The sequence below is a fragment of the Alnus glutinosa genome, chromosome 2, assembly GCF_958979055.1.
Source record: "Alnus glutinosa chromosome 2, dhAlnGlut1.1, whole genome shotgun sequence".
NCBI lineage: Eukaryota > Viridiplantae > Streptophyta > Magnoliopsida > Fagales > Betulaceae > Alnus > Alnus glutinosa.
Window position 1 is genome coordinate 15,896,005 of NC_084887.1, and position 72,089 is coordinate 15,968,093.

At 37.9% G+C, this 72,089-nt stretch overlaps 1 protein-coding gene across 4 annotated transcripts; it reads left to right on the top strand.

Moving 5' to 3' along the window:
• The first annotated feature begins 22,785 nt into the window (after window positions 1–22,785).
• Window positions 22,786–48,213, top strand: LOC133861319 (probable sugar phosphate/phosphate translocator At1g06470). Of its 4 annotated transcripts, none has more exons than XM_062297072.1 (13): window positions 22,786–22,844; window positions 23,912–24,484; window positions 24,596–24,765; window positions 25,299–25,384; window positions 25,522–25,571; window positions 30,843–30,910; window positions 32,097–32,197; window positions 32,402–32,414; window positions 42,284–42,468; window positions 42,912–42,998; window positions 44,263–44,357; window positions 46,600–46,750; window positions 47,719–48,213. In XM_062297072.1, the coding sequence occupies exons 2-12, from the start codon at window positions 23,964–23,966 to the stop codon at window positions 46,715–46,717; spliced, it is 1,494 nt and encodes a 497-aa protein (XP_062153056.1). In that variant the 5' UTR covers window positions 22,786–22,844; window positions 23,912–23,963; the 3' UTR covers window positions 46,718–46,750; window positions 47,719–48,213. The 4 variants fall into 4 exon arrangements, with proteins under 4 accessions (XP_062153056.1, XP_062153057.1, XP_062153054.1 ...); XM_062297073.1 differs by having other exon boundaries at window positions 22,790–22,945; window positions 23,729–24,484; window positions 47,757–48,213; XM_062297070.1 differs by having other exon boundaries at window positions 22,791–22,945; window positions 23,729–24,484.
• Window positions 48,214–72,089: the final 23,876 nt, after the last annotated feature.

Below are 72,089 nucleotides of genomic sequence, written 5' to 3' on the forward strand. Positions count from 1 at the left end.
GTCTATCTATCATGACTTGAAGACAGATTTGAGTGATTAAACACCCAAAAGATAGACTCGTGTTCTCGTCTCGAACCTCGAGCATAGTGTGCAAGATGTGCTTGCACAAGCAAAAAGGAGTCTGCATCACAATTGCATAGAGAAGGGTGGCCTTCTTGAGAGTAAGCTCACTCCGACGAGCTTGAGGCCAAAGGTTTGTCACAACAACCTTTGCCAAAAATCGGTGCATAGGAGTAAAGCACCGATGTTGATCTGGGAATGGGACTTGTCCTCTCGCTATGGTCTCGTCCCAAATAAATCATGTAGAAAGTCAATGCTGGGTGCCTCATCACCAGCAGGGAAAGGAACGCCTGAGACTAGTAGAACAGGGACCCCAATCATAGAACTGATAAGCTGGGGATCAATCAGAATTGTCTGGCCTCTGACCATAGTCTGCATGATCAGTCCTCTGTCATCATCGTAGATGACCATCATGTGGCCATAAAATTCCCGTACCAGTCTGGGAAAGACTGGGTAGGCACAATTGTACAGGTACTCCCATTGGTTCTCCAGAAGCATTTGAGGAATGGGGAGTAGAACTGGATCCCTTAGATCTGCGCCGAGAAGATTCCGCTCCGATAGGACTTGCCGCGATTGCATACGGTGCAGCCAGTCAACAACTAACTCTTCAGTTCTTTGCTTGACTCGGGGATGAGAGTCATCTGAAGACATAATTCCTAGGCTAAAAAAAAATCATAGAAACAAATCCATGAAAGCATTAATTCCTGTTAGTCCAAAAAAAAAATTTCGGCATTATGACGGCTGTAAAATGGACTATCCCAGAAATCACAACAACATGAAATTCAACCCAAACAATAATAAGATACCAAATATGCAAAATCCCAACCCAATCAATAAAGAATTTTGAGCAATAATACATATTAAACTCAAAATAAGAGAAACCCAAAAACAAACTATTTTAAGCATAAAAACTTAAAATAAATTAGTAAAAGAGTATAAAAACATACCTGGTGTGGATATAAATTGCAAAAGATGACACGTGCATGTGAGAAATATGCATAAAAAGTACAGATAAAACGCACAAGACAACAAAAAGGACCAAAAAAGCAAAATGAGAAGGCAGCGGCCCAGGGGGGAATGCGATATAACCCTACAGGGTTCACCGTCCGGATGGAACTTAAGTGACGTCCGGACGTAGGGCCACGTAAGAGATCTCAAAAACACGCTCGTCTGGACAAGGAGAAGGGACGTTCGGACGAATCAATCTTACCATCCGGACAGCCAGAACCATCGTTCGGACGCTTCACACAAAAAAAAAAATCTGAAAAAGAGAGGAAAAAAAAATAGAAAAATATTTCCCAAATAATTTCCAAAATACGCATGTATATAAAATTGATATCCCTGTTCAATTAGCATTTCAAAAATATATCAAGATATAATTGAGAGTTAAGATTCAATAAGCACAAAAATTTCCCTCCAGAAAGACATTTTTCAATAGAAAACTTAACTCAAGCAATGCATGTGTGTGTGAAGGCTTTCTAAAAAAAAAGTATGAATTTCACTGATATGACTTAAATCACCTAGATTTTCTAAAGAAGAGAGAAAATCAATGTTAGATCAGTCAAAAATCAAACCTTATTTTTCTAGGGCCTAGCCACCCTCATCTGATACACTCCTCCTGAGCTGCAGTACTTTTTCTTTTACATCATCCTTTAGTAACCGTCTATTTCTGCAATGAATTGGACACTGACTGTTTCTATAGGGACAATTTCAAGAACAGATTTATAGCATATAAGTAGTGGATCTTTTTATTTATCCATATTTATTCAGTTTTGAATGCTTTTTATCACTTGGTGCTGCAACCTAGAAAGAAAGCCAGAATTTATGGGTTCTAGGTTCAACTAGTGAGGTTGTCAATTTGATCATCTTAGCAAAAAAGAATCTCTCTCATTTAAAAATTTTAGAAGCTAAAAGTCAGAGGAGAGAAAAAAATACCTTAGGGAAGCCTTGGATAGTGCACATTTTTCATTGCAAGAGAAAAGCAACTATCTAGTATGGATGCCACTAGGAAACTTTGCGGATATCAAGAAAAACTCTCAGTTATATAAAGGCAAAAGAATAAATGCATCAAAAACTGAGACATCAGTTAAACATACATAAGATATCTGGAAGCTATATAATGGAACAACAAAACTCTGCATCCTTTATCCCCCCCCCCCCTTTTCGAAAACAATAAAAGTGGAAAAACAACAAAGACATGCTTAAAAGGGGAAGAACATATGTCTAGACAAAGCATGTAGGTAAGAGCAAACCTGTCCTCAGGGAGAGAGGTTTGACTATACCAAGATAGAAAAGCAGTGACATGCTTTCTCTGTCATCCCTAGAATATACCTGTAGATAATTCTCAAAGCAACCAAGAGAAAATCTAGGGATAGAAAAGGTGGCTCCTCAAACAGAATGCTAGGCAAAAATAGGATATATAAGATATGACAATCAATGCAATGCAAACATACCTGGTATGCACTAGGATTTAGGAACCAAAATCCTAGGCATGGTGAGACTGCACCTATACTAGGTGAGTCCACTCCCCCTCAAGGGGTGAATGGTCTCATCCTTTCTGACCCAACCCTGGTGTATCCATGGTATATGTGATCAGGTATTGCTCATACTGTCCATTCTCCTCAACATCCCTTGTAACAAGCTCAGCAACCTTTCATAGGCAAGGTTGCTATCGGGCTTTTGCGGCTTTTTCTTGTAGTGCCTTGATGTGTTCTTTGGAACAGACTGTTGTTGTTGCCGTTGAAGCCATGGAACCTGATGTCCTGCTGAAGGTAGAGTACCTGATGTGGTCGTAGAAGGCAACTTCCTCTGAGCCTTCTTCTTCTGAGCTTGGAGCTGTGGACATTTGGGTCGGATGTGACCGGTGATGACAGGTGGGCAGGCTTCTTTTGTTGGAATGCTGCTTGACTTTCTCTACAGAAATATGGTTAGCATTCTTACAAACAATATTGCCCTTACCTTTTATATGTCTCCTATGCGGAGGGACATATTTTGATGAGGAAGAATCTTCAAAATCACTTTTCCTCAGAGCATCCTGCTTAATCCAAGGCCTGTGGGATTTCAACAAATAACAATTTGGCCTAATATGATCAATCTTCCCACAATTATGATACTTAAGTAGAAGTACTTAAATCATTAACAATTAAATCAGGCTTGTTAGAAATATCTATATGAATACAAAGCATGCTTTTCAAATTATTACTAGAGAATTTTTCCAAGCGATCCTCTGATTCTTTTAATTTATTCTCTAGTACATCAACAGTATCAAAAAGCATGATATTCTCAGATTTCAAAGAGTCAATCAAAACATGTGATTCAGATAATTGTAAAATCAAAGACTCTTTTTCTTGCTTAATCTTCTTGAGTCCTTTATTGGATTTCTTAAAGAGTTTACCTATCAAAATGGTATCTTTAGAGAAATCAAAAAAATCATCTTTAGAGAACTCAGGAAGATTTATGTTAGAAGAAGTCATGGATCACACTTAGGAAATAAATCCAAACACAAGTGTACCTGCTTTGATACCAACTGAAAATAAATATTAACGTCTAATTTAACCAAGTGTGTGTGTTTGTTTGAAACAAAATATTTTAAATGCGGAATTTAAATAAGACAAGATATTTGTTAGGAAGTGGAAACTCTGTGAAGAGAAAAAAAACCACTCCAGGGCAACCAAACCCAGGAACTTCACTATCCAAAAACAAAGCTAGTTATAAGACACTCGTACTCACATACCCTTATGCAGTAGTCATACCTTTAACTCTGACACGAAGCCTATCGTGAACGCTTTCCAACCAAGTCTCCTACTTGAAGGGGTCTTCAATGGATTCCTTTACCTTAGGGCCGACCCCTAAGATAGACTTCATACGAACTGTTGAGCACACACCAGCAACGGCTTGAGAACTAGTGGATCTTCGATTCTGCCTAAACACCCTCTCAAAGCTAAGAGAATTCAACACCGAATTCTGTACAATTTACTAGCCTAGGGCTCTCTATTTATAGGCTTACAGGAAACCTAAAACTGCTGAGATTCAGGCTCTGGCTGTCGAGCGTCCGGACAGAAGTTAGCCACGTCCAGACGGTCTTCTGCGATATCCTTTCATAAATAGCGCAATTCTATCCTTATCAGGTCCACGTTGTAATGCCCCGTTTTTACAAAAAGCATAAGTGAAAATTTTTTGATTTCCACGTGACATTACTAACTCATCAAAGTTATAAATTAGTAGCGAAATATAATTTTTCTTTAACAATGACACATCAGAGCTGACTGAATAACCACATTATATAAAAATAATAACATTTTGTTCTGATATAATAATTACATCCAAAATAATAACATATGTGCCACATGCGGCACTTAATAAATAAATAACTACTGTTTTCTCCAAATAATGATTATATGCTAAAAGTCTCATCCTTAAGCTGCTTCCTTTATTCCTGCAAAAATTCGCATGTGATTATGGTTAACACCACAATCTCATGCTGTGGTCGAGTGAGTCAACGGTCCTCAACCACAGTGATACACTGATTTATTTAACCATATGCAATGGAATCAAATGATGAGAATTATATCCACATACATTTAATCACATTCATTTATCTGCTTTAATTCTTTATTTACTTAAGTCATATACTTGCTTATTAGTTCTTAGGGCCTTGTGCCCGACTGTGAGCCTTGTGCTCTCCAGTCTGCTACGGAGCCTTGTGCTCCCACTGTGGGCCTTGTGCCCGCGAGCTTATCATCTTTATGGAGCCTTGTGCTCCCTCTGCGGGCCTTGTGCCCGCCAGCTTATTATCTTCAACCTTTGGTTTATCCGTCGGTAATCAGTGAGTTGATGCCTTGGTACCTAAATTTTGGTTTACCCTTTGGTTTACCCGTTGGTCTAGTCAATTGCTTGACGCTTTGGTACGTAAACCTCAATTCATCCGTTGGTCTCCTCAATCACTAATGCCTTGATACCTAAACCTCCGATCTTTTTAGTAACCCATTTATAACTCATAACTTTACCACAATATAATCATGCAAACAACATCATATACATAATTCCAACCAAAGCATGTTAAACATATCAAATTCCAAACCATATGCATACAATTAAATAAAACAGCAATCACTAGTCATTAAGACTAAACCACATGTATCATCCTTAGTGAGTAAGAAATACTCACAGTAATTCTTCTGGCTTCAGGAAAGCGTTTACAAATAAATATATTTTCACTTGGCCATTATAACGGCGTATTTTTATATTTCAATACTCCGCTTGAAATACCCTGTTTAAAACACATCATAAAAATGTTAGATTACTTAGTAAATAACTCATAAAATCAACAACATTAAAACAAAAATTTAATTAAAAACTAAATATCCTTTTTCTTTCCCTTTTCTTTCTTTTTCTTTTTCTCTTCTTCTTCTCTTCTTATTTCTTCTTCTTCTTCTTCCTTCACAGTAGAGCCAAGAGAGAGACAAAGAGATAGAGATGGAGAAGAAGGGAGAGAAAGAGACTTACCCTTGGAAGAGAGAGAGCTTCTCTGGTCTTTCTTCTACCTTCCTGTTGTTGGACAGACCGAGAGAGAACTGAATTTTGAGAGAGATTGGGATAGAATTTGAGAGAAGTTGAGATGTGTAATTCAAGGAATTGATTGGGTTCCTTTTATAGTGAAATGGACAGCCAAGATTCCTCCAAAACAATCATATCCAACGGCTAGGAAGAAGATTTGGGGAGATTTGGTATTAAAAATCGGATTTTCGGAGATTTGGTGCATGAATCTGTTTCCTGTAGAAGTCGATCGATCGACTTTTTTGGTGGATCGATCGACATGAATAGTAAGTGGATCGATAGACATACTGTTCATCCAAATTTTCTTTTATTTAAATCTCTTAATAAATTAGACCCATTATTATACTTCTAGTAAATATTTAAACTTATAAACATTTATACTTAAAATTGATGAATAAAAAGATTGATGAATATTTATCTAATAAATATTCATATTTATTCTATTTATATTATTAGGTCTTAAATCTTATTTTAAGATATTTTATTTAATATCTTAAAATACGAGGTATTACACACGTCCGGACGGCTTGGCCGACCGTCCAAACAGTCTTTGCTATAACTCCTTTCTGCGATCGAACAAAACACTGGAATATTCTGAAATGTTGGACAGCGTCCGGATGTGTTGCCACGTCATTCGGACGGCTTTCAGAGACTCCCTAATAGTGTCGACTTCTGAAATCCAACTCCGTGTTGAATACTAATTGACCTAGCATCCGGATGGTGTTGTTCTATCGTCCAGACATCTTCAATATAATCTGCTAGACACTGTGAGGCGTCCTGATGCCTTCAAAGGCTCGTCTAGATGGTTGCACAGGAACCGGTTGATTTGGCTTGAAATTTGCAAGGACTCTTCATGGACATCTTCTAGAAGCTTGTGATCAATCACACGCTTTGATTTGAACACTGTCTGAATACATGAAGATTCTGAACTGATAATCGTCCATCATGTTAATTCGCAACCATTACATAAAGTGTTTTTGGTTATCCAGAATGTAGCCAATATAAAATACTAACACATTTTAAACAGGTTTATCGGTTTTATTCAAAGTCTTCAAGTTATATGGACAATGTTCATTTCAAGCCATGTGACTGGTCAGAAGTTTCTAAGAAGATGTCCATGAAGATTTCATGCATTTTCCAAGTCAAATCAACCGGTTCCTGTGCAACCATCCGGACAGGCCTTTGAAGGTGTCCGGATGCCCCTCAGAGTCTAGAAGCTTCAGCATTGAAAATGTTCAGACGTTAGAGCAACACCATCCGGACGCTAGGTCAAGCTTCTCCAATTTCTACACGGAGTTGTATTTCAGTTGACACTATTTGGGAAGTTTCTGCAAGACGTTCAGACACTGCCCAGCTTTCCAAAATATTTCGGGTTTCCTTTACGGACGCGAAAAGAAGTGACAGTGAAGACCGTCTGAAAGTGGTCCTGTTATGGGAAAAGTCGAGCTATTCTGGAAAGGCGGTCGCAGAACACTGTCCGGATGAGGCTAACTTCTGTCCAGACGCTCCACAGCCAGAGTCTGAATTTATCTAGAATTAGGTTTTCTGAAGCCTATAAATAGATGGCTCTAGGCTTGTTATTTGTATGAATTTAGTATAGAATTCCATAGTGCTTAGATAGGGTGTTTAAGGAGAATTGAAGATCCACTAGCTCTCTAGCCATTGCCGGTGTGTTCAATAGTTCGTGTTAGTTTGTAATTGGCTTCATTCTGTTAGACAAAATCACTTCTTTGTAATGATGCTTTTAAACAGGGATTCCACTATTCAGAGTGCTTCCAAAAGATTCTGCACAGTCTACAAGTCAGAAAAATCAGATCCCTTGCAGCCGTCCAGACGACGTGATATACCGTCCGGACGCCCAACTATCCAAAGCATCATTCGTCTTGATGACGAGAACTTTTCGTCTAGACCTTCCTCTGTGTCGAGAAGCTTCGAACTGCTCCAGCTTGCATCCATTCGGACGTTTTAGCAACACGTTCGAATGTCACTCAATGTTCGACAAGCTATGAGATTTCTTTCCAAAAACACAAATATGGGAAGTTCGCTACAACCATCCGGACGATGTGGAATCCTGTCCTGACGCGCTCATCCATAAGGCAAGTATCGCATTCAAAATCCAGACGTTCGGACGCCAGTCTTCATGGTTCGGACGCGCGAGCATCAGATATGCAAATTACGTGCATCAGATCAATCTTCCGGACGACCATTCCCTTAGTCTGGACGCCAGAAGCCTTGATATGAAAATCGCATATAGCGGAAGTGCGATCGTCCGGATAACAGGGCACCACCGTCCGGACGTGGCTTGAATCAGGAAAGAATTTCAACGAAATTTTGGAAAGCCGATCGCACAATTGTCCATCCGGACGGTGCCTAGATTTTTCAAGCCAGATGCTCATTTGAACCTACAGCCTATAAATAGAGGTCCCTAGGTTTGAGAACAGCAAGAATTCGGTATTGAATTCCTTAGTGCTTAGAGAGTTATATTGTAAGGTTATTGTGCTGAGTTAGTCTCTCTGAAGCCATTGTTGTGTGTGCTGTTGCTGCACTGATCTAAAGTCTATCTTAGGGGTTGGCCCTAAAGTAAAGGATTCCATTGAAGACCCCTTCAGGTAGGAGACCTGGTTGGGAGGCCTTTGTGTTAGGCTACACGTTATAGTGCAAGGTACGACTACTGCATCAGGGGTATGTGAGTGCTACTACTTTGTAACTAGTCTTGTCTTCTGAATAGTGGATATCCTGGGTTTGGCTACCCCGGAGTGGTTTTCTCATATTGAATTCCCACTTCGTTAACAAAATTCTTGTGTCTTTTAAATTCCGCATTAATACTATTTTGTTGACACTTTGTGCACACACACACTTATTTATATTAGAAGTCAATTTTTATTTTTTTAGTTCATGTGAAGTCTATCTTAGGGGTCGGCCCTAAGGTAAAGGAATCCATCAAAGACCCCTTCAAGTAGGAGACTTGGTTAGGAAGTGTTCATGATGGGCTTCGTGTTATAGTTAAAGGTATGACTACTACAATAGGTTTTGTGAGTACGAGTGCTTTGTAACTTGCTTTGTCTTTGGATAGTGGATTTCCTAGGTTTGACTACCCCGGAGTGGTTTTTCTCTTTACAGAGTTTCCATTTCATTAACAAATATCTTGTCTCTTTTATTTTTCGCATTTAAGATATTTTGTTGCACATGAACACACACTTGGTAATTTAGAAGTCATTATTTATTTTTCAATTAGTATTAGAGCTTGGTACACTTTGGTTAAGATTAATTTCTTGAGTGTGATCTCTTGACTTCTACTTCTCTTCTTTTATTTTGTTATCATGTCTCAAATCTTAATTCTGTTTCGCCCTTTGATGGGACGAACTATGGCTATTGGAAAGCCCGCATGCGCTTCTTTTTAAAATCAATTGACGTCTGAAAAATTGTTGAAATTGGATGGATTAAACCAGAGGATAAAGACGAACTTACTATTACTCAAACAAGCGCACGGCTTTCCAATGATAAAACCCTCCATGCCCTATGTCAAGTATTTTCACCATCTGAATTCATAAGAATTTTAAATTGTGAAATTGCTAAAGATGCATGGCAAATTCTAGAAACAACATATGAAGGCACGAAACTGGTTAAATCTGCCAAGCTTCAAATGTTGATTTCTAAATTTGAAGAAATTAAGATGCTCGAAGAAGAAACCTTCGGAGAGTTTTACACCAAGATTAGCGACCTAAGAAACTCGATTGTGAGTTTTGGGAAGTCAATCTTGGATGTAAAACTCAACCAAATGATACTAAGATCTTTGCCTGAGCGTTTCAAGATTAAGGTGACCACCATAGAAGAAAGCAAAGATCTGGAGGAAATGAAGATTGAAGAGCTGGTAGGATCTCTTCAAATATATGAATATTCCTTACCTCCAGTCAGAAAGGCAAAGACCATTGCCTTCAAGGCATCTAAGGCATCTAAGAAGAAAACCAGAGTCTCATCTGACAAAGATTCTGATATTGATGAAGATGCAGTGGCAATGTTAGCCAAGAACTTCGAGTGTTTCATGAAGAATAATAAGTTCAAGAAGAAGTTCTCTGACAGACTAAAGAAGGCTCCCCACACAGCTGAGCCAGAAGAAGTTGAGAAGAATGATCCAAGGGGTCCCCAATGCTTTGAATGCTAAGGCTTCGGGCACATCAAGACTGAAAGTGCAAATCTGAAGAAACTAAAGGGGAAGGCCTTTAATGCTACTTTCAGCGATGAGTCTGAGAAGGAAGAAGAAACACCTGAGGAAGAAAAGTTCCTTGCCTTCGTGGCCCCATATGAAGAAAATGAGGATTCTTAGTCCTACTACTTTGAGAATAGTGATGAAGAAAATATGTAGACAGCCTATCAGCTTCAATACGTAGAGTTCTTAAAGCTGAGGGAGAAGTAAAAACAACAAGTGCTAGAGCTAAACATCCTAAGGACTGAAAAGACCACTATGCTGATAAAGATTAATGATCTAGAAGAGAGGCTTCTGGAGACACAGTTGCAACTAGAGAGAGTCTCTGATGAGAAGCTAACTCACATGCTCTCCATTCAGAAGTGCCCTACCGACAAGACCAATCTCGGGTATGTTCCTCCTTCTACTTCTAATACTCTTTCTACTTCCTAGACTATTTTTGTGAAGCCAGTTATCCCCGAATCTCCACCCTTATGTGTGGATAAGGGGAAAACTGTTATGGAAGGAGAAGTTCCATTTATCTCTCAGTCACAGGCCAAGCCTCCTATCAGAAGAAAGCCTCCTACTTGCCATCACTGTGGTGAGCTTGGACTCATTAGACCTAAGTGCCCATATCGACAAGCTCAGAGGAAGACATACCGGGAGGCTCCTAAAACTCCCATGTGTCACCAATGTGGAGTTAGCAGTTATGTCCAGCCCAGGGGTCCTCCACCTCAAAAGAAGCCGCCCAGGCATCATGGACCTCCTCCCAGAAATGCCATACCAAGGCATCAGCAGCAGCAGCAAAAGCCTACTCCAGCAAAGAAGACTTGGGTCCCCAAGAAGCCTTATGTAGAGAAACAGAAGACTGCAGAAAGGGAAATCTCCTGTGAAGGAACACCTTTTGTCAGTTCCTTCATGAGAGATCTGGTCAGATATCTGGAGCTGCAACTAAAGAAGAGAGGACAGGACAAGGAATAGGACACCCATTCCCCGAGGAGGAGTACCTAGTAGGTGAGGTCACACATGCCTAGGATTTTGGTTCATAAATCCTAGAGCATGACAGGTATACTTGCATTGCATCTTTATATCATCTTATCTTATGAATGCTTTGCATGTTGTGTGGAACCATCTTTTCTATCCCTATATTTCCTTTTGTTTGTCTTGAGATATTTCTACTGGTAGTAAATAGGGATGATAGAAAAAGCACGTCTAGCGGCTGCTTTTCTATCTTGCTATCGTCAAACCTTTCTCCCTGAGGTCAGGTTTGCCCTTACCTTACATGCTTGGACTAGATTTTTTTCTTTTCCTGTGTAGCATGTTTTTGTTGTTTTTTTGCTTTTTCAACAAAAAAGGGGGGGGGGGGGGGAGAAAGATTGCAGACTTTTATTCCCTTATTTAGCTTTTCAGATATCTTATGTATTTTTACCTGATGTCTCAGTTCTTGGTGCATTAATTATATTGGCTTTTATATAATTGAGAGTTCATGCTTGATATCTGCAAAGTTTCCCTGTTGCATCTGTTTGATAGATAGTTGTTTTCCTCATGCGATGAAAATATGCACTATCCAAGGCTCACTTAAGGTACATTTTTTTTTTCTCTGATTTTTTGCTTCTGAAAATTCTTTTGAGAGATTATTTGTGCTAGGATTGTCAAATTGACCAATTAGCTATTTGAATCTAGCCCTAAAATTTTTGGCTTTCTCTCTAAGTTGCAGCACTAAAAAGAAACAAGCAGTTATTCTTCTAAGCTTATTGTTACATGAATAAATTTCACTACTTCTGATATGATACAACCATATATCTTGTCCTTCATGGTGCAAGTAAAAATCAAAATAGTGTTGCCTCTTAGGGGGAGAGTATCAGATGAGGGTGACTAGGCCCTAGTATGATAAGATTTGACTTTTGACTAATCTAACTGTGAAAATTCTCTCTTTGGAAAATTTAGTTGCTTTAGATCATACCTTACTGAGAAAGTCTTCACACACACATGCATTGCATGAGTTAAGTAGGCTGTTTCAAAAAAAAATTCTTCTGCAAGGAAATTTTTGCTAGCTAAAATTACTTAACTCTCAGTTATATTTTAGCATCAGTTTTAAAATGCTATTGAACTGTGTTATTAGCTTTTTATACATGTGTGTTCTGAAAATTATTTTTGGGAAATATTTTTCTGCTCTTTTTCCTCTTTTCTTCAACTTTTTTGTAAAGCGTCTGGACAGTGGTTCTTTTTGTCCGGACGGTGAGGCAGGTTTGTCCGGATGTTCCTGATTCAGGTCTGGACATGCGCTTTAGTGCGATCTCTTACGTGGCACTACGTTTGGACGGCATTAGTGATACGTTCGGACGGGGAACCCTTGAGGGTTAAATCGCATTCCCCCTGCACCGCACGCCATTTCACTTTTTCTCTTGGTTTTTTGTTTATTTATTTTATTTTATTTTTGTCGTGTTGTGTGTTTTCCTTGAATTTTTCACGTGTTTTTCTCACATGCACTTGTCTTTTTGCGATTTCTCTCCACCTCAGGTATGATTCTTTCCCTTTTTACTGATTTCTTTTAAGTTTTTATGCTTAAATAATGGATTTTTAGGGATTAATTATTTTTGGGTTTATGTGAGTTAATTGTAGCGCCTAAGATTTTAAATAATTAAATAAAATGTCTTAAATTAGAATTTAAGACTGAATAAAATAGACAAGTCTAGAATTAATGTTCGATTCTTAAGACTCGACATTCGAATGGCTTAATATTGTAGGAAACAATATTCTGATTCAGCTATTAATAAAATACGTGGCTTTAAACACGATATTTTTAATCCCCGATAAATAATAAGGAATACATGGATATTTATGAAAATAAATATCCGTTGGTCTAATTATTTATAAATAATAATTTTATAAATAAAGAATAATATTATTAGACTTTAATAATATTACAAGATTAATAAATAGACAGACTGAATTATTCAGTGGGCTGATAATATTGTTGAATAATATTAATGTGAAATATTCACTGTGTGTAATGTTATTGTGTATTATGTAAATATATATATATATATATATATATATATATTTGGTATATATTTATGGTATTATTATATTATTGAGATAATAATATTGGCAATAAAACGAACTAGACTTAAAACGGACTTATATTATAATTTTAATGAATTAGATTAAAATGGTAGGGGCCCAATGTAAAAATATCCATAGATAAAGTATTTCAACATATTCTTGTGAGAGATATTTTTATGGGAGATATTTTTATGAAAGATATTTTTATAAAACTTAATGATTAAGTTTCAAACAAAATATCCCATCTCTTCAATATAACCAACGCACTACTTTTCTTCTTCTTTCTTACTTCTCTTCATTTCTTTCTTCTTTTTGTTCCTCCTTGCTGAGCACAGCACCCCTCGAACCCGTGCAACCTGTGACCCGCTAAACCCGAGAGGAAGACCCGGTCCTCCATGTGCGTTTTCCGGCGACTTTTTCGGCGGAATCAGTGGCAAATTCCGGTGGATTTGCTGAGATAATCCTTAGGGTAATTTCTTGTAAATCCGTTTGATTATTTTGGGTACTGATTTATGTTTGATAATTGGGTTTGGTTGGGTTATGGTTGATGATTTTTGGGGGTTCTCTATTGATTGGTTAGATGATGTTGGATTGTGGGTGTTTTGTGTTTTCCATGTAAGCCGATTGTCTATGGTGGTTGGATTGTGTGTTTTGGACCGACTGTGTGTGGGATTGACTACTTATGGTATTTTCTATTGAGTATTTCTATTTACTGTTATGATTGTGCAATCCCCTGTTTTGAGTGTTGATGAATTTCAGTGTATGTTGTTGTTCCGACCAGTGGGTTGTTTGATAGTGTTTATCCCTTATTGACCGAATGGCTTTTTGGATGAGATCCTTTGTTTTGTTGTTGCTGGCCGGATGGTTGTAGTGTTTGGAAGGGAAATTGTTGATGGTTTTTTTAGGGGGAATTATATGTGAGTATTGACAGGAGCCACGATGGAGTTTAATCCCTAGTGTTTAGCCGTGTAACTGGTTGTGCTCGTGGGTAGTGTGGTCTTGACTAAACCTGTGTATTAGCAGTGGCTATGTTTTTGGTATGGTGTCCCGTGTTTTACGGTATTTTGGTAGGAGAGTTATGTGTTTTGTGATGTGTAACTGGGCTTGGCCGTGTAGACAGAGTTGGATTTTTGTTGGGTAATATTGATTGAAATATGAAGTTGGGTGATTGTGGTTAAGTGTATGTGTGTGTCGGCTAGACTATGCTTGGGTTGATAATTTTGGATATTATGATATGTTGGTTTGTTGTTTGGTTAAACCAATATTGGCATGTTTACTTGTATTAAAGATTATGTTTGTTGTGTGGTAATTTATCCGAATGATGTTAGTAAATTGAAATTGATGTTTTAAAAGGAATTCTTTTAAAATGAAAATAGTTGAATATTATGTACATGAATTTTATAATCTAATGAAAATATATGATTATTGTTGTTGAGTTGTTATATGGTTTGATATGAAATTAATTATGGAAATTGAGTATGCTGTTTTGCTGTAATTTCTAAAATATGTTGGTTGAAATAATTGTTAGAGTTAATATGTTTTAAAACGGATGTTTTGTTAATTGATTTGGTGCTTGGAATGATGTTCCCTAAAAATGATTAGGTTTTGTTAGAAGTGTTAAGTGTTAATATTGGGACTTAACCATGTTATGTTAAGTAATAATTAATGTAGATGATGTTCCAAAGGTAATTGCTTCTAAAAGTAATGATATTAACCTTCTATGCACATATATATGTATTGATGCAGATGATGAACTGAGACTGCACAAAAGGGTTGTAAGTATAAATTACTTACTGAGGGTAGTATTGGATTTCAATAGTGTTGTGTTTATGTTTTATTTTAATTGGATGCGTGTGACTGATTATTGCATACTGTGAATAATAAACCTATAAATATTGGGAGTAACGTCTCCCAAAGGTTCAGGATGGGAATAGTGCCTGAAACCGAAAACCCAATAATTCATATTGATTGGAACGTCTTTTAAAGTGCTAGTGGAGTGACGTGGAACATAATCTGCTAGTGTGAAAATATGCTAATAAAATGTAATGTAGGAGACACATCGTCGAACGTCTCAAATAAGGCACATTGACGGGTAACGGCTCTAAACGAGAGGAGTTCAATGACTATATTGAACTGTTAAACTTTGCATAGAAAAATGTCATCTAATCATTATGCTATCTTTGTTCCTTAAATAACGCATAAATCATGATATTGTTGAATGACAGTTAGCTCACTTATGGAACTATGGGGTTGTGGTTATAACCACCGTCTCATAGATGTTTGCTCAGGTGCTGAAGATTATGGATTGGATTAACTGCTAGCTTAAGAGATTTAAAGCTATGTAGTTAGGATTTTAGTGCTTTGTACTTGTAAATGTTTATACTATTTTGTATGTAACATGTTTAGGAATTTACTTGCATTTAGTAAGTTTCCATGTATGCGTTTGTGTCATATGTGATACATGTTTCTTTGTAATTAGTGTAAAGAATTTTTAATGTATGAGTAGAGGAATGTCAGTTAAAGCTCTGAATGTATTGTAAGGGCATTGTCCCTGATGTTTGAAAAGAAAAAAGAAAAAGAAAAAGATATTTGTATTTTTCCACTGCGAGATTTATTGTCTCTGAATGGTTAATGACACGTAATTATCTAGATATAATTACTTACGCCTTTTTGTAAAAAGCGGGTCGTTACATTAATGTGTTTTATTGCTCATATTCTCTATTGTTGGGTTGAAATATTGTGTTTATTTGAGTTGTGATGTCTTATTGTGGTTATCTATGCGTCTGTAATTTTTAGGATAGTCCTTTTTACGGTCGTCATAATGCCCAATTTTTTTTTGAACTAACGGGATTTAATGATTTTTTTTTGTGATATCTTCTGTGTTTTAGTTCAGGAAAAATGTCTTCAGACGACTCTCCACCTAGAATTAGGCAAAGAGTTGAAGAATCTATAACTGACAGGCGTCTCTGCATGGAAAAGCGGCAAGTCCTATCAAATTGGAACCTTCTCCGCGCCGATCTGAGGGATCCAGTTCTACTCCCTATTGACCAGATGATTCAAGAGAATCAGTGGGAGTACTTCTACAACAGTGCCACCCAACTTTTCCTAGACTGGTGCAGGAATTCTATGGTCATATGATTATCACTCAGGATGATGGCAAAGGTCTAATTATGCAGACTGTTGTTAAAGGACAGACCATTTAGATTGACCCACAGTTCATCAGTGCTGTGATCAGGGTTCCAGTACTTCTTGTTCTAGGGGTTCCTTTCCCAAATGGTGTTGAGGCACCCAGCATGGACCACAGGGGGAGGAGAAGTCTCACTCTCAGATCAGTATTGGTGCCTTTGCCCCTATGCACCAGTTCTTGGCAAAGATAGTTGTGACCAACTTCTGGCCACAAGCTTGTTAGAGTGCGCTTACTCTCAAGAAGGCCACCCTTCTTTATGCTATTGTGATGAAGACACCTTTCTGTCTGTGCAAGCACATTTTGCACACTATGCTCGAGGTTCGTGATGAGACGAACACCAGTTTGTCCTTTGGGTGTTTGATCTCTCACATCTGTCTTCAGTTTGTGACAGACATTTCTGATTTTGAGCCCAGATCAAGGATACCAAATCCTCTTGGAAAACAGACTTTCATGAAGTGTAATGCTTAGTTGCGGCATGAGGGTCAAGGCGAAGTTCCTCAACCTCCACCTGTTGACACCTCAGCTGCTGAATTGTAACGACCCGCACTTTTACAAAAAAGCGTAAGTGAAAATTTCGATTTCCACATATCGTTATGACATCAACAACTATGTCATTAGAGTATAAATTAACAGTAGAATACATTTTCTTCTTTTACAATAACACTTCAGAGCTAATTGAATAACCTCAACATATAAAATAATAACTATTTGTTCTGATATAATAAAATACATCCAATTAACAACATACGTACCACATGCGGCACAAACATTACATAATCATTGTATGTAACATCTACAAACTAAAGGTCTCATCCATAACCTAGCAGCTCCTGCCTTCATTCCTGCAAAACTCGCATGTGATTGTGGTTAACACCATAACCTCATACTGTGGTCGAGTGAGTCAACGGTCCTCAACCACATAGTGACACACTGATTTATATAACCATATACAATGCATCCAAATGTTGACAGTTTTATCCACATACATATAATCACATTCACATATAATCATGCTACACATTCACATAACCATATCCACATATTATCATGCTGGTTCATCTACTTTACCTCTTTACTACTCATAGCCACATCTCTTGTTAACACATTATTAGCGCTATTTTCTCCTCTAATTTAACACATTATTAGCGCTATCTTATCCACTAATTTAACATACTATTAGCGCTATCTTCTCCGCTAATTTATCACATCATTAGTCAACCACATACCTCATTCTTCTTTAACTGCTTTTCTCTATTATTCCTTCAACCTTTGGTTCATCCGTCAGTCTTATCAGTATATTGATGCCTTGGTATTTAAACTTTCGTTTATCCGTTGGTCTCCTCAATTCACTGACGCCTTGGTACCTGAACCTCCAGTCTTTTTATTAAGACTTATATCACACCACAGTATAATCATGCAAGCAGCATCACATCCATAATCCCAATCAAAACATGTTACACATATTAAATGCCAAACATCAATTAGCATATAATCAAATAAAACAGAGGTCACTACATTGCTAAAGACTAAACCACACATATCACCATCAGTGAGTAAGAAATACTCACAGTTATTTCCTGCTACAAAGATTGATCCACAGATATAATCACTGTAATATACATATATAATACAAGTAAATAGTGAATCAATACAATTCATTAAACATAGATTTTAACCCTATGCTCATTTCTGATTTCTTAATCCTATTATTATTTTGACATAGTAACGGCATATAAAACTTTTCAATTATAATGCCATATATTCTATGTGGACATTATAATTACATTCATTATTAAATTACCAAAATACCTTTAACCATAACAATTACCAAAATACCCTTTTAAAAATACCAATTTTAACATCACATAATCAACACATAGTTAACACTACATAGCCCTAGATCAGTAAATCCACAATATCCCCCATATCACAGTCCATTCGGCCAACCACCACAATATTTTGTCAATTAGACTTCAAACACTCAACCAACAATAGGGGATTAAACTTTATTTTAAAAACCTTATTTTAAAACATAACTTATAACATTAAAGGATAAGAATCTTATCCAAAATATCTAAAATATATTTTTAGGATATTTTGTAAAATATCTCAAAATATCTCACCAATAATAGCGGGCATTGTTCTCTCACCAAAATAATAAAAAACTATAAATTTTTGTTTTTTGAGTTTTTTTTTTTATTTCTCTCTCACCAATCTCACACATGCCACAACCTCACTTTTCAGTGTCTCCCCTGTGCTCATCTCTTCATTCATACACCAAGCACATTTAAACGATCTAGAAAATGATAGCATTTGGCAACTCGTAAATAATTCCAGTGTTTTGTCCACACGTTTTTTTACAAAAGTAGTAATTTCTTCTAATATCCCTTGCAGACTTGCAGTATTGTACAAGTAATCCTCTATTTCTTCGAAAGCAAAAGCTTGGTTAGAGCTTGTGACAATAGGGTTTTGCTCTCATTTGATCTCAAGTTTGAATATTTTGGGGTGCTGACTCTCTCTTGGGGCCAACCACTTTAGTTATGTGGGGGTCCATGCGGGCCTCTGATCATCTGCTCATGATTTAAGGCTCAATATCTGGAGTGGCGTAGGACATTGAGTTAAGAATTAGTCCTTGGTTTTCTAGTAAGGCAATCACTGCGCTCGAAAGGTTTGACTACCATTTTGGTTCAGCCTATTAGGGGTCAGGATACCCTAATCAAAAAAAGAAAAAAGCTTGGTGCATGACGGTAACAGTAAAAATAAATAACAACCATGCTAGCTGATAGCAAAACAGCGTGAGGAAATAGTCTTATTTATATTGAAAGCATGACATATTTTTGAAAAATGTGATTGTAAAGATAAGATAAATATTTAAAAATATGATTATTAGACAAATAATTTTTTTAAAAAAATATGACTATTAGAATAAGACAAATATTAAAAAATATAATAAACAATAAAAAAAGGGAAAAAGACACTTTACCCCCATGATTTATCCACGGCCTAGCAATATGCCCCCCAATATACCAAAATTTTTATATGACCCCCCCAAACTTGCCAACGCGTGGCAAAAAATACAATCCGTCTATTCGCCCGTCTGTTTGGATGGAAAGTCGGTCACGTGCAACGCATGTGATTATTTAAGCAAAAATCATTCCAAAATTGCCCCACTGAAAAACGCAGCGTTTCACTAGTGTTCACATGCATATAGTTTGGATGGAAACGCTCGTTTTGAGAAGTCGTCTTCTTCCTTCTGTGCATGTCTTCTTCACTCGTATTCTATTAAGTGTTTTTCTCGGCCTGAACCGAAAATCATCATCTCCGCCTTAACCACGATCTCTGTAGTGCGCACGAGCAGAGCCAGACCCTCCACAATGCCACGGCCGTCAAGGACCTCCACTCCCTCATGGACGCCGACGTGGCGCTTGCTCTCAAGAAGGCCAAGCTCGTCAAGGCTGGTGACCCTTCTAACGTCACGTTTCATGAGCTCGAGAAAACAGTCATGGAAGTTGGCGTGAACGGGTGCAATTATATTGTCTCTGTGCATTAGTTTCACCTTCCATTTCTTCTCACGGGTGTTGTGGGGTCTTGGTGGGCGAAAACTTGATGAAGGTGATGAGGGTGGTGAGGACGAGTTGGGCGGCAAGGATACCGTAGTCGACCTTGCGGATGAAGCCCCATTGGAGCTGGTTCTCGCCGTAGCTAATGTTAGAAATAAGGAGGAGGAGAAAACAGAGAGAGGGAAGAAGAAGATAAGAGCTGACTCTTCCTTGTTTCTAACAGCTAAGACCCGGGTACAGGGTCTCCCTTGACTCAAGGTCTACCTCCCCAGCACCCTTCGTGCTCACACCCGTGTATCCGTCCTTGAACATCATCTTCTCTTTTTTCTCTGTCTCTCTGGGATTTCTCTCTGATTTGTACCCTTTTGACTCGTTGGTGGATGATGACTCTCCACGTTTTCTAGGTACTTTCGTCGATGGAGTTTTCCAAGTTTTGATTATTATTATTAAATGGATCAAAATTTTTAGGTTATTGTATGATTCTGAATTTCTTTGGGGTTTTTAGCTCGTCCTCACCACTCTCATCACCTTCATCATTTCCTTCTCTCCATTGATCGTAGTTCTAATCAGGAGCGAGATTTCCTACGAGTTAAAGAATGGAAACAAGATGGAAGTGCAATGCCATGCCATCTTAATTTTCTTCTGTTTTAGCTTTATAAAACAGAGTGTAAGAGAGCAAAGGGTTTTACAGCTTTAGATATCTTGCAAGGACAAATGGAAGTCGACAACAATGAGATGAAGGATATGCTATGTCGTGCTGGAGCTTTAAAAGCTTTAAGTGCTTCTTCTATTTCTTTTTTGTCTCTCCATTTCTCATTTTTGGGTCTCTCTAGGTACCGTACGTCGTGGTTCTTCTTTTTTCTTTCATGCTTTTGTTGGTTTTCATGTTTCTCCTTTTCAACGATTATTAAAAGTCTTTTTTTATTTTTATTTTATTTTATGAGAGAAAAATGCTTATTCAAAATGTTTTTACAGGTCAAAACTTTCTTTCAACACATGCAGGAGTTTCTCCTTGATTTCTTGTTCTTCATTTCAAAGATGTGTTTCTCTGCTTTGATCAGCTCATTTTATTCCCATAAAGACTAATTTTAGCAGTGGATTTGCACTTTATTAACTGGCTACCACTCGTGGATATTATATATTGTGTAATGGAGTTGTGTGCTACCCAACGCCACTAGATCATACGCACATGCAGTGGTCATTCTCTGCACCGGTTAAGACAAAAATCTTAGTTCTAAGCTATCAGTCGTACGTGCACAAGTTATGCGAGCCATCGACTCTAATACTGCTGCACACACATGGGTTGGCTATGGAGATCGAGAGCTATTTGGACATTGTGTTCGTCGTGGTGAGCAGGACGTGGCGCTTGCATTGCGTGATGGCTGAAACGCTACATTTTTCAGAGGGGCAATTTTGGAATTATTTTTGCTTAAATGGTCATGTGAGTTGCACGTGACGGACTTTACGTCCAAATAGACGGGCGAATGGACGGATTGTATTTTTTGTCACACGTTGGCAAGTTCAGGGGGGTCATATCTAAATTTTGGTACATTGGGGGGAATATTGCCAGGCCGTGAATAAATCATGGGGGCAAAGTGTCTTTTTTCCATAAAAAAATGTTACTTTTGAACTTATAACTATGTAAATTAATTTGATAAGGTCATTTTTTCGTACCCCCAAAAAGTAAATGATATAAACAAACAAAAAGTGATTCTTTTTCTATTTACGTTTAATTTAGTTCAATTTATTTTTATCGAGTTGATTTGTTTTTTACTTTTTTTTTTTTCTATAAATTTAACTAATGGAAGTTGGAACACGAACAAAGTGTACGTACATGGAAAAATAACAACCATAACTAAAGGGGTAACAAAATCTTATTATTCTATTATATCTAAGAGCATTAGCAGCAGATTTCCAACCATTTTTCCTAATTTAAAGAAAATTTAGGGAATCAAACCATATTTTTTTTCCCTATACAAAAACACCCCACAACAGCTTCCCTTTATCTTTCCCAATACCATTAAAATAATATTTTTGACCTTTTTACTTTTTCTTTTTCTTTTTTGTTTACTTTATTCCGAAAGCTTATGCATCTTTTATGCCATTTCTTTTCTTTTTCTTCCGGTTCTCTCATCTCTGTCTTCTTCTCCCTCTCGTCTGTCTTTCTCTCTCTTTTTTTTTTCTTTTTTTTTTTTTCCATAAAATCTCTTCTCCTCTCTCTCTACATCTTCTTTCTCACTCTTGTCTGCATCTTCTTTTTTACTCAATCGCTCTCCTGTTCTTTGTTTATCCGTTTTTTCTTTTGTTCACTCATCTATTGTTGATTGAGAATGAGATAGGACAGAGAACAAGCGAGAGACAGAGGGGTGAAGGGAAGAGCATCGTTGTCCATTTCCGCCGACAGCATCAGAAGCTTCAAGGAGGAGGAAGGGGATTTTGTGGGAGTTGAGGTGGGTGGCAGCGGCAAGACCCGCAAGGAGAGAGGTTGAAGATGACTGAATGAGAGAGGAGACAGAGAGCTGTTTTTTTTTTTTTTTTTGAGGTTGAGGATGCGTAGAGAGAGGAGAGAGACAAATGTTTTTTTTTAATTAAAATAAGCTATTGGGAAGCTACAGTGCTTTCCAATTTGGGAAGCACTGTAGCTTCCCAAGGGTGACCCTCTAAAATAGGGTAACTGTTGTAGCTTGATTTTTTGTTATTTTTTTTTTTTTTTTTTTTCCAATTTTCCCTATTTTAGGAAATAGAACTACTTATAGGGCATCTGCTACTAGTGCCCTAATATGCTACAAACTCGCAAAATACGTGTTATAATTTCATTAAACAATCAAGATATATATATATATATATATATATATATATATATATATATATATATATATATATATATTTCTTTTTGTTTTATCTCGAGTAATTACAGTTCCACAATCAAATTATTAGTGCAAAAAGATAGGGAGAGAGAGAAATTATTTTTAGTTTTCAAAATAAAAATTATAAAGGAGAAATTACGGACAAGCCTCCTATCTCTTTGCTTCCCACTGAGAAAACCAATAAAAAAAAAAAAAAAAAAAAAAGAAGAAGAAGAAAAAAGAAAAAAAGAAGAAAAAAGCGGGTTTCGTTTTGACAAAGCAAAGAGAAGCGACGCGGTTGAGCAACCATAACAACAGACAATAATAAAAACGACCAAATTGCGTTGGCTGACTTGGTACCTACAATTGATTGCTAATTATTAACAGTAATATAGCTTTCCCAGATCGGATCTCAATTTCTTATACATCCCCGCATCTCTCTCTATTTTTCTGTCTCTAACTAACAATCTCTGCAACGATTTTTCAGGTGCGTGTCTCGCATTACAGCTCTAAGAATAACATGTACAATTATTTTATAATATATGGTTTAGGGAGAGAGAATGTTTACGAGTTTCATGATTTGAATCGTGTAATGATTCAATGCAATGCGTTGTTTTGTTGTGATTGAGCTACTTTCTTTTCTTGGATTTCGATTTTGATAATATTTATTTTCTAGTCTTTGAATCCAACTAAGAAATGACCGGAAACTCTTGCAGATTATTATTATTATTATTTTTTTGGTACTGTCCTTTTTTCGCGTTGCTTTTGTTTTTGTTTCGCGAGCTGTATGGCATTTTCTTTTTCAAGTGAGGTCCAATGCTCTGTTTGGTTCCTGAGAAAACCCTGGAAAATAATTGAATGAAGACAAATTTTGGTTTCTTACGTTTTCAGCGATCGATTTAGTTTTTTAATGGAGTCGAGAGATACAAAAAGAGCTCAAAAGCTTAGCTCAAGCAAAGAAATGTAGGGTAGCTCGTTGAATTTGTAAGTGCAATTATTAATTATTAATTTTTATTTTTTTGGTTTGGTTAGGAAACGAAAACAATGTCAATTATTATGATTTTTTTTTTTTCCGAACTTCCTTTCTGCATGGTTTTTTTTTTTTTTTTGGGATGAATAATTTTATTTTTTGGATGAATAAAAAATAAAAGATTAATTTTGTTGTCAGCTGCATGGTTTATTATATACAACCTGATTGAGCATTTTGATTTTGGTTGAATTTAGATTTAGGAAATCTTGCTATTTTTTATGGAAGTTTTTACTGGAATAGGTAGCTTTGGAGATTTCAGAGTGGTTTGAATGTATCAGACTGGCTATTTTGATAGTCATAAGATCAAGCCGAGATTCCTATGCTCAAAATGCTGCCTATATGCTAGTTTGCAATCTGCTCATGTCAAATAGTTCTGTTGTCTGATTTGGTGGTAACTGAATGTATCTACTGGCCAATGGGTAGGTTGGGTTGCGTCCGAGTATATACATGGCTTTAAGTTAGGATAAGAAAGGAGATGGTAGAGAGTGATTTGGATAGAGAAGACGTTGAATACAGGGGAGTCAACTACGCTCAGAGTGGAAACCAAGGTTCAGGTCTTCGCAGAGAGCCCTCATTTTCGCGCTGGTGTGATGAAGACGGGAGAGCCCATTTGGATCATCAGTTAGGAAATACAAATGAATGTGTAGAAGAGGACTCTGAATTTGAGTTGCCTTTGCTTCAACAGAGTGAACTAGGAAACGGGTTTTTGGACGGGGAGAACTACCATAAGTTTAAGGAGATAAGTATGCACTTGAATGGTAGCGATACTATGGGTGATGTTTCTATTCATGTTGGGGGGAATAAAAATGAGAAGTATGTGCCTTTCGATATTGAAAATGCGTCTGCAAGGGATACAAACAGTGCTGATATCTCCATGTCAATGGGTAACCATGAAGCAATGCTGCCATATTCCAAGGATCCTATGTCTGTTGCCAATATTTTGAAGACATTGTTTTTCATACTTGTATGGTACACCTTCAGTTTATTTTTAACTGTGTAAGTTCCTTGTTTACTCAGTCCATAATTCAATGCATAATGCTTCATCTAATTTTCTTGTTGATGCAATGAAAATTTTCTTTCGTTCTTATTTTGTTCGTATTTGATTAGGTATAACAAAAGTCTGTTAGGGGAAGATTTGGGAAGGTTCCCAGCTCCTTTATTGATGAACACTTTCCATTTTACACTGCAAGCTGTTCTATCAAGGGCCATTACATGGTTTTGGTCTCATAGGTTCCAACCTACTGTTGTTATGTCATGGAGGGATTATTTTGTGAGAGGTAAAATTTTCACCTTAATTTAATTATGTCAATTTGCTATGTATAAGCTGATTGTTTATTCATTTTTCATTTAATAACAATTGAAACCTTAGGGAGTAAGCCAATAAAATTTAAATCGTAAGGAGTGATTTGATAAAAAGTCATTCCTCAGAGACCTAAGGAGCATTTTTACCTTATATATATCTAGGCGACCTGTTAATAACACTCTACTTTGTTTTGCTTCATGAATGTAATAAATTCTACATTTTAATTATTACCAGTGTGATATAATTTTTATCTCTAAAGGGAGATAATATGTTCACAAGTGACAATTTTGCAGAAGAAATTGGTAAAATATTTTATGTTAGTCTTAGATTTCATTGCTTGAAATTTTTTTTCATGTTTTATAATTTGTCATTCTCTTATGCCTAGATATTGTTGTTTTCTAATTAGTATTCTAATTCATACAAGTTTCTTAGTGCAAAATTTCTTTATTGCATATTTAATTAACTTTTCTATCAACTAATGCTACAGATGGACTTTGCCTTTCACAGTTGTACCAACAGCTCTTGGAACGGCAATGGATGTTAACCTAAGCAACGCATCCCTTGTTTTCATATCAGTCACATTTGCCACAATGGTTGGTTTTCTTTTACTGTACTACGTCATCGTGAAATACTTGTCATCTCAATAACTATGTGCTTAGTAAATCCACATTCCATTATTTTTAAGGTTCTAAGTGAACATTTTGAATCTAACCCTTCTTTTGTTGTGCAGTGTAAATCTACCTCTCCTATATTTCTCCTTTTATTTGCTTTCGCTTTCAGGTGAATTCCTTGTCAACCGAGCTTTATTACCTATCCCTTTTTCATATATCTCACATCATGAATAAGAGTTAAATGTCATTATCTAGTGTTCTTAAAGTGGCTCTTTCAATTTCTTGAACACTTCTTCATAGTTCTAAGTTCTAAAATTAATTACACATCAAAACTATTCTCCGTAAGATTCGAACATCGGATCTACCCCACCCTTTCTATGCCTTGGTTATGTAGCTAGGTGGTGAAAGCTATCCTTATTTCTAGAAGGAATTGGGATGGCATATTTGTTCTTAGGTGATTATGTGCAACTACTGCTTGGTTTCCCTTTTTTCTTTATCACCCTCAAGCATAGTTTTGTGTTTGTGACACTTAGTAAGCAAGCCTTGATTTCTTAATTTGCTCTGTTCAATACATTCATCTTGATCCAATGATTCTCCAAACCATTAGTTAAATAGGGCAACAAACTGCAAAGTGATTTAACTCCATTTCAACAATCCAATGGAGTTATTCAATGGAATGTGTCTTTTGTTAGATCTGTACAAAATTGGGAGGTAGATTTGGTGCTTGCATTTTTTGGTGTGTTATAGTCACTCAGATGAAGAGAAGGAAGTGAAGATTGTATTTGGTAGATTCCTTCAAAGAGGAAGAAATTTGAGGTGAGGTCGTTTTTTCTTGAGTTTTCTATTTCAGGGGGTTCTTCTTTTCCATGGAGGAGTTTGGAAAGTTAAAGTCCCTGTAAGTGTGAATTTTTGAGGTTTTTTTTTTTGTGTGTGTGTGTGTGTGGATAACAACTTATGGGAAGATTTTGACATTGACTATGGTGATGCGAGCACATCCTCTCGGAGAGGGAAAGCAAAGCTCACGTGTTGTTGCATTGAGTGCTTCATGTGGGTTTCGGGCTTGAGGGTTTTAGGTCCTTGCAGGTTTGTTGGGTTTCTTTTTGTGGGTTGGTTTGATTATTCCAATGTATACTTTCTGTGTACTTAGAGGTGTCTTACACTTCTTATAATAAAATTTTTCTTACTTATAAAAAAAAAAAGATTTTGACATTGAAAAAGAAGAGTCATAGTGGTGGAATGGTGTTACATGTGTAGGAGAAGCGAGGAATCTATGATCATCTTTTACTTCATTGAGAAGTGGCAAGAGAATTATGGAGTGCAATCTTTACCCTATTCGGAGTCGATTGGGTTATGCCTGAAAGGGTGGTACATGTGTTAGATTGTTGGCGAGGTCTAGTGGGTAGATGCTCAGCTCTAGGAGTGGAGGTTGTGCTTAATGGGGACTATATGAAGAGAGCGGAATGCTAGATGTTTTGAAGATTGTGAGAAGACAAGGGAAGAGTTCAAGAACACCTTGGTCAAATCGCTTTATAGTTGGACTATGGTGTATAATATCTCTCAATTTTTCCAATTGTTCTAAATTTGTGGATTTTTTTTTTCTTTTAGCATGTAATAGGGATTTTCCTAATATACATCCTATATACTAGGGTTGCGCCCCCTTTGTGCTCTTTAATGAAATGAATTATTTATCAAAAAAATAAATAAAATCCATTTAGAGCATGCCTATTTTGTATTCAAATACTATCAGGCTTTTTGGGTTTCTCAATAGCTTGATTGGAAAAATGATTTTGATTATCCTTATGGTTGTCATTGATGCATGTGTAAGCTAAAGATTTACTAGTAGATATTGCTTTTCTAGGGACATTGGATTGTAGCGTTAATATGACTTGGACTATGAGGTCCAAGTTGTTTAAAGCTGAGTTTGATCTTGAGATTAAGCTCGCTAGGCAGAATGCAGTTGTTATAATTTCATCGACTTGATTTGGCCAATGGTTTAGTTACTTCAGATCAATCTATGATCAAGGAGCACATTTTGAGGACACTTGGTTAGAGCCTCCATTTGAGGAAAGTGAGGTATTGGAGGTGGTGAAAGGTATGAACAGGGATAAGGCGCTAGACCTTGATGGTTTTACTATGGCTTTCTTCCAAACTTGATGGGAGGTGATTAAAGAACATGTTGTGAGGGTCTTTCATGAGTTTCATGCTAGTAGCAAGCTTGAAAAATGCCTCAATGCTACTTTCATTGCTCTCATTCCGAAGAAATGGCCAAATTTCTAGCCACTAGATTGAAAAGGGTCGTAGAGAATATCATCTTGAAGTCCCAATATGCGCTTGTCCAAGGTAGGCAAATCCTAGATTATGTTCTTATAGCAAACAAATGCCTGGATAGTAGGATCATATCTGGTGAGTTAGGTGTTTCTTTGCAAATTGGATATTGAGAAGGCCAACGATCATGTTAATTGGGAGTTCTTATTATACTTACTGAGGAGGTGTGGTTTTGAGGAGAAATGGTGTAATTGGATAACGCATTGTATTTCTTCGGTGTGTCTTTTCTATTTTCGTGAATGCACTCCTAGTTTCTTCAGCAGCTCTTGCAGTTTGAGACATGGTAATCTGTTATCTCCATTGCTATTTCTCATAGTTATGGAAGCTTTGAGTAAAATGCTATCCACTACTACAGATGGGGGCTTTTCTCAAGCACTTCTGTGAGGTTTAGGAACTCTGGTATGATTCATATTTCTCATATTTTGTTTGTGGATGATACCTTGCTTTTTTGTGAGGCAAACCCATAACATATATGCTTTCTCTGTACCTTATTCTTATACTTTGAAGCTGTCTCCGATTAGAAAATTAACCTCACTAAGTCAAAATTGGTTCTTGTGGATAATGTCAATAATGTTGATGTCCTGGCCAGTATTCTAGAGTGCATTTTGTTTTCTTTGCCTATGAAGCATCTTGGCCTTCCCATTGAGAGCTCCTTTTAAGTTCAAATCAATTTGGGATGGTGTTATTGAAAAGATTGAGCATTGTTGAACTGGGTGGAGGATGATGTACTTGTCTAAGGGTGGAAGGATTACCCTAATAAAGAACATATTGTCCAATAATGTTGATGTCTTGGCCAATATTCTGGAGTGCACGTTGTTTTCTTTGCCTATGAAGTATCTTAGCCTTCCATTGAGAGCTCCTTTTAAGTTCAAATCTATTTGGGATGGTATTATTGAAAAGATTGAGCGTCATTTAATTGGGTGGAAGATGATGTACTTGTCTAAGGGTGGAAGGCCTACCCTAATAAAGAACATATTGTCCAATTTTCCCACGTATTTCTTGTCTCTTTTCCCCATTCCTGTTGGTGTTGCCAATCACATATAGAAGCTTCAATAAGATTTCTTATAAGGCGGGCTTAGTGATGAGTTCAAATTCTACTTGGTAACTTGATCCAAGGTTTGCTCTCCGACCTTTGAGGGAGGGGTTGGGGGTCTGGACCTTGAGTGTTTTTAATCGTGCTCTTTTGGGGAAATGACTTTGACGCTATGTGCATGTGAGGGGGGCCTTGTCCAGAGTTGTAGTGGAATCTAAGTATGACAGCTTATGGAGTGGGTGATGTTCTAATGAGGTTCATGGGTCATATGTGTTGAGTTTGTGGAAAAATATCAGGAGGGTTGGAGGGAGTTTTATAGTCATACTATATTTGCATTGGGGGATGGCTCCAATATTATATTCTAGCATGACAAATGGTATGGGCATCAAGTCCTTAAGGATATTTTCCCGTATTTGTATAGTAGCCTTTGTGAGGGATGCTTCTGTGATAGATTTCTTGGAGTTATCCAATGAGTCCTATCAGTGGAATGTAAGCTTTATCAGAGAAGCTCATGATTGGGAGGTGTATGTCTTTGCTTTGTTTTTTAACTTGTATTCCTTTAGAATGAAACTGAGAGATGAAGACAAGTTCTGTTGGTTTCCCTCCAAATGGGGAAGTTTGACGTTAGGTCGTTCTATAATGTCCTTGTACCTCATGATAGCATCCTCTTCCCTTGGAAGAGTATTTGGTGGAATAAGGTCCCCTTGAGAGCAACGTTTTTGCTTAGACAACCTCCCTAGGGAAGATACTCACCATGTAACCTTAAGAAGTGGCATGTTATTATGGTTGACTGGTGATGTATGTGCAAGAGGAGTGGGGAATCTGTGGATCATCTCCTTTTCCATTGTGAGATCGTTACTACCTTGTGGAATGCTATTTTCAACTGTGTTCTATTAGCTTGGGTTGTGCCTAAAAGAGTAGTAGAGACCTTTTTGCCTGTTGGAGAGGGTTGGGAGGCCTTCAAAGCATAGTTGTGTGGAAGATGTTTCTGTCTTGCCTTTTGATGTGTCTCTGGAGGGAAAGAAATGATAAAAGTTTTAAAGACATTGAGAGGACAGTGGCAGAACTTAAGTCTTTCTTTTTCAAAAATCATTATCATTGGACATCTGCCTTAGATTTTAATTTGCTTAGTTTGTAGGATTTTCTTGACTTGTTCTCTTTTTCTAGCTAGGTGTTTTTCCTATATACTCCCTGTGTACTTGAGTTGTGCCTTTGCACTTTTAATGATATACTGTTTACTTATAAAAAAAAAAATTAGGGAGAACTTCACTTATAACCCCTCGTCTTTCATCACTTTTACAATTAGGGTATCCATCTTTAAAAAATGTCAATTTAGGGTATCCATATTTCAATTTCAACATTCTGTAATTTTATTAAAATTCCCTAAATACCCTTGCGTTTTTTTTTTTTTTTTTTTTTTTAATTTTTATTAAAAAAAAAAAATTATAAAATTTTTCAAAGATTGTATTTTTGCAAATTCCGTTAAATTCTTACCAATACCTAAATCCTTGCAATTTTTTTTTTCCTTAAAAAAATTGAGTGGCATTTTGGGAATTTTGACATGATTTAACGGGAAATTCTAACGGAGGGTTGAAATTGAAAAAACTTGAAAGGTGGATACCCTAAATTGATACTTTTAAAGATGGATACCCCTAATTGCAAAAGCGATGAAGGATTAGGGGTTATAACTAAAGTTTTCCTAAAAAATTATTTTTTAAGCTGGGTAGGGTCAACAGTATAATCAATATTGACTGGGGACAATTGTGTAATAAAACTAGGTGTGTGTGCATTCTTTCTTTGCATGCTTGTCTGTGTACGACATCTCTGCTTGGATTTTGGTGCACTCACATAACATTTCCATTGCGGTCAGACTTGGCACTCACATAACATCTTCTTAAAATGTCTTTTTTGTGATGTTTGTTTTGCTGGAATATTATATCATGCTGCTTCATCTATTATATGCCATCCATATTGTAATCTAGATATCTAATCATCCTGTGTTCTAGATCCATGTTTTGATCATGATTTTTCTTTTGATTGTTACCTGTTATTCTGCATTTAATGCCAAACTTTATTTGGAAGGTTGGAGTCTCCAAGCATCAAACTCTCAGGCATAATTTTAATTATCTCAGTTGGAATTCTATTAACAGGTATCAGGCTTTGTCAGTAGTTGCGTTTATTCTCTGATAGTTATTTGAATATGCATTTATTTGTTTGTAAAACAGATAGCATCAATGTTTGGATATACTCTGTTTTTCACACTTCTGAGGATGCGAGTTTTCTAGAGTGGTGTTAATCTATAGATGTACCTAGTTGCTTGAGTGATGCAAGCATGCAATAGGTGGATCCACCAAGACAAAGCCATTTGAGACTATTTTGACGTGGGATCCCAAGTGAAGTAGATGACATGACATAACATTTGATTTTATTGGTTCAAAGGGGTAAAGACCCTGAAGTTGATTCAATTAGGAAAGTGGAAAAAATATAGAATGCCTTCTCTCTTCCCTTTCATCCCTCCCTTTCTCTCTCTTACTTTTATCTTTTCTATCTCGTTCTTTCTCATGCCTATTGCACTCTCTCTCCTTCTGTATTTTCAGGCTATTACAGTAATTCTTCCTTGAATTTGCTAATGGGGAAAATTCAGTCCCAAAGATGTGATATGCCCAAAACATAGGATATGATGTCAGCTGCATGAATTCAAACTTTTTCATAAAAATGTCACTAGACTTGTTTACCCCTCGTGGATGAACTAAATGCGAGTCCAAAAATTAGAAGGATTTTTTCGTTTTCGTTATCCACTTTCCTAGTATTCTAAATTCATATATTAGCCAAGGTTCTTAGCAAGTTTTATACCTTCAAGAATCAAGACTGCTTTAATATCTTGCAATGAGGCAGATGCACTTTGTTTTGGAAAATTAATTTTTGAACTTATTGAGATGTTTTAAGATATGAAGATTCTCAGCTAAAACTTCATAAAAAAGAACAATTTTATTTTGTGATTTGCTCTTATATTTTCTGCAATGCAACTGCCCTTGCTCTTGTTGGTTTTCTGTTATAATTTATGTGGTGCAGATTTATTGCATTTATGATTCTCGAATGTATGATTTGGTGACTTTTTTAGGCAGTATTCAGTGTTCATTTCATTATTTGCTTTCTCTTCTTAATTTTAGATTGTAACACTAGGTACCATTGTGTGTTCTTGTTTTTTTTTTTTTTTTTTTTTTTTAAAATTTAATTTTTTTAATTTGTTAACTTATCAAAAATAGAAAAAAGAAAAAAGAAACCCATTGTTAATATTTCTCTGTTTTCCATCTATTATCTATCTCTCTATGGCAGTTGCGAAAGAGACGGAATTTGAGTTTTGGGGTTTCATTTTTGTTATGCTTGCTGCTGTAATGTCTGGCTTCCGCTGGTCCATGACTCAAATTCTTCTGCAGGTAGACTTTGTTTGTGTTTCTGATTTACTTCCTTTTTGTATGATATATAGATTTTGACAATTTTTTCCCGGTATCCAAATTTGTTTTTTATTGTTTCTTCTTTTTAAATTTTTTTGATAACTGTATACTTACTTAATTCTTGTTGGCTTGGAACCTTATTTTGCATTCTATTCAATGCGCATCAACACCAAAATCAACATATAGAAAGAAGCCTATGGTAAGTGGTTTATGTTGCTTTCTGGATTCCTAATTTAGCAAAGTTTCAATATTGTATTATCGTATGTGTCCATATGACTGCATATGGACTAGGATCATCAGTTCTCAGTTAGGTACCATCAGTACATATGTATTCAGAACCTATGACTGACACACTCTTCCTCCTGTTACAACTGTTTTTTTTTTTATAAGTAAGAATTCATTAAAAAGCGTAGAGAGGCGCAACCCTAGTATACAGGAAGTATACAAAAGTGCCCCTAAACAGAGGAAATGAAAGAACAAGAAAGTAAAAAGTCAGCGAACAACAAACTACCCGGGCTATGCGCCGACACCCAAAGATATAACAAATTAAGCACATTTCTACAAATAGCCCCAATTGAAGACTCCACATCCTCAAAAAGCCTAGAATTTCTCTTACGCCACAAGCCCCACAAAACACATAAAGGAACTTGCTTCCATATATGAAAAACCGGACCACGACCCAGCAAAGTGCCCCAACCCCTCAATAAATCCACAACACTACTAGGCATAACCCACTCCACCCCAAACAAGCTATAAAAAAACTCCAAACAACCCGTGCCACATCACAATGAAGAAGGTGATCAACGGACTCCCCATGCTTTTTACACATAACACACCACTCAACCACCACAATACCACGCCTACGTAAATTGTCATGAGTTAAGATCTTTCCTAAAGCCGCTGTCCAAACAAAGAACGCCACCCACTTCGGAGTTTTAATATGCCATATACCCTTCCAAGGAAAAGAGACCGTCTCGTGACAAACTAAAGCTTTGTAGAAAGTCTTCACTTCAAAATTCCTCCTCTTGGACGGATTCCACACCACCCTATCAACCTCCCCATGTCGAACCCGAGTAGAGTATAACTTATCGAAGAAGGACATCACCATCTCCACCTCCCAATCCTGAGCATAGCGCGTAAAGAGAACATTCCAATGAACCACGCCTCCAACCACAGACAAATTATCCACCACCCAAGCATCAGGAGAACGCGCAATAGAGTACAAAGCTAGAAAACAGAGCTTGAGAGGCTTGTCCCCACACCAAAGATCATGCCAAAAGCGAATATGAGACCCATCTCCCACCTCAAAACGCAAAAACTTGGCAACACTATCCCACCCCCTTCGAATAAACTTCCAAACACTGACACCATAAGGCCCCGTAACCGGTAAAGAACACCAACCTCCCCTCACACTCCCGTACTTCACCTCAATCACCGATCTCCACAAAGCATCACGCTCTTGAGAGAACCTCCAAATCCACTTCCCCAATAAGGCTTGATTAAAATTAATAACATTACGAACACCCAGTCCACCAGCCTTAATTGGAGTACAGACTCGATGCCAATTGACTAAATGAAATTTAGTCTCATCACCCAAACCACTCCACAGAAACTCCCTTTGAAGCCTCTCCAGTTTCTTTGCTACACTCATAGGAATAGGGAACAGAGATAAATAATAAGTAGGAATGTTAGAAAGAGTACTGTGAATCAAAGTTACCCTACCGACCTTGGACAAATATAGTTTCTTCCAACTAGCCAACCTTCGTTCCACCTTCTCAATAACCCCATTCCAAATAGAAATAGATTTGAATGACGCCCCCAACTGTTTTTTTGATAAGTAATAAAAGTTTTATTTAAAAGCGTAAGGCGCCCCTGAGTACACCGGAAGTATACAGAGAAGCAACCAAAAGCTAGTCAAAAGAAGAGCCCAAAAGAACCTAAAGGATCCCAAACAAACCCATCAAACAAACCCTACAAACCGAACAGCCCAAGACCACAAAACCCACCAAGGAGAACACAATCCTACGTCAAGGGATCCTATCCTTTCGGCGACTTGAGGGAGCGCTCACATCTCCATAGTTAACGGAGCTTTTCAAATTCAAAAGCTCCCTCTTGCCTTTAGTCTTTTTGCGAGCTACCAAACGATCTCGAAAAAAATCCTCTGAAATAGCATCATGAATTGCCAATGACTCCACATCAAGACCATCATCCATCTCCCAAACCATTGGCACCCCATCCCAACTGTTAAGAGTACTATATGTAAAGAAGGGCAATCTTGTACTTTTCATACTCGTGTTTGAATAGAGAACCAACTACTCTAGCATTATGTCAGAATTTTTTCATGTTCTTTCTCTCTCTAGCTGTCAACAGGATATGTATAGTGTGGTTTGTTTAGAAAGTCTTGTGTTTGAATCTGAGGACCCCCCACCTGTGTTATTTTTCATTTCTAGTATGCTTGATGTACATTGTTACCCACTTGTTGACAGCTCAAGATTTCAGGATAAATGGTTTACTGCAAATTTATTGAGTTCCTATGTCAAGTGACAGAAGTCCTATCACTTGTGAAAAGGATAAAAAAACATTTTGACTGTTAAAAGTTGTAAGATTTGTGCTTATAGAAGAGAATAGAAATCATAGTTGACCATATTTTTTGAATATGAAAGTTTATGAGTTAGTGCAGCCCCTTCTAGTAATCCTAAAAGTGTCTGAATTTGTCTTGCTCTATCTTCCTATCTAGAGATGTGTAAATCAAGAGCTAGGAATTGTGTTCATCAGAAATAGTCGTCAATCTTTTTGTTGGAAATCATTTAATGCTAAAATGATACTCTATATTTGTAGTAATGGAATATAATTTTCAAAGAAACTTTTGTTGATTTGGAGTATTCACTTGTGAATGTGCTACAAGAGGCTTCACATAGAGGGTGAAGCTACAAGAAGCTTTTGGCGAGGCCCTGCCACCCCAAAATTTTAAGTTGGGGAACTCATTATCAAAGAAACCCAACACTAGCTTGGAACTCAAGAGAACACATTATATGTACCTATAAACTCCTAAATTCCTTGTTGAATAATTAAATAGAAATATTAGCCCTTGTTATGCTTAGTATAAAACGTTGTACCTCATTTTCAATGGATTATGCTTATGCTACTATATGGGAAAAACACGAATTTTTTTTTTTTTTTTTAGTAAATCAATTTAATTCAAGCGTAGAGGGGCACAACTCAAATACACATGAAGTACAAGAGAGACCCCAATTAAGGCGAAAGAGAAGAACACAAGTCCAGAAATTTAGAAAAACGAGGATTATTGTACGCGCCAACCAAACATAAATAGATTTGAACATATAAGCTTTTAACTCTAACCTTGTTCTCTCACAATCTTCAAAGCTCACTGTGTTCTCCGTTCTCTAAATGCACCACATTATGCAAGAGGTGCCATCCTTTAAGCTTCTAAAATGCAATGACTTCGCAATTGACTCTCCCACTAGCCAACAACTCCACCACCCTTCCAGGCGTGACCCTTCTACTCCAAAAACACGGAAGATCAAACCCCACAATTCTCTAGGCACTTTATAGTGGAGGAGAAGATGATTTATGGTCTCCTAACTCCTTTTGCACATGTAGTCCATTGCTATACAGTTCCTCTTAATTAGGTTATCTAACGTTGAAATCTCCCCTAATTCCGCCATCTACACAAAGAAAGTCACTCTTGAAGGAGCCTTATTTGTTCCAATACTCTTTTCGATGGGAATGGGGAGCCAGTAGGAATGCAAAGCGCATGATAAAAGGATCTAAACTCGAACGTCCGCCTTTTGGAAGGGATCCGACATATTTATCCTCCCCACCTCGTCCCAACCTGAGAGAATACAAGAGATCAAAGAATGGAGTGACCAAGCCCACCTCCTAATCATGCACTGGTCTAGTAAAAGAAATATTCTGTGAAGATTGCCGTTAGAAAACTGCACATGATTTGCCACCATAGCCTCCTTACAACGAGTAATACTAAACAATTCTGGAAAAGTTACCTTTAGCAGATGATCTGGCCACAAATCATTCCAAAACCTGATTTTAGACCCATCTCTCACCCTCATATTTGACAAATCCTACAAATCCTAGAAAAAAAACCCAGTCCTAATTTTTTTTCCACACCCTCATCTCGAAAGGCCCAACAACCTTATTGGAACACCATCCTCCCCTCATGCTATCATATTTGGTTTTAACCACCGATCTCTATAAAGCCTTCCTCACCATGGCAAAAATGTCATAACCATTTTCCCAAGAGAGCTCGGTTAAACTATATCAGATTTCTAATCCCCAAACCACCAAAGCATATCAGAGAACAAATCTTAGACCAACTAAATAGATGGAAATTTGAATTCATCACCAACTCCACCCCACAAAAAAATCTCTGAAGTTTCTTAATCCGGCTAGCAAATCTTACAAGGATGGGGAAGAGGGACAGATAATAAGTAGGTAGATTGGAAAGAATGATTGTAAATCATTGCTGACCTACTACCCTTGGACAAAAAAAGCATCTTCCAACCAGCCAAACGTTCTTTCATTTTTTCAACAAAACCATCCCATATTGATTTAGCCTTTTATTAAGCCACTAAAGGAAGAACCAAATACATCAAAGGTAAAGAAGACACCCAACAACCAAGGTTACAAGCCAAACCTCCAACATCATCCACAGCGTTAACGGGAACTAACTCTGATTTAGATAAGTTAATCTTCATCCTCGAGACATGTTCAAAACATTAGAAGAGGCAACGCGGATAACGGAGATTGCCTGGATTTGTCTCACAAAAGATCAAAATATCATCGGCAAACAAGAGACAAGATACTAGGTTTTGATAAAAGTGTCGTGTATGACTTGATTTCAAGTCAGTGTGTGGGCCAATAATATTCCTTTTGTCTCGTGTTTTTCTTCCCGGTGAAGATTGCTACCTTCTTTACTTCAAGCTAAAGTTTTCCCTTGACCGACTATCACCTATTTAAAGGATGCAGCCATTCGGTCATTAAGAAAAGGGGAAGCCAGCAGCTTTCGTGTGTGGGGGCAATAACTTTGTAACCAAGAGAGAATGAAACTTCGTTGCAATCTCGCCTTGGTTTTTCACAGTTAGTAGTGCCATTCACGACTTAGAGAATTAGAGAAGATTCTCTTTTGTGCATTAATCCTCTTCGTGTGTGAGAGTGAGATTTTGGAGTATTGGGGCTTTTGGGTTTGAGTGGTTTTTTTTGTAATACTCTTTGTACTCCACCTTTTGTTAGTGAATATTCTCTGGGTTATTTCTGCCAGTGAATGTAGGCTTATTAAGCCGAACTACTTAAATCTTGATGTCTTGTGTAATTGTGTTATTTTCTATTGTACTATTTTCTGCTTTATTGGGGATCCCTAAAATTAGTTTTGTCACAACAAACTGGTATCAGAGCTTGGGTATTTATTTTGTGGGATGGCTACTGCAAAATTCGAAGTAGAAAAGTTTGATGGTTAGAATAGTTTTAGTCTTTGGCGTACCAATATTCGAGCTTTGTTATGACAACAAGGCTTGGCGAAGATTTTGGATGGTGAGGTGCCATGAACATCAACGGAGGAAATGAAGGAAGTTGAAGAAAAAGCCCACAGTGCAATTTTGTTGTGTCTTTCAGATGGAGTTTTGAAAGAAGTTGCTAATGAAGAAACTGTTGCTGGACTTTAGAAGAAGCTGTAGAACTTGTACATGAAGAAGTCTCTCACTAATCGTTTGTTTTTGAAGCAATGGTTATATACCCTCAAGATGCAAGAAAGTATGCTTCTTTGTGATCATCTTGATGAATTTAATGAAATTCTTATGGACTTGAAAAATATTGATGTTCAAGTAGATGATGTGGATCAAGCCTTGACTTTGTTGTGCTCACTACAAGATTTGTTTGATAATTTTGTTAATTCAGTCTTGCTCGTTTTCAAGACGCTTGGGTGGTAGATAATTTGTCTGTGGTAAATGGAGTTGCTCATTAGAATGTTGTCTTTACACGTTATGCTCAAGATTGGGAGGTGGACATGGTTCTTTCCTTTTATGAGCGTTTGTATTCTAATTGGATTCGGCATGGAGCTGTTGATAGGTTGGTGTGGAATCTCTCTAAGAGGGGGATCTTTGGAGTGAAGACTTTATATAGAGCCTTAACTAGTCAAGAGGTCGTCTCTTTTCCTTGGAAGAGTATTTGGCGTGTTAAGTCTCTGAAGTGGGTGTCGTTTTTTGTGTGGACAGTGGCATTAGGAAAGATCTTGACACATGGCAACTTGTGTAGGCGTCATATAGTGGTGGTTGAGTGGTATTGTAAGTCTTTATGTGCAAGAAGAATGGGGAATCCATTGATCACCTTTTACTTCACTGTGATGTGGCACGGGCTGTTTGGAGTATTTCTATAGTTTGTTCGGGGTGGAGTGGGTCATGCTAAAAAGAGTGCTGGATTTGTTGAGTGGTTGGGGCACTTTGCTGGATCGTGGTCAAGTTCAGTAAATTTGGAAGCAGGTTCCCTTGTGTGTTATGTGGGGTCTTTGGCGTGAGAGGAATGCAAGGCTATTTGAAGATGTGGAATTACAGGTTTTGGATTGAAATGCGCTTAATACGCTATTTGTATGGGTCTTGATTCATAGCCCGAGTCGTCGTATGTTTGCTGAATTTTTACATTCATGTTCTTTTCTTTCCTCTGATTAGGGGCACTTTTGTATACTTCATGTGTACTAGGGTTGCATTAATTTGCGCTTTTTAATAAGATTATATTACTTATAAAAAATTTTGTTAATTTAATGTTGTACAGTAGAGATACCATCTCCTTAGCTGATGTTAAATCTGTTTTGAATTCTATGGAGTTGAGGACAAGATTGAATGGGAAAGGTAGTGATAATCAGGCTAAGGGTTTATTTGTTAAGGGACATTTGAAAAATTCCTCTAATTTTAGAGGTCGATCTAGTGAGAGAGACTCAGAAGGCCGATCCAAGTCCCAGAAGAATGTTCGGTGTTACTATTGCAAAAAGTAGGGACATTATAAATCCGAGTGTTCGAAGTTGAAAAATAAAGAGGAAGGTGATAAGCTAAGTTCTTCTTTTGTGGCTAGTGTTGTTGAAGAAAATTTTGAGGGTTCAGAATTTGTCCTTACAGTTACCGTTTCTGATGATCGTTTTAGCGACAACTGAGTCCTTGATAATGCTTGTACATTTTACATGTCCCCTAAAAGGGATTGGTTTACTACCTATGAGTCAGTCAATGATGGTTCAGTCTTGATGGGAAACGATATTGCCTGCAAGATTGTTGGTATGGGTACAATTAGAATGAGGATGCTTGATGGGATCATGAGGACTTTGAAGAATGTTCGACATATGCTAGATTTGAAGAAAAATCTTATTTCTTTGGGTACTTTGGACTCCCTTGGATACAAGTATTCCGGTAAAAGTGGAGTCATTCGGGTTAACGAAGGTTCATTGGTTATAATACAAGGTAACAAGGTTGATGGCCTCTATTTTCTTCAGGGCAGTACGATGACAGGTTCAGTTGATGTGTCATCAGACACTATTCGGTTATGGCATATGTGGTTGGGTCATAGCAAGGAGGTGGAGCTTCAGGTAGAAGATTCACAAAGGGTGCAAGATGGCACTCAAGATCAGCCCATTATAGATAGCCATTGTTCCGATTCTAATGATGATTCACAAGAAGAGCAAGAGACTAGTATTGCGACTGGTAGACAGAGGAAGCAAATTAGGCTACCTTAGAGATATGGTTTTGCAAATTTGGTAGCTTGTGCACTTACTAGGGCAGAGGACACTGCGGTCCAGGAGTCTTCCACTCTTTTAGACACTGTCATAAGTAGTGAGTCTGCATTTTGGGTAGTTGCCATGAATAAGGAGATTGAGTCTCTTCATAAGAACCAGACATGAGATTTGCTGAAATTGCCAGAGGGCGCGAAGATTGTCGGGTTGAGAAGATCGCTATATGGCTGGGAACAATCTCCGGGACAATGGTGCAAGCATTTTGTGTATTGTGGGCAATTTTCATATGTTTCTTTTGTTTATTTGTTACTCTATGTGGATGATATGCTTATTGTTGCTAAACGCATGTTTGAGGTTAAGAGATTGAAATCTCTTTTGGGTAATGAGTTCGAAATGAAGAATTTGGGTGGTGCAAAGAAAATCCTTGGGTTAGTGAGTACTCTATATGATGTACATTTTAGACTTAGCAGTGTTAGTACCACAGAGTGAGGAAGAGGAACATTCCCTGTCGCATGTACCTTACTGTAGTGTAGTTGGGAGTTGCATTTGTCCAGATATTTCACAGGTAGTTAGTGTAGTTAGTCATTGCAAAGTTTACTGGCAGGCAGTGAAATGGATTCTCTGTTATTTACAAGGTGCTACAATCTTTGGTTTAGTCTTTGACAAATGCAGTTGTATCAGTTCCAATGTCATTTTGTGTGTTGATTCAGATTGTGCTGGTCATCTAATTGCGACACAGGGAGCTATCACATGGAAGAAAATTGCTACGGCAAGAAATCCAGCGGATATGTTGACTAAGCCAGTGTCGGTTCTCAAGTTCAAGAGTTTTTTTTTTTTTGATAGGTAATAGCAATTTATTGAAAAGCGCTAAGGGGCGCAATCCTTATACACGGGAAGTATACAAGAGAGCCCTTAAGCGGGTCGAACAGAAAGTAAATTTAAGAGTTACTTGGACTTGTTTGGTGTTTGTAGCTTGTGATTACCCTTAGGGGTTTCGGAGGAGAATTGCATTTGGGACTTCATGGAATTCAAGTCAAGGTGGAGCTCGTGTATGACTTGAATTCAAGTTAGTGTGTGGGCGAACAACATTCCTTTTGTTTCTTGTGTTTTTCTTCTTGGTGAAGATTGCTGTCTTCTTTACTTCAAGCTGAAGTTTTCCCTTGACCGACTATCACTTATTTAAAGGATGCAGCCATTCGGTCATTAAGAAAAGGGGAAGCCAGCAGCTTCGTTGCAATCTCACCTTGGTTTCTCACAGTTATTAGTGCCGTTCACGGCTTAGAGAATTAGAGAAGATTTTCTCTTTTGTGTATTAATCCTCTTTGTGTGTAAGAGTGAGATTTTAGTGTATTGGGGCTTTTGGGTTTGAGTGGTTTTTTCTGTACTATTCTTTGTACTGCACCTTTTGTTAGTGAATATTCTCTGGGTCGGCTCTGCCAATGGATGTAGGCTTATTAAGCCGAACCACCTAAATCTTAGTGTCTTGTGTGATTATGTTATTTTCTATTATGCTATTTTCTACTTTATTGGGGATCCCTAAAATTAGTTTTCTCACAACAAAAAGCCCTCCATTTACTATGGCAAATAACATTCTACTCATAGCCTCTATGACAACCACAAACAGCAAAGGTAATAAAGGATCACTTGTCTCAATTCACAATAGCTATTAAACAATCTGGAAGGAGATCCATTAATCAGAACAGAGAATGCACCGTAGAAATATAGTGAGCTATCCAAACTCTCAATTTCTCTCAAAAGCCACGTCTTCTTAACAAATACAGCAGGAAACTCCAATTAAAGCCTCTTCCAATCAGCATACTAAGATCCCCTGAGCTGATTCAACTATCGAGACATTCATTAGTTACAAGAACCGAATTTGAAATCTGTCTCCCCCTGATGAACACATTCTGAGACCTAGAAATAACTTTCTCCAATACCGTTTTCCGCTTGTTCTCTAGGACTTCAGAGATGATTTGATAAACACCACCCACAAGACTAATAGGACCAAAGTCCTTAATATCTACAGGCCCAACTTTCTTAGGGATAAGGGAAATAAAAGTTGCATTAAGGCTCTTTTTAAACTTCCCTCAAAGATGAAACTCCTGAACAGCATTCATGATATGGTCTTTAAGGACCTCCTAACAATGCTAGAAGAAAGCCATGGACAAAACCTAAAAACACTTACTATTCCAACCATCGGATCACATAAAGATGGTCAAGTTTGTTATTATAAATGCAGTTTTGTATTCTTCTGATATTTAAAGTTAACAATGCTGTTAGTCGTTACAAAATCATCCTAAAATGCTTATTTTCAATTGTTTCAGGTTTGAAAAACCCACTTACCTTGATGAGCACTGTGACTCCAGTGATGGCAGTGGCAACTGCCCTATTTTCTCTTTTATTGGATCCATGGCATGAATTTAAAACAAGCAACTACTTCAACAGTCCATGGCATTTGACTCGGAGTTGCTTGCTGATGCTTTTTGGCGGAACACTAGCCTTTTTTATGGTAAGAATTTAGGTTGAACTTACTTTCTTTTTAACATACACACAAACACACTTTGAAGCATATGTGTGTAGTGTTTGTGTGCATGTTTGCATATATATATATATATATATATATATATATATATATGAGGAATGCTAGGTATTCCAAATTTTTTTCCCAAAAGTTGGTTCCCAAATGATGTGTCACAATCTCATGTGATTTATCATTTTGGAAAATGTGCCACAATCTCATGGGATTGTGACACATCATTTGGGAACCAACTTTTGGAAAAAAAATTTGGGATGTCTAGTATTTCTCTTTAACTAATTAAACATTACATGTAGACCAATTCAATTGTTTGACTTTACATGCTTCTGTCATAGTTGCCGTACCTTTAGTAATTAGTCATATATCTGTAATCTGAGCTCGTGCTTTTAAAGACTAGCCTGTTGGTGTTGCTGCAGGTATTGACAGAATACATTCTTGTCTCAGTAACTAGTGCTGTCACAGTAACAATAGCAGGTGTTGTCAAGGAGGCTGTCACTATTTTGGTATAAATTACTCTTTAGATTTTTTCCTTCTATACAATTGTTATAAATTGAGCTAGCCCTTCCTCTAAATTTATGGTTCAGTCTGACCTTCTGGGCATCTTGGTTGTTACATTAAAAATTTCTGTAGCCATGTTTAATTATGTTCTTGAATCATTGCTCATGTATTCTGTTATGATATTCATTTGTTAGCTTCAGGTGCTCCTAGTATAACAACTATTAATTTCATTCATGTGCGTTCTAGCAGCGTTTCTGTTAGATGTGGGAACCAGTAACCTTTTTTCTTTTCTTTTCTTTTCTTTTTTTTTTTTGTAAAAAAAAATTCTAAACATACCATTCTATGCTTTATACAAGTTCTCATTGGACATTCTATAATTTTGAAGCTGAACTGGATAGATTTAGAGAATCTAAAGGGATTTAACTTTGATTGAGCTTGTGCCTGTTACTGCTGATTTATGTGAGCAAAACTGCTATAGCATACCTATTAGTTTGGTAAATTAGCAGTATAAGTGTTCACTTGGTAAATTATTTCTCACCCAATTCTGCTTTCCTTTCTATCTCTCTCCTGATGTATCTTTGTTCTTCTCTTTCTAGATGCCTACAATGCCTAGTTCCCTTCAGCAAAAGGGCCTGGGGATTTTTCTTTGTAGGTGTATGCATTTGTGTATAGGTATTAGAGAGCAACTTCCGTTCATTTCATTTATAGGATTCTAGCATTTTCTCCTACCAATTGTGAAGCTCAATTAACTATTAAATGGAAGTAACTAGAAACAAGTCCTAATAGAGAGTGGTTGATGAGAGAGAAACAGTTAATCCAAGGTTTGCCATTGCATTTCAGAGGTATCTTAATTTCTAAATTTCCATTAATTGTTTGACTGTGTAAATTGATTGAGATGCTGACTACATTGATTCCAACTTCAACAAACATAAACCTGTGATGCCCAAACTATTTATTTATGTAATTGCTAATTCTCAGCTTATGTAAATTTTGCAGCGGAGTAGTCTTGTGGCCCAGTAAATGCTAATGTGTTTTCGTCTGGCACAGTTTAAACTCAATTTATTGGCTCACTAACCTTGGATTTGAATTGATAAAAGTTCAAAACAATTTATTGTTAATTAGCCTTGAACTGATAATCATGAGTATGAAATGATCATTCTCATGATGTTGATTAATGTTCTCTGCTGGTAAAAAAAATGTAATTTGGAGGCTGATGATGCGGACAATTTCTTTAACATTATTTTCTGATCCTGTCTAATGCATATTCAGGTTGCAGTCTTCTACTTCCATGATGAATTTACCTGGTTGAAAGGTGCTGGTCTCTCCACAATCATGGTTGGTGTCAGTTTATTCAATTGGTACAAGTAAGTCATCCAGTTTTGAGGAAAATATTATGGTATGCTGTATAGCTTTTTTATTTTTATTTTTTATTTTTAATCCTTTTTCATATCTCAAAATGAAACTAATACTCTACAGACTATCAAGAAATCTCTATCTTTTTTATTTTTTTAAAACTTTGTCAATGTTATTCTTGTTATGTGGAATTGAGGTGCTTTGCAATGTTCATTAGTTGGTAATCTGCCCAATTTGTTGGTAATAGTACTAAATTTCTTGGAATTTCCATTTCAGACATGCCTAGTGGCCATAGGATGTTGGGAAATGGGATGTTTGGTTATAAACTTTTTTATTTCAAACTGAAGCAATGGAATACCTTGAAACTACTGTTATCAACTCTTTAGCCAGATATCTGAACTCGTATTTAATGCTGCACATATCACCCCCTGAGTCTTCGTTTTGGATCACTTGATCCTCTCCAAGTTGAATCAACCTTATTATCTCTGTGGTCAAAGTTTCCCATTTTCCTGATGTTGTGATGGCTCATGCTTAGTCAAGAAGTGGCATGCACATGGAAAATAAGAGAATGATTTTGTGACTGGCAAGGGAGGGAGGGAGGAGAGAGGTCTTATCTTTTTCCATTATGGCTTAAGCAATTGGCAAAAAATGCTCTTATAGGCAGAATTTTAAGTAAGAATTTGGAACCAAAAATCCATCCTAAAACTATTGCCGAAATTTCAAAATTCTTCCTCTTCTTATGTTTCCAAATGCAAAAATTGTTAGCCAAAGAAATTAAATTTCTGCTTCAACAGCAAATTCCACCTCAATTACCATACATTTACAGTAATCTTGACATCATGGTAAATGTGTGTAGGAAACGAAATAAGGAAAAGTTTCATCGTATGCGCAACTCAGCATTAGAACACTTGAAACATTTTGGAAAGAATTCCCTGATGTCGTGTTAGAATTTGATGAAGTTTTACTCTTCAGATTTTCCCCAAAGGTTGTTTCTTGCACTTTAAGTAATCCGATGAGGAAGCTTTTCCACTGTATGGTAGAGGAGTTTTCGGATTGACGAGTGGATGGTAGTATTTTGCGGAATCACTCCACTGCCCAGTCATATTGATCTGTTTACTTGATTATTATGGGCAGTTTTGTTCAACATTTAGGGAAGGAGGGCTACTGTATGAAAAAGATTCTTATTGTGTGATTTTGAGAATATTTAAAATACGGATTATATTACTGAATATTTGTCCAAGGTTTGAATTTTAATTCATGTTTTACTACTTTTGTTGGTATTGAGGTTCTTAGCTGTTGCTGTCTTGGGGAGTTGTTATACAACTTTTTTTTCTCCCCTGATTAGGGAGTTGTTGTACCCTTACTAATGAAACTTGCTTGATCTTCGGTAATGCAATATCTTCAATGAGGCTTGTCACAGTTTCTAAGATTTGTACTCATTTGTAGGTAGTTTTAGGAGTGCTCTAATCTTTCTCTAGATTAGATTGCACACTGTTCATGTGACTGAAATTCTGCAATATTCCATTGTAGTAGTTGAAACTTTCTTCGTGAAAGGTCTAGCGATAAGTTAGTGGTAGCATATTTAACATTGAAATGTCAATTTGGTATGTCATATGGGGCATACCATTTTTTTATTAATAGATTTGTACAGCTAAATGTGGATCATTTGATCTTCATTGTGCGTTCAAGCCCTATGGTGTGCGTGTTACTTGCAAATTAAAAAAGAAAAAAAAGAAAAGAAATTTAAGTGTTATCAGACATCAAGTTTTGTGATAGGGTTTTGGTATTAGCTTTGTTTTTTGTAATATTATTTTTGGGTCAGTTATACAAGAACCCAAACCCGACACAGCTCGTGCACTTGATGAATGGCAGGCCTGGGGTAATTAATTCTGGTTCGGCCAGCCAATTGTAAATTTTTTGCTCCACTTTGCCTGTAAACTTTTGTATCTTTATGTTTGATCATTGGCATTGTGTTCATCTTCTTCAATTCTTTGTCTACTTAAACATCTAAATCCCGATTAATTACACCTAAGAGTTTGTTGATATAATACCGTAGTTTGTAAATCGTATGTAGAGCAAAACTTTATATCAGATAATTTTTATTTTTTATTTTTAAAATTCTGAATAGTAATATCAATAATAGAACATTAAATAGCAGAATATGAGACTAGTAGCTTGTTAATAGTTGCATAGTTCTTATATGCTCCCTGTTCTAAGTCATCCATGTGATCAATTTACTGTATTTTATGTTAGATACGAAAAGCTAAATAAGGGTACAAGTGAAGATGACAGCACGGGATCACACAAGACAAATGTTGCTGCCAAATATGTGATTCTTGAGGAGATGGATGAGCAAGATGATGGTTCTTGAAAACCTTTAGCAGTCGCATCACCTGAACTCGAAGTAAGCCTCTCACATCACCTTTAGTAGTCCATGTATGGTTCATGTACATTTTAGCTTTCAAGTGTTCATGCATCCATTTTGTATGCCATACATGGCACCAAATGCATGTGGTTTGGTGATGGTGGTTTAAATTGATCCTTTCACTACTAGCATTCCCAGAAAAATAGATCAGAAAATGCTGTAATTTTAACTTCTAGTTGTTCCTACCTTTTATTTTTTGGCCAAAATATAATCTCATAATCAATGTCTAAAGTGTGGGGAAACCTAATTTTATACTGGAGAGAGGTGTACAAATAAATGTTGTACTTTGTTTGGGTTATTATAGTTATCTGATTGACAGTTCAAAATTGGATCGGAACAAATGCTGCTTTCATTTCCTTCTCTTTGAATTTACCTCTAGGTTGCTGACATTACAGTCTCAAAGTCAGGCAGGCTTATACCATTTTGCTCACAAGGAGTGTCTTTGAAATTTTCATTTCTTCACGGGGCTTGGACCGTGATGAGTAGGATGTTGAAAAGGCATGACTTGACTGTGATAATCAGCATAACTGAAATGATGTTAAATCTTTTAGTTGCTGTCAGCATCTGCTGTGTGTCTGCAGGATTGGTGGATCATTATTAAAGATGCCATAAATTCTTATTCTAGTGGTAGGGCTTGTTGGACATCATACATATGATAGACATCAAGACCCGTGGCATTTGTGTGTCATCACCTACTTGTACGTGATACTTGTTGCTGACTATCACCTCCAAGAAAACTAGATTTTTTAAATAAATATTGTTGCATGTAATCATATTTTGTTCTTTAAGAATTGTGCAGTAAACCATTAGCAAAATCATATATTTGGCCTCTACTTGTGCTTCGTAATTTGCTTGTGAGCACATATTTATATGATGTGCAATTTTGTCTATTTAACTAGAAATTGCAATTAGTGTTAAATTTAATCAACTTTCTCTTTTTGGCGAAGCTTGTAACAAGAACCGCTTTGGCTTGTCTCTGCCTCAGCATTTACAAATTCCTATGCCATTCAAAGTTTCCTCTTGTATCTTTTGGTTGGTGGTAAAAACTGGATGTTCTTGGACTTTAATCGGAGTCAAGGCAAGCGAACAATTCTTCAATGTCAACTGCCTATATATGCATTCAGTACAAAAGCCCTTTTGGTATGGCAACTTTCCTCATGCTTCCAGTTAATACGAGTACTTGGGGCTGCTGTGTTAGAAATATGTTTCTGGATATCACCTTTTATCATTGTCTTCAAGAGTAGGATGTAGATTAAGTTTGTGTTTTTTTTTTTGTTTTATTATTATTATTATTATTTCTTTTCTTTTTGGTTCCCTCGTCTCTTCCAATTGTCCGAGTTCGATGGGGCTTAATTGTCATGGATGTAAATAATAATTACAGAGCTACAGCTTTTTCCGGGAGAAATGTTTTTCATGACAACATTCAGATGTTTATTTTTTCTCGTGCTGTTCTTAACACCAACCACTACACCGCTTAACTTGTTCCGATTGTTAATCATATCATTAGTTTAATGTGTAGTCTTCAAAGTTGGTGTTACCCACCATACATGGTGGCCTTTGTTTGAAAGCCTAATATATCTTGTGTCCTCTATGTTTCCTTCTCTCTCATTCCCAACCTTAGTTTTCCAAGCAAGAAAATTTTCTTGTTTCTCTGACACAAACGTGGACTCAAACCATCGAGAAACAAATCCTCCCAAATTTAACTAGGGGTTTTCTAGTTGGATTTGGATCCGGTGCAATATCAATATTTTTTTTCCTAAGCCATCCACTAAAACTGAATGGCAATACCAAAAACAAAGAAATGATGGCGTAGGTAGGTGTGACGGTGGTTGGTTTGGTTCGACCACCCCCAAAATGATCATAAGGAGTTGTCAAACCACCCTCGTGGCGAAAGGATGGTTTGGCCACCCCTTTTGGTTGAGAAGGGTGGTCACAATGCGTCATCAGGAGTGTTGCGATCGCCCTCAATAGCTTGGGGGTAGTTGCGACTATGGGTGTGCAGATAGGCTGTACACAGGCTGTCACCGAGCTAATGTCAAACTGTCATCGACAATCGGAAGTTAGGCGGTAAAGATTTTCTCTACCAACGTTAGATAAGTCGGTGGGCTAAAAAGTTTTTGTGAAGTCGATTTTCGAACCAACCCTAATTGGCAGTGGTATTATTGTTTTTTAATCAAATTGACGTTGTTTTGCCACCCCATATTATATTCATCACCTCTTAGGAAAAAAAAAAAAAAAAAAAAAGGCTTTAGGAACCCTTGGTTCCCCCAACGTCGTTCTCTCAGATTCTTTGAAACTCAAATTCTTTCTTGCCGACGTTGTTCTCTCAAAATATGAAAAAGTTGAGTTTCCTTTATGTTAATGTCTTTTATTTGAATTGCACAGGTTCACCGACTGATCTTTTGTTTAATGATTTATTGCACACTAACTCGAATTAGGATCCTCTACAATTATTTGTCCGAATTTGAGAGAATTCGAGCAGATGATTGTGAGAAACTACTTATGAGACCCACCTAACCAAATAAAAGTTGGGTTGTCCAATCACTTATGTGGTCAGGTAAGTTCCATAAGTAGTATCTTACAATCACCTGCCTAAATTTTTTCAAATTCGGACAAAAAATTATGAAGAATCCTCGTCCATTTAACTCATTGTTCATCTTGTTTATTGGGATCTTAGCGTCAGAGGCTTAATTGAAGAAAGATGGAAAGATGGAAAACGTATATTTTGAAATGACAACACGTTCGAGGTGTTAGTTTGTGGACCAAACCCCGTTTATATAAGCATTGAGAAAATCAATTGTTCCGAACTGTGTTATATATTCATTTATAGAATCAATTTTTTAGTAGAAGATATCTAACCACAACATATAACAAATTATTCAATCAACTGCATTGTTGGGTATAATCAGTTTATCTACTATTGAAATTTTTTGCCAACAAGTTGACGTAAGCGCCTCATCTTTAATATTTTTGGTTTCCAGCTTATATGTTGTTCGTATTTTGTGTCTGTTTAATATTAATTAATTATTCTTCATCATTAGTGCAATTATGAGATATTGATTAATTTTAATTTTTTTTTGTTTCAGATACTAGAAGAACACCTCCACTAATCAGATAATTATTTCTTTAAATATTTTACATATAGTCCAATTAAATCGGCAAGGCATATATATATATATATATATATACAGAATATATTATATCCAACCCTACCAGATATGGTGTTATATATTAATTTTTTATTTTTTCTTTTTCTTTTTCTTTTTTCTTTTAATTGAGTGTAGGGGTATTAGATGAATCCAGCTGCTCGTAAACTATGTTCAACTCAGCTCGTTTAAATTAGATTCGGTCTTGATTCGAAAACTAAACGAGCCGAATGTGAACACAATAATATGCTATGTTGGGAAATATTCCCACTACAACCAATAAATGGGCTAATCAGGTCCACACTGACCCATGAAGACTCCTCAATAAGCTTTTAGCCCATGAAGACATAGCAATCCGTAGACATTGTTGGCTCAATGCACAACAACCCTAGATAGAGGATATCCCGGGATAGTCACATCCCAGGAAACCCGTGAAAGATATTCCTGCCATGCTTCCCGGGAGACAGATACGTTCCGGGAAAACATGACCGGTAAAGGTATCACAAGATGTGCGGGATCTTATCCCGATATGTTAGGAGGGACTCGCGGGATGAGTCTGCCCCGAGATTCTCGGAGTGTCGTTATGAGCTCTCAATCCCGAATTATCCGGGATTAGCTTCCATCTTTGATTCTACGAGATAGGCTCTTATCCCACCTGATTTGGGATAAGAGTTCTACTTGAACTCAAATAAAGGACAGTTCTAGTTGAACAGGAATTAGGGGTGGGTAGGATCCGCCCGCACCCGCGAAACCGACCCAGGCCGCACCACCCCGATTCGTGAATAACGGATTTAAGAGCATTTCTGAAATGGACGGATCCAAAATATTGCAACCCGTTTTATGGGGCGGATTGCGGTATTACAATTTTCTCCACCCGCACACCCGCCCCACCCCGCAGCAGCTATAAGTCTCCCTATGAAATTTTTCCCCAATTTTTTGTTGGAACTTTAAATTTGTTGGACTAAGTTTCTAATTTTTTTGTTGGAACTTTTAATTACTTGTGTATTGCTAGGTTTGTATGATTGTATCAGTAGCAATGAACTACGTCTACAATATATTTTACTTTTTAATTTATTTGTTTGATAAGGACTCGTATATAACAGATAGAAGAAGTACTTATCAATTTTTATGTTGGTTGTTTGAATTACTTTTTAATTATCTGAATTATCTGGGTTAGATATTACTTTCATACTTTGATTCCCTGATAGTTGTAGCACCGTGTGGTTTTCAATCCTGTTTTTCTATTGCCAAGTACTCCTTTTAAAAGAGCCTGCAGATTCACGAACTAGTGGATAAAATAGAAAGATTTCAAATATCCCATAGTTCACTTGGTTTTGGGCCCAATTTTTTTTTTTTTTTTTTTTTAAAAAACAAACAGAATACCTGAACCTGTAGAACCCGCCCCCAATCCATGCAACCCGTGGCCCATCGGATTGACCATTCACTACGTGGGTTGTGGATCCCAATTTTAAAACCTGTTCACTGCGGGGCGGGTTGTAGAAAACATGTAAATCTGGCCCAATCCGGCCCTCGCCCACCCCTAACAGGAATCTTTGCCTATAAATAAGTCCGTAACACTAAGTATCACACATTCTGATCTTTGTGCTTTTTTGTTCCATATGAATTGCTTTGCAAGAATTTGACTTAGGCATCAAAGTGAGACCTCGTCGGCACACCTGACAAGCTCATTTGTTTACTTTTATTATTTTGCAACAATCGGAGAAAGCATTACCAAAAGGCATACATCACCAACACATAAACTCTTCTAACAGTTTGGAGTCGTATGTGGGAATGACATATCGTTTCTCATGAAAAGAAATCTGCAATGGTGAATAGGCGTTCTATCGATCTTGGGGTTGGAAGGAATAAAATCCCTATCCAAAATAACACGATGAATCCAAACAATCCACAGGCGTAGGTAATAGCCCTATAGGCTAAACTCGCCAAAATGTCCAAAGAAATGGAGGTTCTTGCTGGACAGAATGCGGCTTTGCTGCAATGCATCCCAAAGGAATCCAATGCAAACACTGAGAATTGAGAAGGAGAACATACCAGCCAGAGTAATGGGTAGAAGGAAGAAAAAGAAAATCCTGGGAAAGAAGGCAACCTCTCGGAAAATAATCACACAAAGGCCCATCGACAGTCGAAGTAGAAAAACTTAAGAGATGTGGTAGCCACTTTGGATGAGAAATATACTCTCCTCCATCAAGAGTTCCTTCAAAAGGAGAAAGGAAGAACTTCTCTAATGGATAACCTGCTGCATGGGATAGCCTCGCCCTTCATTGACCAGATAGCTGATGTTCATCTGCCTGGGAAATTCAAAGTCCCGAGTATAGTGACCTTCATTGGCCTGGAGGATCCAACAGAGCATCTGGACAATTACTGAGCTCATTTGGACCTTCATGACATGCCTAATGAGTTAGCTTGCTGGTTTTGGAAGCTTCTCCCAAAGTCAATTGATAGCTTCGACGCTCTAGGGAGAAAGTTCCTAGCTCAGTTCCTTGCAGGACGAAGATGTAAGAAGCCCTTTGGTCATCTACTGACAGTGACCCAAGGTGGTGATGAACCAGTGAAAGATTATATTATGAGGTTTAACAGGTAAAGTTGTCTACGGAGAACCCAACAGAAGAGATGATATTTGCGGCTCTGTATCAAAGCATACAAGCTGATGGACCTTTGATGGTGGAGTTGGCTCTGAAGCAGCCAGACACCCTGCATGAGTTCATGGACAAAGTGGAAGAGTTCATAAACCAAGAAGAAACACTTTGAGCTATCATTAGCTCTCGACAACATCAGTTCTTGGTCCCCAAGGTCTCCAAGAAGAATAGGAAGAAATATTCTTAATAAGAGTGTGCAACAGACATTAAACTGCACAAGAAGTTTAAAGAATATATCTTCAAGTCCCTCAATGTGGCAATTACCGAGGTCCACATGGAAATCATGAAGGACCCAGATTTGCCTGCCCTCTGAAGATACGGGAAAATCCACCGAAGAAAACTAAAGACAAAAATTGTGCTTTCCATGAAGCCAATGGCCACAGTAATGAGGGTTGTATAGCCCTAATGCTATTGATTGAGAAGTTCATTGGGAATGGAAAGCTTGTGCTATTTCTAGCCGAGCATAGGGGCCAGCATGGTCAAAACCAAGATCGATAGCCTAGTGATTATTTGCCTCGAGAGGCTAGGCATCGAGCACGAACGCCTCGAAATGACAGGGATCGAGAGAATGAGCCTCAGGAACACAATAGAAGAAGGGAGGACCCAAGGAAATAGAGGAGCACAAGTAGGAGTCAGAGACACCAAGAACCTAGAAACTGGCATGTTGTAGCTGAGATTTGCACTATAGCTGGTCGGTTTGCCAGAGGAGGGGAGTCTAGCTCGGCTAGAAAAGCTTATGCTAGATAGGCAAAGAGTTTGGGAGGTTCTCACTGTGGAGAGGCCCCCTTAAGTCTCGAAAGAATGAGACTCCAATTTTTGGGTTTTCGGATGATGATTATGTGGGGGTGTCGCTCCTTCACACTTACGCTTTTTTTTATCACGTTGACCATTGCGAATCACAATATCCACTGGATTTTGGTGGACAACAGAAGCTCAGATGACATTTTATATTGGTTAGCTTTTTATGTATATGGATATAAGTCAGGAGAAGATCATTCCGGCCCGATATCCTCTCATGGGGTTTGCAGGAGAGCAAGTTCAACTATCGAACTCCCGGTAACGGCATAAAAGCCCCCTAGACAAAGCACTATAATGGTTAAGTTCTTGTTGGTGGACTAGCCATCAGCTTATAACGCCATTATCGGAAGAGTAAATGAGCTGAAGGCAGTGACTTCTACTCCTCACCTGAAGATGAAATTTCTGACCGAAGAAGGGGTTGGAGAAGTCAAAGGAGACTAGTGGGTCACATGACAATGCTACAATACAACCCTGAAGGATCTTCCCGGGAAGACTTCTCTCGGGTTCAAGGTTAAAGAAGATGGGAAGTAACAATCATAGCTAGGAGAGCCAGTCTTCGAGGAATACAAGATCGGTGGCTCCGATAAAAAGGTGAAAGTGGGGTCAGAGTTGCTCCAAGTAATGAATAAAACACTAGTGGCTTTCCTCCAGCATAACGAGGACATGCCAGGAATAGACCCCTCGGTGCTAGTTCATAGATTAAATGTGGATCCAAGCCACTGTCCGATGAAGCAAAAAAGAATAAGTTTCGCTCCTGAGTGAAATTAGACGATTGCAGAAGACGTGGAAAAACTATTGTAGGGAGGTTTCATCCGAGAAGTAGATTATCATGAGTAGTTGGCTAATGTTGTGTTGGTAAAGAAATCAAGCAACTAAGTTTTTCAGGGATTGATTGCTTGCAAAGACCAAGAAAATAATAAGGTATTTAGCATTTAATGATTTATATTTTATAATAGATGGGATTAATAATTAGATTCTAAGTGATATTTATATTATTTAAATTAAATAAGTCTAGGATAAATAATAGAAATGGAATAATAATGGATCCTAAGGAACAATTAAATAAGTGTATGGATAGGGAATAATTAAGTTAAATATGAGATTGAATATTGATTGATAAAAGAGAGAAATAAAATTAGATGGGGTCCCACTGTGATTAATAGCAGTATGGGGTTTTAAATAAAATGAAATCTCCCCACTCACTCACAACTTGCTACATGTCCCTTATCCCTCTCACTTTTCCTTTCCTTTTCTTTCTTCTCCTTTTTCTCTTCCCTCTCTCTTCAGTGGACAGCAGTCCACGACTTCTCCTTTTCTTCTTTTCTCTTCTATTCTTCTTCCTTCTTCTCTATTCTACTCACTTGAACACAGAGAGAGGGAGATGAGAGAGTTGAGAGTAGAGAGTGAGATCGAGACAGAGAGAGCCGTGAGATCGGGAGAGATAAGGGAGACCCGATGGACCCGTGAGCCGAACCCGATCCTTCCGGAGGTCCGATCCTCCATGTCCGGCGGCCAGAGTTGAAATCCGGCGGTATTAGTAGTGGTTTCCGACGAGCCCGTGACTTGTATGTGTGCGAAACCCGTGCAACCCATGACCCAGTGATCCGCGACCCGTGAAACCCGATCCTCTAGGATCAGTTTTTCGACGATTTTGGGATGATTTCCGGCGGCTCAGGGGATTTCCGGCAAAGACTTGCTGAACCACGAAGACCCGTAACCCAAAACCCCTCAAACCCGTAACCCGAGCAACCCAGGGAGACTCGTAACCCGAAAGGCCTAGAGACCCGGTCCTCCATATGCGTTTTCCGGCGGTCCAGTGAGGCGATTTTCGGTGGATTTTCTAGGAAAATCCTCTAGGTAATTTCTTGTTAATTTGTAATTGCTATTTTGTTGATTAAAAAGTGGGTTAGTTTTGATGGTGATTAGGTTAAGGTTTTGGTTGAAAGTATGTGGATTTTCGGTCTTAATGATATTGGGGTTTTGGTTTGAGATGAAAACCTAGGGTTTTATTGTGATTTTGGAGAGGATGGCTGAATATATGTATGTGGATTTATGGAGTATTGTGTGTGTATTGGTTGTGTTAATGGATGGTTTTGATGGTAGTTTAAAGGGGTGTTTTGCTTGGCTTATGTTGGTTGAAATTCTAATGGAGTTGTTGATTTTCTTAGGGCCTGGATTTCGGTGGTTTTGGGATGTTTAAATTAGTGTTGATGGCTATTTGTATTTGGGCCAGTTGTAAGTGTGGGTTGGCAGTGTTTATGAAGGTGTTTTTGATGATGTTTAAGGATGAGTGTATTTTAGTTGTTATATTCTGGTTGGGTTTGATGTTAACCGTATGAAGTTTTAGAGTATTTTGATGGGCTGATTTGGGGTGATTTATGATGTGTGGTGTGTTGTGTTCATCTTGTGGGGTTATTAAGTTAACATGTTAAATAAGATTAGGCTTTATAGTTTAAGTACTCAAATATTTATGTAATGAAAAAATAAGAGTTGCGTAGATGACTAGTAATTAGGTGATTAATGTACTTATCTATGTAAAATAAAATACCTTAGTGTGTTATGAGGTTATGCTTAGCTTAGTAAGCCTTCTATATATATATATATATATATATATGTCCAAATACACTTAGTTAGCCTAAGTGGATAAACAAATTAAAAGACTTAATAGTTAATAATGATAATAAGGTAATTAGGTCTCTAATTCACTTACTAGGTACACAAAGTGTTTTAGTGTATCATCGGTTAGATTTAAGAGTTGTATATGTATATGTATATATATACATACGCATGTATATGCGTTAAAAATATATTGTTAACTTAGCAAATAAGCAACACGCTATAAAAAGGGTTAACATAGATGATGAGGTGCAACAATAATAAATAAGCTAGTAAAAAGGGAAAATACATTTTATGTTAATAAACAAGATACAATAGGAACCAAGAACCAATGGTAAACCTAATAATAGCTTAAGGCACCTAGCTAGCTTTAGAAGCGAGTAATGCAACGTGTAAGTACGCGGGTAGTTTATGTGTCATAGAGCATGAGTCCAATAGCATAGTCTAATGCCATAAATGTTTGCAGGCACGTGTCATGATTAGAGACTTCAACGTGATCCCCAATCTAGAGTTCAAGTAACTAGAACACGGAGAAATGTTAGAGTCATGAGTCCAATGCAGCCAAGGTGAGTATTCTACTCACTGGGGGATCCTAGGAAGTTAGATATATGAATTGCTATGTTTAGTTTAATTTGATGTTAACTCTATGATGATGATTTGGAATATGTAAGCATGAACTATATGTTGAATATGATATATGGTAATGTGTTGATATTAAAGGATGCATGAGATTTGTATTGTGCATGATGGCATGACGTTGAATTGATGTTGAGTATTGCATGAGATTTATGTTGTGAATATGATATATGTTGATAAATCTTGGTTGTTTATGACTATGAAATTTATTGAGAAAATTGTTTATGATTGAGTTGGGATATATTAGATTGTAATTGTGATGATAAATGGATGTTGTTGAAATTGGAATGTATATATAGTTATGGAAGTGTTAGTAAAAATATATGTGAATGGGTTGTGATATATTTGGATTAAGAATTGTGATAATAAAGGGATTGAAATTAGAATGTATTGATGGTTATGGAATTGTTGGTAAAAATATATGTGAATGAGTTATGATATATTTGGATTAAGAATTGTGATAATAAAGGGATGTTATTGAAATTGGAATGTATTGATGGTTATGGAATTGTTGGTAAAAATATATGTGAATGAGTTATGATATATTTGGATTGAGAATTGTGATGATAAATGGATGTTGTTGAAATTGGAATGTATTGATGGTTTATGGAATTGTTGATAAAAAGGATGTGATTGTATTGAGGAATGTGGTCTGTGTTGAAAGAAAGACGTTTGAGAATACACATGTGATGATATGTATATAGTGTGGATGCTTTGGTATTATGAGAACCCGGTAGTTGATAGATGGTAAGTCCAGTGATGTAGTATCTGGCACAGTGGTAGGCCATAGGGCAATAGTTATTGGCTGAGATATGTATTAAGCCTAGCATTGAAGTGTTAGCACACGTGAGATGTATGCCCTGCGGGTCGTAGCTTTACGAGCAGTGTTGATGGTAAGCCTAGCATTGAAGTGCTAGCACTTGTGAGATGTGTGGTAAGCCTAGCATTGAAGTGCTAGCACACGTGAGATGTATGCCTTGCGGGTCGTAGCTTTACGGGTGGTGTTGATGGTAAGCCTAGCATTGAAGTGCTAGCACTTGTGAGATGTGTGGTAAGCCTAGCATTGAAGTGCTAGCACACGTGAGATGTATGCCTTGCGAGTTGTAGCTTTATGGGAGGTGTTGACGGTAAGTCTAGCATTGAAGTGCTAGCACTCGTGAGACGTGTGGAATATAGATTATGGTATGCGTGGAATGTTGTTAGTAGAAACTGTGATAAGATATAAGTGCGTAATGAATAGCGTGACTTGTACTCAATAATGTGTTGTTATGTGAACTTAATGATTTGTGAATAACGTTGCTGAACCCTGCATGCAATTATGTTTGTGTATATTGTATACTTAGTGAGTCTTATACTACTGAGGTGGTGAACTCATACTTTCACCTGTACGGATGTAGTTAAACTCACAACCGTACAGACTCTGATGCTTTGACTGCAGGTTCAGTGGATCTAATGAATGACGTCGTAGCATAGTACTTGGGATGTTAAGATTGATGCCCGACGCGACAGTTATAATGGTTGGACTATGGGTTGTTCGCCTTTTGGTAGACTTAGTTTATGGCTCGCGTCGCCTGTGACACTTGTATTTATGAGCCAGTCTTTTGGTATGTATTTAATAGCTATGTAAAAGTCTTAAACAGATAGACATTAATGGCTGTTTTGTTATAATAAACTGTTGTTTATAGATGTACCTTCCTTTATATTGGTAATGTTATTATGTGTTATCCGTTGCGTAGATGGAACTCTGATCATCAGGTACATGTTATGGAATGTGTACTATATGTTGGCTTAGCGACATGTAGTCGTGCCACTGTGATGACTCATTTTATGTTTTAAAAAAAAAAAAAAAAATTCGGTCGTCACATTGCTCCCCGAACTAATTGATCCTGAAAAGACGAATCTTCCTCACTTAGCGCGGAAGCTAAGTGTTGAAGTAGATGGGACTGATTGCTCACAAGGACTAATTGCTCCCGAAAAGACGAATTGTCCTCACTTACCACCGAAGCTAAGTGTGGAAGTAGAGGGGACTGATTACTGCATAGGACTACTTGCCCCCAAAAAGATGAATCTTCCTCACTTAGTACTGAAGCTAAGTGTTGAAGTAGAGGGGATTGTTTGCTCCCGAAAAGGTTCATATAGCTTCACCCTAAGTATTCAAGAAGGAACTGATTCCTCCCGAAATGAACCACTTAGTGTTGAAAGCTAAGTTTTTCAGGGATGATTGACTGCTCCTCCTAGGGTTGATTACCCATGAAATGGTTAACAAAGCTTCACGCTAAGTGCTCAAGAAGGGAATTTGTTAGCATTTTAATTGCCTACATTCTGGATAAACAAAAACACTTTATGTAATGGTTGCAAATTAATGGGATGGTCGGTTTTCAATTCAGAATCTTCATGTATTCAGACAATGTTCAAATCAAAGAAAGTATCTGATCACAAGCTTCTAGAAGATGTCCATGAAGAGTCCTTGCAAAATCCAAGACAAAACAGCCGGTTCCTGTGCAACCGTCCAGACGAGCCTTTCAAGTCGTCCGAACACCCCTCAAGGTCTAGCAGTCTTTCGTTGAAGACTTCCGGACGACAAAGCAACACTGTTCGGACCTAGGTCAATCAGTATTCAACAAGGAGTTGGATTTCAGAAGTCGACACTGTTAGAGAGTCTCTGCAAGCCGTCCAGACAACGTGGCAACACATTCGGACGATGTCCAGTATTTCAGAATATTCCAAAGTTCCGTTCGAACGTGGAAAGGATTTTAGCGAAGACCTTCCGGACGCTCGGCCAAGCCGTCCGAACGTGAACCTGAAAAAATAGAATTACGCATTTCTGAAAGGATATCGCAGAAAACCGTCCAGACTTGGCTAACTTCCGTCCCAACGCTCGCCAGCCAAAGTCCGAATCTCGGCAGTTTTAGGTTTCTTATGAGCCTATAAATAGAGGGCCCTAGGCTTGTGTTTTTTTACAGAATTCGACAGTGAATTCCATAGTGCTTTGATAGGGTGTTTAAGGAGAATCGAAGATCTGCTAGCTCTTAAGCCGTTTCCAATGTGTGCTCAACCGTTCGTGTGAAGTCTATTTTAGGGGTCGGCCCTAAGGTAAAGGAATCCATCAAAAAGCCCCTTCAGGTGGAAGATTTGGTTGGGAAGTGTTCACGATGGGCCTCGTGTCAGAGTTAAAGGTATGACTACTGCATAAGGGTATGTGAGTACAAGTGTCTTGTAACTAGCTTTATTTTTGGATAGTGGATTTTTTGGGTTTGGCTGCCCCGGAGTGGTTTTTCTATTCACAGAGTTTTCACTTCGTAACAAATATCTTGTCTTATTTAAATTCCGCATTTAAGATATTTGTTTGCACACAAACACACACACTTGGTTAAATTAGAAGTCAATATTTTTTTAACATTTGGTATCAAAGCTTGGTACACTCTGTTTTAGATTTATTTCTTGAGTTTATCCTTTGGACTTCTGTTTCTGATTTTTATGTCTCAAAATCTTAATTCTGTTCCGCCCTTTGATGGGATGAACTATGGCTATTAGAAAGCCCGAATGCGCTTCTTTTTAAAATCTATTGACGTCTGGAAAATTGTTGAAATTGGTTGGAATAAACCAGAAGAAACAGACGAAATTACTGTTATTCAAACAAGCGCAAGGCTTTCCAATGATAAAGCCCTCTATGCACTATGTCAAGCACTTTCACCATCTGAATTCGTAAGAATTCAAATTGTGAAATTGCTAAAGATGCATGGCAAATTCTAGAAACAACATATGAAGGCACAAAACTGGTGAAATCTGCCAAGCTTCAAATGTTGATTTCTAAATTTGAAGAAATTAAGATGCTAGAAGAAGAGATCTTCGGAGAGTTCTACACTAAGATTAGCGACCTGAGAAACTCAATGGTGAGTCTTGGAAAGCAAATCTCGGATGTAAAACTCATCCAAAAGATACTAAGATCTTTGCCTGAGCGTTTCAGGATTAAGGTGACAACTATAGAAGAAAGCAAAGATCTGGAGGAAATGAAGATTGAAGAGATGGTAGGATCTCTTCAGACATATGAATACTCCTTACCCCTAGTCAGAAAGGCAAAGACAATTGCCCTTAAGGCATCTAAGGCATCCCAGAAGAAATCCAGAGTCTCATCTGACGAAGACTCCGATATTGATGAAGATGCAGTGGCAATGTTAGCCAAGAACTTCGAGCGGTATATGAAGAATAATAAATTCAAGAAGAAGTTCTCTGACAGACTAAGAAAGGCTCCCCACACAACTGAGTCAGAAGAAGCAAAGAAGAAAGATCTGAGGGGTCCTCAATGCTTCGAATGTTCAGGTTTCGGTACATTAGAACTGAATGTGCAAATCTGAAGAAATTAAAAGGGAAAGCCTTTAATGCAACTCTAAGCGATGAGTCTGAGAAGGAAGAAGAAACTCCTGAAGAAGAAAAATTCCTGGCCTTCGTGGCCCCACATGAAGATAAGGAGGATTCTCAATCCTACTATTCTGAGAATAGTGAAGAAGAAGATATGCAGTCAGCCTATCAACTTCAATATGTTGTGTTAGGTTTTAATTGGCTACATTCTGGTTGACAAAATCACTTGTATGTATAGATGCTTTTATCAGGGATTCCACTATTTAGAGTGATGTCAGAAGATTCTGTACTGTCCACTATTCCATCCGTCCGAACGATGTGCCATACCGTCCGGACGCTCGACAGACCAAGCATCATCTGTCCGGACGATGTGCATTCTCGTCTGGACCTTCACTGTTTCGAGGAGCTACTGTTCCAGCTTGCATCTGTCCGGACGTCTTAGCAACCCGTCCGGACGCCTCTCTATGATCGATCAGTCTTAGATTCTTTCCAAGTTCAAAATAAGGGAAGATTGCTTCAACCGTCCGGACGACGTGGATTCCCGTCCGGACGCGCTCATACATATGGCAAGAATCGCTATTCAAATATCACTGTCCGGACGACAGTCGGCCTTGGTTCGGACGCGCGTTCATCAGTTAAGGAAATTGCCGATTTGACTTCAACTGTCCGGAAGACTGCCTATCATGGTCTGGACTCGCGCATAGCAGATATGAAAATTGCGTGTTGAAGATTAGCCGTCCGGATGCTCATCCCCCATGGTTCGGACGCGCGAAAGCCTTATATGAAAATTACTTGCAGCGGACGTGTGACCGTCCGGATGACGTTGTCTCACCATCCGGACGCGGCTCTTAAACAGGAAAGATTTCTCAGCAAAATTTTTGAAAAATTCTGTGGCACAGTTGTCCGTCCGGACGGCCCATGTCCACCGTCTGGACAGCACCCGCATATATCACTGCAGTCGCCCATTCTGTACCTCAGCTTATAAATAGAGGCCCTTGGGCATTGAGAACTGCAAGAGTTCAGTATTGAATTCCACAAGTGCTCAAAGAAGTTATTTTGAGAGATCATTGAGCTGATTAAGTTTCCTCTGAAGCCATTGCAAGTGTGTTGTTGCTGCGCTACAACTGAAGTCTATCTTAGGGGTTGGCCCTAAGGTAAAGGATTCCATTGAAGACCCCTTTCAGGTAAGAGACCTGGTTGGGAAGCATTCGTGTTGGGTTACACGTTAGAGAGCAAGGTACGACCACTGCATCAGGGGTATGTGAGTGTTACTGCTTTGTATCTAGCTTTGTCTTCTGAATAGTGGATATCCTGGGTTTAGCTGCCCCAAAGTGGTTTTTCTCTTAATTGAGTTTCCACTTCGTCAACAAAAATCTTTGTGTCTTTTATCTTCCGCATTGTTAATTTTTGTTGTACACTATTGCACACACTTGCCTTTTTATTTAGAAGTCAATTTTCATGTTGAATTGCTAAAGCTTCAGGATCCTAAAACTCCCATGTGTCACCAATGTAGAGTTAGCAGTCATGTCAGACCTAAGTGTTCTCCACCTATGCCATACAGGCAGCATAGATCTCCGCCCAGAAATCATACTCCAAGGCATCAGCAGCTGTAGAAGCCTATTCAAGCAAAAAAGACTTGGGTTCCCAAAAAGCTGTATTTGGGAAAACAGAAGACTGCAGAAAGCGAAATCTGTTATGAAGGAAATTCTCCTGCTAGTTCTTTCATCCAAGATCTGGTAAGATTTCTAACATTACCACTAAAGAATGAAGGACAGGATAAAGATGAGGACACCCACTCCTCGAGGGGGAGCAGACATACCTAGTTGGTAAGGTCACACATGCCTAGGATTTTGGTTCATAAATCCTAGAGCAGGATAGGTACACTTGCATATTTTTTATCATCTTATAAAAACTTTGCATGTTGCTATGGAACCATCGTCTCTATCCCTATATTTCTTTTTGTTTGTCTTGAGGAATTTCTGCAGGTGTTAAATAGGGATGATAGTAAAAGCACGCCGAGCGGCTGCTTTTCTATCTTGTTACTCTCAAACCTCTCTCCCTGAGGTCAAGTTTGTTTCTACCTTACATGCTTGGTCAATACTATCCTTTTTATTGTGAAGCATGTTTGTTGTTTATTTTTTATTTTAAAAAAAAAGGGGGATGGGATAAAGGATGTAGAGCTTTGTTGTTCCATTATATAAGTTTCCAGATATCATATGTATGTTTAATTGATGTCTCAGTTTCTGATGCATTTATTCTTTTGCCTTTATATAACTACGAGTTTTTCCTTTATATCTATGAAGTTTCCCAGTGGCATCCATACTAGATAGTTGCTTTTCTCTTGTGATGAAAAATGTGCACTATCCAATGCTCCCCTAAGGTATTTTTGTCTTTCCTCTGACTTTTAGCTTTTGGATTTTTTTTTTTTTTGAGAGAGATTTTTTTTTTTTGCTAAGATGATCAAATTGACCAACTTGCTAGTTGAACCTAGAACCCATAAATTATGGCATTCTTTCTAGGTTGCAGTACCAAGTGATAAAAATCATTCAATCGAATAAAAATGGATAAATAAAAAGATCCACTGCTTGCTAAATCTGTTCTTGATATTGTCCCTATAGAAACAGTTAGTGACCAAATCATTGTGGAAATAGACGGCCACTAAAGGACTTTGTAAAAGAAAATGTGCTGCAGCTTAGGGGGAGTGTATCAGATAAGGTTGGCTAGGCCCTAGTAAAATAAGGTTTGACTTTTGACTGATCTAACATTTATTTTCTCGTTTCTCTAGAAAATTCAGGTGATTTAGGTCATTTCAGTGAAATTTATACCGTTTTGAGAAAGCCTTCACACACACACACACATTGCTTGAGTTAAGTCTTCTATTGAAAAATGTCTTTCTGCAGGGAAATGTTTGTGCTTAACTCTCAATTATGTCTTGGGATATTGTTGATATGCTAATTGAACTGAGATATCAATGTTATATACATGCGTGCTTTGGAAATTACTTGAGAAATATTTTTTTTGCTCTTTTTCCTCTCTTTTTCAGATTTTTTGTGTGAAGCGTCCGGATGGTGCTCCTGTATGTCCGGACGGTGATTGTGGTTGTCTGAACGATACGGTTGATTCGTTTGGACGTCCATTCTTCTATCTAAACGAACGTGTTTGTGCGATCTCTTACGTGGCACTACGTCCGGATGTCACTTAACTTACGTCTGGACGGTGAACCCTATAGGGTTAAATCGCATTCTCCCTGGGCCGCACATCACTTTCTCCTCTCTTTTGGTTCTTTTTGTCGTCTTGTTTCATTTTTTCTGTACTTTTTATGCGTACTTCTCAAGTGCACGTGTCATCTTTGCAATTTATCTCCACCCCAAGTATGTTTTTATACTCTTTTACTAATTTATTTTTAGTTTTTATGCTTAAAATAGTTTGTTTTTGAGTTTCTATTATTTTGAGTTTAATATGTAGTGATGTGCAAATTTTAATACTCGCAAGCGCATGAATCGTTTGCAATATAGTGTATGTGCAAGTGCGAGATCGTATCCACAGGGAATTGTGTTGCGAAAATTAATTTCTATTTAAACTAATTCTATTTTAACCTAGTTCCAAATTTTGTGAATAATGGAAAAATAAAATAAAACAAAAGAAAATGTACTAAGGTTTTAAAATCCACACCCACCAAATCACAGCAACATATTCCCATGTTTGTTAATACATATCCAAAGTTCTCATCGTACAAATCCTATGTATGTTCTACTATTGTTCAAAAATTAATTAAATCATTCAATGAATCCGTTCTTTACACAAATCACAAAAGATATCCGGTTTAAACCAAATCATCAAATGTATCCGTAGAACAAAACACAATGAATATCCAATGTTTTGATAAATGAAAAATCCAAGCAATCAATTAAATAAGACTATCTCAAATCATCACATGTATCCGGAAATCACAATAGATATCTAAGAAATCATCTCAATAATTGAAAAAAAGTAGAACATTGAAAATATTAAATCCAATAAAATCGGATAGCATAAACTCTCATGAAAATATTGTTGCTCTTCAAAGGTGAGGTTTCATCCTCAACCTTAGTTGAAAAATTAGCTACTCATGGATAAAAATAAAATGCTAAATTTTATTAAGAACATAAAAAGAAAAAACTTACAAAGAATAAAAGCCAAAGAACCCAGCTGCTATGTACAATGTTGGGATCTAAGTGGTGTATAGCATGTGGTATTTATAGCAGAAAATTAGGTTAACCCCAATTCTTACAAAATGACACATCTACCCTTCTAAACCCTAATAGGAGAAAAGAATGCTAGGGTTTAGGGCCATATTTTCAAAATGACACATCTACCCCTCAAAACCCTAATAAGAGAAAAGAATGCTAGGGTTTGGAGTGTCTGCAGCCGCCAGGAACAAGAAAATTCGCGCTCTTATATTGCAGGGCATTTATGACGTATCAGACATTTGAAATAGGAAAATTTTATTTCACAATGATTTGTAGAATTTTGAATTAGCTTTCCAACGCCACTAATTTCACTTCAATCCGATACTTTAGCTGAAAGTTATAGTCAAAATACTATTACTTATGCAGAACCTGAAATTTAATCCAATACGATTTTGATTTCCAAAATTTGCATTTTTTCTCTTTAAAACTACTGTTTTCTCTCCATGATCTGTAAAATACCAAAATACAAAAACTTACCAAAAACATTAAAAAATAACAAAGCTAAAGGTTTAACAAATGTGAATTAAGGGGTCCAAATATACAATATTTGGCACTCATCATGTAGTATTGCTCAAAATTCTTTATTATTTGGGTTGAGATTTTGCATATTTGGTTCTTGATATTGTTTGGGTTGTGTTTCTTGCTGTTGTAATTTTTGGGATTGTCCATTTTACAGCCATTATGATGCCCAAATGTTTTTTAGACTAACAGATATTAATACTTTCATAGATTTGTTTCTATGATTGTTTTTAGTCAAGGAATTATGTCTTCAGACGACTTTCCTCCCCGAGTCAGGCAGAGAACTGAAGAGTCAGTTGCAGACAGGTTGCACCACATGCACTCACGACAGGTCCTATCAGAGAGATCCAGTGCTGCTTCCCATTGCTCAGATGCTTCTGGAGAACAACTAGGAGTATCTGTACAACTGTGCCTGCCTGGCTTTTCCCAGACTGGTACGGGAATTTTATGGCCACATGATCGTTATTCAGGACGATGACCGAGAACTGATCATGCAGACTATGGCCAGAGGCCAGACAATTCTGATTGACCCCCAGCTTATCAGTTCTGTGATCGGGGTCCCTGTTCTCCCAGTCTCAGGTGTTCCTTTCCCTGCTAGTGATGAGACACCCAGCATTGACTTTCTTCATGATTTCTTTGGGATGAAACCACAGAGAGAAGGCAAGTCCCACTCCCAGATCAACATCAGTGCTTTTGCTCCTATGCACCGATTTTTAGCAAAGGTGGTTGGGATAAACCTTTGGCCTCAAGCTCGTCGGAGTGAGCTTACTCTTAAGAAGGCCACCCTTCTTTATGCCATAGTGATGCGGACTCCTTTTTGCCTATGCAAGCACATATTGCACACTATGCTCGAGGTTCATGATGAGAAGAACACCAGTTTGTCTTTTGGGTGTTTGATCACTCAAATCTATCTTCAGGTCGTGACAGATATTTCAGACTTTGAGCCCCACTCACGGATCTCATATCCCCTTGGCATACAGACTCTCATGAAGTCTAATGCTCAGTTGTGGCACGAGGCTCAAGGTGGTGTTTCTCAACCTCCACCAGTTGCCCCACCAGCAGCTGTATCATCATCCCAGGCTGTGCCCCCTACTTTTGATATAGAGGCTGCATTTACTCAGCTGATTTTATCAATGGGAGCTCTCCAGTGTGACGTTAATCTTATTGTAGAGCGTGTTGAACAATGTCAGATTGACATCAGGGAGTGCCTGCAGTACCATCACCCCAAGCCTGATGATGAGGACTAATCCTTTTTTGTTGTTTGATTGTATGTAAACAATATTAAATTTGTGCTGATGATTTGTTAAACACTTATGGGTTTAATTAATACTCTGTTTACCCTTTGTCATTGTGGGACAACAAGGGGGAATATTTTTGGTTTATTTTGGTATTTAGACCGGGAATGTATTTCCAAATCTGTCATGTGTTTTTGTCCTAGAATGGCCAAAGGGGGAGGTTGTTAGTATTTTAATTGGCTACATTTTGGATAAACAAAAACACTTTATGTAATGGTTGTAAATTAACAGGATGGTTGGTTTTCAATTCAGAATCTTCATGTATTCAGACAATGTTCAAATCAAAGAAAGTATCTGATCACAAGCTTCTAGAAGATCTCCATGAAGAGTCCTTGCAAAATCTAAGACAAAACAGCTGGTTCTTGTGCAACCGTCCGGATGATCCTTTGAAGACGCCTGGACCCCCCCTCAGTGTCCAGCAGTCTTACGTTGAAGACGTCCGGACTCTAGGTCAATCAGTATTCAACAAGGAGTTGGATTTCAGAAGTCGACACTGTTAGGGAGTCTCTGCAAGCTGTCCAGACGACGTGGCAACACGTCCGGACGATGTCCAGTATTTCAGAATATTCCAGAGTTCCGTTCGAACGCGGAAAGGATTTTAGCGAAGACCGTTCGGACGCTCGGTCAAGCCGTCCGGACGTGAACCTGATAAAGATAGAATTACGCGTTTCTGAAAGGATATCGCAAAAAACCATCCGGACATGGCTAACTTCTGTTCGGAGAGCCCGAATCTTAGTAGTTTTAGGTTTCTTGTAAGCAAATAAATAGAGGGCCCTAGGCTTGTGTTTTGTATAGAATTCGATAGTGAATTCCATAGTGCTTTGAGAGGGTGTTTAGGGAGAATCGAAGATCTGCTAGCTTTCAAATTGTTGCCGGTGTGTGCTCAATCGTTCATGTGAAGTCCATCTTAGGGGTCGACCCTAAGGTCAAGGAATCCATCAAAAACCCCTTCAGGTGGAAGATCTGGTTGGGAAGCGTTCACGATGGGCTTCGTGTAAGAGTCAAAGGTATGACTACTGCTTAAGGGTATGTGAGTACGAGTGTCTTGTAACTAGCTTTGTTTTTGGATAGTAAATTTTCTGGGTTTGGCTGCCCCGGAGTAGTTTTTCTCTTCATAGAGTTTTCACTTCGTAACAAATATCTTGTCTAATTTAAATTCCGCATTTAAGATATTTGTTTTCACACAAACACACACACTTGGTTAAATTAGAAGTCAGTATTTTTTTTACAGAATTAAAAGTTAAAAATGACTTCTAAATAGCCTTGTGTGTGTGCACAATATGTAACAAAATATTGTAAATGCGGAATTTAAAGAACACAAATATTTTGTTAACGAAGTAGAAACTCAATTAAGTGAAAAACCACTCCGGGGTAGCCAAACTCAGAAAATCTACTATCAGAAGACAAAGCTAGTACATAGACAGTAACACTCACATACCCAATGCAGCGATCATATTTAGTACTCTAACACGTAACCCAACGTGAACGCCTCCCATCAAAGTCTCCTACTTGAAGGGATGTTCTACGCATTCCTTTACCTTAGGGCTCATTCTTAAGATAGACTTCAATAATGAGCACATCAACAGCACACAACGGCAATGGCTTGAGAGCTAGCGGATCTTCACAATTTCTCCATAAAATATACTCGCTAAGCTACAAAGAATCAATACCGAATTCTATAAATTGTACATGCCTAGAGACCTCTATTTATAGGCTAAGAAGACCTAAATTGAGTTTGTCTCTGATTTCTCTAGGTGGCATCCAGACGCAAGTTGAGACTGTCTAGACGGACAACTGTGCAATCGGCTTTCCATAATGTGCTTCATGCAATACCATAACAGGGCCGCGTCCGGACGTTGTTTCCCTAGCGTCCAGATGGTTGCACTTCTGCTGCACATAATTTCCATAATAAGGACTGGCATCCGGATGGTGTTGCCTTGTCGTCCGGACGGATGCAGCTGTCTTCCCATATCTGTGTTGTGAGAAGGAAATCCGATTTCTTGTCGAACACTGATGAGTGTCCGAACATGTTGTTGAGACGTCCGGACGGATGCAACCTTGAACAGTTTGAAACTTCTAGACATTGATGGGAGTTCGGACGCATGACTAGGCTGTCCGAACGGAAGCTTGGGATCCAACTTCTCTGAATTGGAATCTACACAGAATCTTCTTTGAACTTCTTGAAGCACATTTCTGAAACAAAGACTTTGAAATAAACAACATCCCTAATAAAATGGCAACATTACATAAAAATGATTTTGTCAAACAGAATGTAGCCAATCATAAACTAACAAACTCTCCCTTTGGCCATTCTGGGACAAAAATCACTTGACATGTTTAAAAATACATTCCCGGTCCAAGACAAAAAATACTTTCCTTTTTTGTCTCAAAAGGACAAAGTGTAAAAAAAGAGTATAGAAAAACTAGCTAAAAATTACTCTCCCTTAATGTCTTAGTAGGACAAAGGTAAACAGAGTAAATAAAATGTAGAGTTATAAAAGTTTACAAACAATAAAATAGGAAAAACAATAATTATTGTCTCAAGAATAAAACACCAAAAAGAAATCAACAATCAATCCTCATCATCAAGGGATGGATGATACTCGTCTTCATGGGAGGGATGAAGGTGCTTGAGACACTCCTGGATGTCAAGCTGGCATTGCTCCACTTGGAGGTTGATAGAGTGAACCTCCCATTGCATAGAACTCATACCTCCTTGAAGAAACTCTAGAGTAGCTAGAATCTGAGCAAAACCTGCATAATATTGTGGAGGTGGAGGAGCAGTCTGAGAAGAGGACGCTCCAGTAGGCAGCTCAACATGAACAGGAGGAGGCTGAGGAGCTTCATCTTGGTCTTCATGTTTCAGCTAGGCATTTGACTTCATCAGGGTCTGTTTGCCAAGTGGATCATGTATCTTCATCTTGGGCTCTCCAGAGATGTCTATCCTAGACTGAAGGATAATTTTTGTGACCAAACATGCGAAACAGAGCCCTGTAGTATGCTCATCTCTAGACTCTAGCATAATGTTGAGGATGTGCTTGGATAGGTAAAACAGCAACCTCATGACAATATCATATAAAAATTGAGCCCTCTTTAGAATCAACTTACTTCTACGAACAATGGGCCATAGATTGTGCTGAACAATCTTCGCGAGTAGGCGGTGCAGGGGAGAAAAAGCATTGATTCTGATGTTCATCTATGCTCGCTCCTCACCCTGTGGAACAGCATGAAAGAACTCCCTAAGCTGCTCCAAAGTATGAGGCTCCACAACCTCAGTAAAATGACTAGCTGAAATATGAAGCACCGGTACACCAAGAATCCTGCTGATGACTTGTGGATCAATCTGAAATACATGCTCTTCAGTGGACTGAAGGACAATGCCACTGTCTTCATCCTGTACAACCTCCAGATGCCTATAGAATTCTCTCACCAGTATGGGGAGCACAATGTAAGCACAATTGTAGAGGTATCCCCAGTGACAAGTCTGAATAATGTCATCAATAACATCTAGAGGTGCCACCAGCTCGAACCACATTCCTCTCTGGAATAGCTTGCCGATTTGCAATTCTGGCCCTGGAGGCAGCAATGCCTTACTCTGTCCTCTGTCGAACTCTGTGTTGAGAACTGCCAGCAGACATGGTTCTGCACAAAATAACCACAAATATTGCCAAAAATAATTCCAAAAAAAAAATTGATCAGTCCCTAAAAAATTTCGGCATTATAACGGCAGTAAAATGGACTTCCCAAAATTACATATACAATAAATATCCCAAACATAGTCCAAATAACTAACAAAACAAAATTAAACTAACCTCAGCAACAGTAAATAAAAGCAAATCCATGCATGATTTATCTCAACAAAATATTCCATAAGAGTCTAAAAATTCTAACAATTTAAATAAACTGAAAAGAATCTAAAAGATAGAATAAAGTACTTGGAATGGATATAAAATGCAGAAAAAGACAAAAGAGGGCGAGAACTTGTGAGAAAACCTGAGAAAACCAAGCAAAATCACAAAAAGTAAGTGAAAAAGGAGGGGTGCGGCGGCAGGAGAGACGCGCAACTTACCAGTCCGGACGGCCACTGCCGGATCAGCACTCGGCAGAACCGCATGCGTCCAGACCCAATTCTCCCTAAAATATACTCTCTAAGGTATGAAGAATTCAATACCGAATTCTGTAAATTGTACATGCCTAGAGGCCTCTATTCATAGGCTAAGAAGACCAAAATTGAGTCTATCTCTGATTTCTCTAGGCGGCGTCTAGACGTAAGCTGAGATTGTTCGGACGGTCAACTGTGTAACCGGCTTTCCATAACACGCTTCACGCAATACCATAATAGGGTTGCGTTCGGACGATGTTGCCTTAGAGGCCGGACGGTTGCACTTCTACTGCACCGTAATTTTCATAATAAGGACTGTCATCTGGACCGTGTTGCCTTGTCGTTCGGTTGGATGCAATTGTCTTCCCATATCTGTGTTTGAGAAGGAAATTCGATTTCTTGTTGAACACTAATGAGCGTCAGGCGTGTTGCGTTGTTGAGACGTTCGGACGGATGTAGCCTTGAACAGTTCTAAACTTCTGGACACTGATGGGCATCTGGATGCATGACTGGGCCGTCCTGACGGAAGCTTGGGGTCCGACTTCTCTGAATTGGAATTTGCACAGAATCTTCTTTGAACTTCTTGAAGCACATTTCTGAAAATAAAGACTCTGATATAAACGGCATCCCTAATAAAATGGCAACATTACATAAAAGTGATTTTGTTAAACAGAATGCAGCCAATCACAAACTAATAGGAATGATTGCTCTCGAAACCAATAACTTAGTGTTGAAGCTAAGTTTTTCAAGGGGGACCGATTGCTCCTCCCGGGACTAATTGCTCCCGAAAAGGTTAACATAGCCTCACGCTAAGTGCTCAAGAACAAACTGTGATAGGAATCCATGTAGGAGCCAAAGGATAACTCATCCCAACAAACGGTAGATAGGCTTAAGGGTAGCCGAAGATAATGAGATAAGTGAGAAAGGAGATAAAGACCAAGGCCAAGGCAAGTTACATGAA

What these genes read in the sequence shown, in the direction of transcription:
- LOC133861319 (XM_062297072.1), top strand. Translation starts at nt 23,964, where the DNA reads ATGGTAGAGAGTGATTTGGATAGAGAAGACGTTGAATACAGGGGAGTC. An exon ending in AGTTGGAATTCTATTAACAG is followed by an intron (nt 30,911 to 32,096) that starts GTATCAGGCTTT and finishes TCTCTATGGCAG; the next exon opens with TTGCGAAAGAGACGGAATTT. An exon ending in AGGAGGCTGTCACTATTTTG is followed by an intron (nt 42,999 to 44,262) that starts GTATAAATTACT and finishes ATGCATATTCAG; the next exon opens with GTTGCAGTCTTCTACTTCCA.